Source organism: Taudactylus pleione, unplaced genomic scaffold, assembly GCF_031769625.1.
Source record: "Taudactylus pleione unplaced genomic scaffold, aTauple2 ptg000086l, whole genome shotgun sequence".
In the NCBI taxonomy this organism is placed as follows: domain Eukaryota; kingdom Metazoa; phylum Chordata; class Amphibia; order Anura; family Myobatrachidae; genus Taudactylus; species Taudactylus pleione.
In genome coordinates this window covers 25,807,886-25,879,974 of record NW_028284488.1, presented here as the reverse complement: position 1 = coordinate 25,879,974, position 72,089 = coordinate 25,807,886, and positions in this window count along the sequence as shown.

Genomic DNA, 72,089 nt, shown 5'->3' with positions numbered 1-72,089 from the left:
GCACGATTGTCATTCTGATATGGAAAATTGTGCTGATATCATTCTAATGTGTATCCAGCCTAAAAACCCTTTTCCACTGCAAGCAATAACCTGGGTTATTGCACGTGAGCATGCCGCAACCTGGCTAATTGTGCAGTGTTAAAGGGCAGGGTTGAAAAGAGCTGGGTCGAATGACCCGGCATTTCAGCCCTGGTCACGAAAAGGGTTGAACACATGTTCAACCCTGCTCATGAAGCAGTGTGAATGGGTAACATGGGTCGATGCAACCCGGGTCCCAGTCTCTGCATAGGAAGAGCTAGCGCTTGGAGATGAGATCATCTCCAAGCACCAGCTCCACACATGAAGCCCATGGCTTCATCGACCCAGCATCTGCCTGGGATGGTGCATGAACATAATCCCGGATGTGACCCAGTGATCTAATGGAAAAGAGGTAGAAGTCTTTCACTCAGGATGCCCAGATTCAGTTGAATGAAGGGAATGGGGGCATGCAGGTATTTTCTCCTGTTTGCCGGGAAGTCTGACAATGTTAAGATGTTGTTTCCACTTTTGAATATTTTTCCCTTTTCATAGGGAAATGTAAACATTGAAATGCCTTTAAATTAGATAAAATTATCTTTTCAGTTTTGAATTTTTGTTTTCTGTACTTTGTTTTAGTAAGCTTTCATGTTATGTGCTTACTACAACATTTTAAGTACAAATTTTGACTGGGAATTCACAGAAAATTTGACCGGAAAAAATCAGGTAGAGACCATGAAATCTGAAAATTTTAAAGTGGAAACATTGGGTCTAGCCTTCCTACAGTTACTTTTTGGTCGGTAACTGGTTCCTCCCCCAGCCATGAGGTAATTGTTTTGTTGTCTTCTAGATCCATACCTCCTATCCTATCACTACTATTCTCACTGGCTGCTTGAATGAGTGCAGCAACACGTGAAACATTTTCCAGCCTCCGTCCATTCTGTGTCTGATTTGTGGTAATTATTGACACAGAGAAGGATAAAACTTATCAATCAGCACATAATTATCTGCCTGCATGTTGGGATTATAGCTGTGATGATCTTAGGGATGTAGTGCTTAACAAATAACATGATAATGCCTTTGAACTAGGGGTGTGCACTGGCCACTTTTCTTGTTTTGTGTTTTGGTTTTGGACCTGGATCTTTCATTGTGTTTTGGGTTTTGGATCTGGATTGGTTTTGCCAAATCTACCCTTCCGTGTTTTGGGTTCTGGGTTTTGTGTTTTGGAAACAGTTAAAATCACAGAATTTTTTTTTTTCATTCCTATGCTATTACTAACCTCAATAACATGAATTTCCAGTCTATTCTGAACATCTCACACCTCACAATATTGTTTTTAGGCAAAAAGGTTGCACCGAGGTAGCTGGATAACTATGCTAAGCGACACAAGTGGGCGGCACAAACACGTGGCCCATCTAGGAGTGGCACTGCAGTGGCAGACAGGATGGCAGTTTGAAAAACTAGGCCCCAAAGGGTACATACTTGGTGCTGCTACTTTGCTGATGCACATGCGGCTAACACAAACACAGAAAAATAAAAATTTTTTAAATGTTTTAATTTATTTGGACACTTTGGGGGTTACAACACCTTTCAACAGACCAGCCGGCCCTTGACTTATAACACAGGCGTACGCTTGGTGCTGCTACTTTGTTGATGCAAGTGCGGCTACCGTGCACACAAACACAGAAAAAAATATATATTTTTTTGCACTTGGGGGGAGCACCCCTGATGTACAGAGCACCACCTGGACAACACTACAGCACTTCTTTAGGACTACAGTGACACAGGAGCCACTGAAGCCCCCCCTCTTCTGTCTGCACACAGCTCCTGTGGACAACACAGCCTTTATGGGACAACAGCACTACACAACACAGCCCAGGCAGCCCCTATGGACTTTGGATACAGCCCCTATGGACAACAGCAGCACCAGCACAGCAACCCCCACCCTCCCTCTTCACTGTCCACAGCCGGAGTGAAAAATGGCTCCGACGTTGGGACCTTTTATAGAATCCAAAACCCACGAGAATCCGACAGTGACATTTTGCCTCGATTTCAGTTCCGAGCCAGGCGGGAAAACTGGAACCTGACTTGGTTCCTGGCTCGGATCGGGGGGGGCGGATTTTTAAAATTCGAACCCGCTCATGCCTACTTTGAACTGATCTCCCTGGCTGCAGTACAGGGGGAGTCTTTGGGACACTGAGTTTAGATTTTCATGAGGTCATAAGCCTAAAGGCAAAAATATTTAGCATTCAATAAAACCTGTAAACTATTCTTCCATTAGATTAGTCACTAGAATTATACACATTTCTAAAATAATAGAATTATAATAATTCAAAAGTTAGTTTAACAAAATTAATACACTTTTTACTTGGTAAAAATGAAGTATTAGTGAAATGCATAAGATCAGAAGAATTTGTAGTTGTGAAACTGCAATGTCCAACATAACATACTAGTTGAAAACATCAGTTACTGTATGTGATTATTAGAGATGAGCGGGTTTGGATTTCTGTAAACCGAACCCTCCAGGGCCCCCCCGATCCAAGTCATATCCGAGTCAGGCTCGACTTTTCCCGCCTGACTCGAATCTGAAATCGAGGCAAAATGTCATCATCCCGCCTTCTGGATCTCGCGGGTTTTGGATTCTATAAAAGGTCCCCGCGTCTGCGCCATTTCTCATTCCAGCTGTGGACAGTGAAGAGGGAGGGTGGGAGCTAGGGCTAGCTGGGCTGTGTTGTGCTGCTGTTGTCCATAGGGGCTGTGACCACTCAGTCCATAGGGGCTGACTGGGCTGTGTTGTGCTGCTGTTGTCCATAGGGGCTGGCTGGGCTGTGTTGTGCTGCTGTCCTAGGAGCTGGATGGGCTGTGTTGTGCAGTCAGTTGCAGTCATAGGGGCTGTGTCCACTGCAAAGTCTATAGGGGCTGGCTGGACTGTGTTGTGCAGTGTCCCATAGAGGGGTGTTATAGTGTTGTCCAGGGGGTGATCTGTGCATCAGGGGTGCTCCCCCAAAGTGCACTCCAAAAAAAATAAATCATTTTTTATTCTGTGTTTGTGAATTGTGTGAACAGTAGCTGCATGTGCATCAACAAAGTAGCGTCAAGCGTGCGCCTGTGTCAGAAGTACAGAGCCGGCTGGCTTGGCTGTTAAAGGGTGCTGTAACCCCCAAAGTGCTCTCCAAACAAAATAAAAAATTGTTTTCTGTGTTTGTGAATTGTGTGCACTGTGGCTGCATGTGCCTCAACAAAGGAGCAGTGCCAAGCATGCGCCTGTGTCCCATAAGTCTGTTAAAGGGTGGTGTAACCCCCAAAGTGCACTCCACAAAAAATAAACAATTCTTTTTTTTCTGTGTTTGTGTGCGAAATGTATGCGCAGTAGCAGCACGTGCATCAACACAGCAGCAGCTTGTCATAAGTCAAGGGTTGGTTTGACTGAAGGACGTGCCAACAATTTCTGAAAAGTCTACTGTCACTGCATATGATACTGTCACCATTGACAGAATGGTGGAGGATTACATCGGTGACAGCATCCAAGTAGGCATGTCAGACAGTCCGTACCTGTACTGGCAGGAAAAAGAGGCAATTTGGAGGCCCCTATACAAACTGGCTATATTTTACCTGAGTTGCCCCCCCTCCAGTGAGTTCTCCGAAAGAGTGTTTAATGCAGCCGGGAACTTTGTCAGTGAAAGGCGTAGGAGGTTGCTTCCACAAAATGTTGAGAAGATGATGTTCATAACAATGAATTATCAACTCTTCCAGGGAGACCAGCCTCCAGAACGTACAGAGGGACCTGTGGTGGTGGATTCCAGTGGGGACGAATTAATACTCTGTGAGGATGAGGATGTACACAACACTGAAGAGGGTGAGGAATCAGTGGATGAGGACGACATCTTGCCTCCGTAGAGCCAGTTTGTGCAGATTAATTGCCAGCTTGTTTTGTGGGGGCCCAAACGAACCAATCATTTCAGCCACAGTCGTGTGGCAGACCCTGGCGCTGAAATGATTGGTTTGTTAAAGTGTGCATGTCCTGTTTATATAACATAAGGGTGGGTGGGAGGGCCCAAGGACAATTCCATCTTGCACCTCTTTTTTTTCTTTGCATTATGTACTGTTTGGGGCCTAGTTTTTCAAACTGCCATCCTGTCTGCCACTGCAGTGTCACTCCTAGATGGGCCACGTGTTTGTGCCGCCCACTCGTGTCGCTTAGCATAGTCATCCAGCTACCTCGGTGCAACCTTTTGGACATAAAAACACTATTGTGAGGTGTGAGGTGTTCAGAATAGACTGGAAATTAGTGTAAATTGTTACACTAAAGTTATTGAGGTTAGTAATAGCATAGGAGCAGAAAAACCCACAAATTCTGTGATTTTAGCTGTTTTTATGCTTTTTTCAAAAAAATACAGATCAAAAACACAAAACCCAGAACCCAAAACACGGAAGGGTGGTTTTTGGCAAAACCAATCCAGATCCGAAACACGAAGAAAGATCCAGATCCAAAACCAAAACACAAAACACGAAAAGTGGCCCGGTGCACACCCCTAGTGATTATATTATTTAGTTTAGTAAAATAAATGTGTCAGTTGTAAAGTAACTGTAGTTGCAGATGTCAAGTTTTAAAAATAATTAAATGGGGAAAACAAGTGGAGACTTCAAGAGGTTAGAATTTTGAGCAAACACGCTAGGTACAATAATGCTGGGTATACACTAACAGATATATATCGCCCATTTCATTGATCGCGCAATATATCTGTAGTGCATCAGCGGTTGTGCAAAGCTATTCACAGACATATTGCAACTGTCCTGCAGCACAGCCGATGCCGATATATCTTGCAGATATATTGTCAAGTCTGATACAGAACAAATAATGAGAAACTGTGCTAATCCATTCTTCGGGTACTAACAAGTTGCTTGAGAGGTGGGTGCACTATATGGCTCCAATAAAGATTGCATACAATATTACACAAAAAAATCTCAGCATATGCTTTGTCAGATATCATGAGAACTTCACAATATTTAAAAACAAAGTAATTTATTAATGAGTACAATATAAATGTTCTACTGATAAAATTCTAAAAATATATTAAGTGTCTTGGCCTAATACCAGTATACAAAATATAAATCACATACAATACAACATGTCACACATATAGAGATCTGAGAGCTCATTAACATTTGGTAATGGCCTCTATATATGGAGGCCCTTCGGGCCCAATTCAGACCCACACGCTAGGATGTGTTCGCACGTAGCTGCCAATGTTTCACAATGTGCGCATGCATATGCATCGCAGTGCGCCTGCGTGAACGAGTCCATGCAATCGGGAAGCGTTCGCTTGCTGTGTATAGCCAGCTCAGTAGAATGAGTAACAGCACAAGCCGTTTATGGGAGGTGACAGGGAATGGTCGTTGAAAACGGATGTGTGGTGGTGCGAACGCAGGCGTGTCTGAGCATCTTAACGCCATTTCAGAGGTGTGCATCATTAAGATGCTGCATCATAGTACATGTCACATGGTTATTTTATACACTGAAGCACTCGCAGTGCTTGCGGTAGGGTATAGTCAACCACAAGTGCTGCGTTCGCTTCCGATGGAACTCAATGTTACCGATTGTTGCATACACTTCCTGGAGATGACATGGGACAGTGGGCATCTTATGACAGGCTGGTGGATGTCTAAATACAGTAGAAAAAGGAGGGGGATTTAACCCCCTATTGTACCTCAGCACACTGAATAATACCTGCAACAATATATGAAGACTATATGGTCATAGAAATTCAGAGATATTGGTTGCATGCATTTGCAAATACATGGGAGGCTGCTGGGCCACGTCACGGCTTCTCTGTTACCAGCAGTCCCTAACACTAAGGGGTTCACGTCCGGGGCGCAGTGCACCCCAAAAAACGTCCAGCCCAGGACCCCCCCAGGGCATCACACGAAAATGGAAAAAGAGTGACAGTGCAGTGTAAAGTATAGCTGTGTGTGAGTAATCATTAAGTGTGGAATGAGAGGTTAAAATATATGTGAAAAACTACATGAATAATAAACAAACATAAAAGGTGATGTGAAAAGCAACTATGTGTATTAAGTGGTGATGCCCTGAGGAGGCCCAGCCAGACCAGTCCCGGGGGCCCTACGCCCAAACGCTCACCCCAAATGTAAAATATACCAATTATAAGGCCTCATGATAAAGGCACATATATAATTTTATCAAATGTAAGGCCTCATGATAAAGGCACATACATAAATGCATCCAAATTGAGAGCCAGCTTACCTGGGAGTCACCCCTGGGAACTCCAACTAGCACTACTAGAACCAGCATGCCCTACTAATGCTGGCTCCTTCATGCAACTCATAACAAACAAACAAAAATGGCAGCTGCTCAATCAATCTAGCAGTACTAATCAGGTGCATGAAAGGGAGGGGTCATACTAAGTAGAAAAAAGAGGGGGATTTAACCCCCTATTGTACCTCAGCACACTGAATAATACCTGCAACAATATATGAAGACTATATGGTCATAGAAATTCAGAGATATTGGTTGCATGCATTTGCAAATACATGGGAGGCTGCTGGGCCACGTCACGGCTTCTCTGTTACCAGCAGTCCCTAACACTAAGGGGTTCATGTCCGGGGCGCAGTGCACCCCAAAAAACGTCCAGCCCAGGACCCCCCCAGGGCATCACACGAAAATGGAAAAAGAGTGACAGTGCAGTGTAAAGTATAGCTGTGTGTGAGTAATCATTAAGTGTGGAATGAGAGGTTAAAATATATGTGAAAAAATACATGAATAATAAACAAACATAAAAGGTGATGTGAAAAGCAACTATGTGTATTAAGTGGTGATGCCCTGAGGAGGCCCAGCCAGACCAGTCCCGGGGGCCCTACGCCCAAACGCTCACCCCAAATGTAAAATATACCAATTATAAGGCCTCATGATAAAGGCACATATATAATTTTATCAAATGTAAGGCCTCATGATAAAGGCACATACATAAATGCATCCAAATTGAGAGCCAGCTTACCTGGGAGTCACCCCTGGGAACTCCAACTAGCACTACTAGAACCAGCATGCCCTACTAATGCTGGCTCCTTCATGCAACTCATAACAAACAAACAAAAATGGCAGCTGCTCAATCAATCTAGCAGTACTAATCAGGTGCATGAAAGGGAGGGGTCATACTAAGTAGAAAAAGGAGGGGGATTTAACCCCCTATTGTACCTCAGCACACTGAATAATACCTGCAACAATATATGAAGACTATATGGTCATAGAAATTCAGAGATATTGGTTGCATGCATTTGCAAATACATGGGAGGCTGCTGGGCCACGTCACGGCTTCTCTGTTACCAGCAGTCCCTAACACTAAGGGGTTCACGTCCGGGGCGCAGTGCACCCCAAAAAACGGCTTGCTATATGTGTTCACAATACATAGGGGGAGGGGCCAAAGTATGCAAATCCTACGATCACACAGCGATCGCACGCTAAGACGTAGTAGGTGTGCTTTCGCATTGCTGTGTGATCGTAGGATTTGCATACTTTGGCCCCTCCCCCTATGTATTGTGAACACATATAGCAAGCGGGTCTGAGTTGAGCCCTTAATTCAATGTTCCAAGGGGGTAGCAAAATTTCAGGTCTCCATAAAAAAGTGGTTGTAATTAAAACCAGGGGATACGCCTGAGCATTTTACTCTCCCTGTATATGATGAATGCATTGTGCTTTTTACATGGAATTGGTGTCCTCTCATTATTTGACGTGTCTCCAGCAAATCAGTTATCATAAAAAAATATTTGTCCATTGTTACAATTAACCAGGCTAGTGATATATGGAATATTGGTCACTATTTAAGACATCCATAAAGAAACTAGCCAGTTCTACACATAGGCTGCGGTGTAACTTAATGGGTCATGCAGGCACATACTGTGGTGTGGTCATTTCCGTGGAGCATATGAATGAAAATATTATATTACTCCATTTATGTTATTGCAGCTGTGGTGATTGGTAAAAAATCAGTACCAGGGTCTCTCCAGGGGTACTATTTGGTCTCCAGTTGGTGGTCCAATGCTGGCTGAGGGTCTGCTGACAGGCTTCCATCATGTTCATTAGAAGAGCTTCATGGCATTGATTGGGATCGATGGTCTCAGCGCTCTATGTGTTTCACCCAAACAGGTTAAATGATCAATTCTGTCCACTTTCTGCAACTGAAAGTCAAATTTGAACATCCACTGGTAGTTGAACATGTCTATGCCACTGCACCAACCCCAGCTATCAGTCACGTTTCTATTAATGTTATGTGGTGGGGGTTGCAAGCCCAAAAATGGATGCAACCTGTAAATACATGCAGAATGAGTAAACATTGCACCATGTATATGCACCTTCATGGAGGATGTGAGCAGCCACTTCACTCTGTGTGTGGCCTGATCTCTCCATCCAAGGAATCACCATATCTTGGTGGCAACTACCTTGCAAATGCATGGAAAGATCCATGTCATGGAAGTGTCATGGATGCATGGCCAGAATTTTTGTACTAGTTTCAGGTGTCCATACAAGAAAGGATGCCTGTTTCTGATGTATTTTTTTGCACCAAGCATGGGGCTGGTGTAAGTGTCAATACTGGTGATGACACATGTGGATGGAAAATCAATGTGTGGTATGAACATACACATGCAGCTGTTAAGATAATGGCATTAGCAAAAGGTAGTAAATCAAGCTGCCTCTGCCATCTGCACTTTCAGATGTTTGACTCAGAATCAGGAACTTTCTGTCTGGGTGGGTTTAATGTTATGTAAGGACAACTGTGGTTATTAGGAGGGTAGAGTTGGAGTTGGAAAACACTACTGTGCATACTACATACTTAAGTTCCTACAGGAGGGCTTCAAATTCCTACCCAAGATAGCAGCTGTCACTCTATTAGAGCACAATAGTGGAGCTCCTGTGATTACTGCCATTCCACACCACCAGGGAGCTGATACCACTGCTAGAGAGCCTGGTACTGCTTGCATCCTGCATTGCTATGCAGATACAGGCCCTGGCTGGTGATCTGTATACTCCACTCAAGCTCCACTCCATGCAACAAGTGCAATGTATGCATAACTATGAGGATGGCTGTACAATCAGATTTCTACTAAATAAACCAAAACACTGCTTGAATACTGGGCTGGTATGTTCACATACTCTGCCATACCACCCCTACCTGTACACACATATTGCAACAGGTTATGGGAACTCAAGCTACAGTAACACAGGCTCCTAGCTACTAGAACACCCAGCAGCACACAGATGCCATCAGAGACACCTGCAAACAGAGTGTTTCCAGCACAGTGTGTCAACAGGTAATCTAACTTGAGCATTTACTGTAAACTGCATTAAAATGTATGTGAGAAACATGCACACAGGAGCTAAATCAATACTTGGGATTATCAAGATGAAATGTGTAGAAAATTACACCACATGAAAGTTTGCTATGGAAATGCAATTAAAGTGTAAAATGTTGTTGAGAGTGACAGCATACCCTATTGACATTCCAAACCCAGATAATGTAGAGAGCGCCATAGGTATGATTGCTTTAAGTTTTTAGCAATACATGAACTTTATCATACATGGGAAAGTATCAGCAAAATACATGTGGACAGCACTGCAAGCAGTATATCAAAATGGAGGTCTCATGAAAATATTTAATTTAAGACATGTCTTATACTGTCCAACACAAATTTATGTGAATGCATTAGTATGAGTGACTACATTGACAAATTATGTATATTTCTCAGCAACTATTATCTACAGGAGTGCAAGAAGATGATGAAGATATCGCTACAGTGATGCTGCAAAACTCCTGAGTTTGACTTTCTAGTTGTGGCATTCGAAGCAAACACAGCCAAGTTAACTAAGGTCAAGACAAAGCTATTGCAGTTCCAAGAATGCATGCCGTGTGAGTCGAATGGTGAAAGTACTGCATTACACCCAAAGAGTGAGAAACTTGGAAAATTCAAGTTCAATTGATACAGTACATACAGTATATCACAAGTTAGATCAATGCATTTGAGTGTAAGTAGAAACATTTGAATATTATGCAGAATAAAAAATGCAATGGCAAAGATGAGTAGCCCTGAGTGTCGCAGATAGCTGCAGATAAGATTGTATATCGATTCAGATGCAGCAAGGCATTTCAGCTGCCATTTGATCAAATGGATTGGGAATGAAGTGCTCACAGTAGTGTTTCCCAAACTCTGCCATTTCAGTCCAAGTTTTAAGGCTATCCATGCTTGAGTCCAGATGGTTAAATTAAATTGACTGAGGTACAGTACTAATTAAGTCACCTGTGTTCAAGCATGGATATCCTTAAAATGTGATCTGTAATGGTGGAGTTTGGGAACCTCTGACTTATAGCTACATAAGCTGGAACAACTGAAGCCCACTTAAAAATTGAAACTAAAACTAACATAACCGATATCCAAGATGTGCTTTATGTACCAGAAATGAGAACAAATTTAATACCCGTCAGTGGACTAGAGAAAACAGGTTACAGATTTCACTTCACTAGAAAACAGTGCATTGTGCAGAACAGAAAAGGGACCATAATAGCATGCAGTGTTGGCAATTGTACATACTTAATGCAAAATATTACGCAGGCCTAGACAATCAATTTCGGGTGGAAGCCATGTCCACAATAGTTTATTTCAAGAACTGATTTCATACAGTTGCCCTAAATGACATAACATCTATTGAAGAATAGTCAAAGAGAAAACCATCACATAACTTTTGTAAGTATGGCCTATGTGCATATACCAAAGGAGAAAGCTGTATTCAAAGTCAGTCAAGTTCATCATGCTTGGCTATTTACATGAGATCAAATCTTACAGATTGAGGAATCCAAATACTAGAAAGAGTGTTTAGTCATGAGAAGTTATATTTAAAGAAACAATACAAATTGAAGAAAAGAAAAGCTGAAAGCTGATATGCAGAGCAAGTATGTCACTGAACATGCCATCAGCTGGAGATGTATCTGTGTTAGAGACTAGCATGAAAGTTCAACCACAGAAAGGATCTTCTGCAAGATCAAATATCAGCAAAGCACCTAAAGGTATCCAGAAGACAAAACTAAAGTCTGATTAGTGTGAATGGAAACTTTGCAAGATTTAATAAGTGTGGAAAGCATCAGGAATCATAATAGCAGTCCCAAGTTCATAAGTAGAGAGGCTGTTATTATGGTCCATGCTGTCAGTAAAGAAACTTTTGCTAATGTCTATTCCAAGAACACTAAGCTAAAGTCACATGATATGTCGATGCCTTTCATGTGTTTACCCCAATATATTTTACAGGTCTACAAATAAAGCTGAAATGAAATACTTGTGTAACATGGAGAAAATTTGTAGCAAGGGGGGTGCTGAAAGAAGAGTGCACTTCTGCACAGACTCCAGTCTTCCTGTCCCCTCAGGAAAGCTTCATGTCCTATTCCAAGATGGCCACTGAGGTCACTACTGGGCATGTCTTGTTTTCACTGTGTAGAATGACAAAGGCCTCCTACTTAGCTCCAAAAGAGAATCTGGATAATACCTGCCTATAAAACTGTTCCAGCATCCCTGCACCACTACCTTTTTGAAGCATACACTCACCGGCTAGTTAGCTGTATGGAACCTTGCTTCATTCAAACATTGCTCGAACACCAGTGTGCATGTAACAGTGAGTAAGGCTGTACCTGTTATCTATCAATAAACCAACATCACTTGTTAAGCTACTGGTCTGTTCATAGTTTGAGTCATGAGCTGGTTTGTGCCTACATAACTCTGCAGTATCAACACCTTCATATACATAATTTCCAAAACATTAATGATGGGCATTGGATGTGCTCCACATTCCAGTCTAAAGTACATCATGGTACACACTCTACCAGACCGTAAATGTATCAAGAATCTATGTAATAATTAGAAAATTGCTATTCACCAATATGTTGATGGAGCTTGACAAGCACATCAAATAACAATGACCAAAAATGCATTGTACAGAGGTGCAAAGCAGATAGAGACTTATCCAAATAGACATTGTTGCAATTGCAGCTAACAAGTACTAATACGAGGTACTAAACCAATTATATATAATGATTTCTTAATTAGAATATATATATATATATATATATTATGTATACTGTATATATTTCTAATTAAGAAAATTCAGTATGAAACAGCTTTAAAGGTAGATTTACTTCAGTGCAGTTTTGCAAAACCCGATTTTTGCGCAGTTTTAAGAGTGGTTTCTAAACTGTGATATCTATTAAACATAAAACCCTATACTAAACCACATTATTTAAAAAATCTGTTATGAAACTGTCACCCTGCTATTTACATATGGGAATAATACAAGTCGTGCAATGTATCAAGCTGCAGTTTATAAATATCCACATGAAATTGCCTAGGAAAAAGATATGGCTCTGATAGGCGAGGTTGCTCATACTGCACGCTGTGTTAGCGAAGAATTAACTGTTTTAAAATTAAATACAGGCCACTACTTTGCATACTGAGAATGCTTCGGCAGGCTGAGTTTAATAAGTTGATAGGACAGAGGGCTCACTGCATAGGGTATAAGTTACACATATTTAATACTTAATTGTTTTTTACTCATTATGTAACTTAATATCTTGCTTAATTTTTTGTATTGCATCCCTTTGCTCGTCTTTAGTACATGTTTGTTTGCGCTGTTTTGTGAAAGCTATGAAATAGTCCTTCAGTTATCGTGACTAGAGCATTTCTCATATCACAAAACCACACACCTGGTTGCAATCTTATACCCCTTTTACACCGTAGCTAAAACCCGGGTTATTGCAGGGTTAACCCAGGTAGCTCCTTGGTGTAAAAGGGGAGAGGGTTGTATCGTAGGGTTGAGTGACCCGGCAATCCAACCCAGGTAACTAGCAGGGTTTAACACTGGAGTAACTTGTGAAACCCTGCAGTGTGAACGGTGCACTCCGGGTCATGATGACCTGCAGTGCGCCGCATGCCAGCCGATTGGTCTGGCCTCCAGTGGTGCTAGGAGATGATGTCATCTCCAAGCGTCCACTTCAATGCCCGAAAAGCCATGTCTATGTAGACCCGACTGCGGTGAGAGCGGCGCCGACTCGGGAATATCATGGGTCGTGCCGGCTGTATTCCGGGTCTGATCCGGATTGGAACCCTGGTCCAACTCTGGGTCAGACCAGGAATTTAGGTGTACAAGTGGAATATATGCCTTTATCAAGACGACCTTCTTGCACACTTGTATACAACATCAAATTTCTCTGTCTCCCAGTAGATTGAATTGGCTCATTCAGGAGCTCATGTAGAATTGGGCACATTGTTATGTAAAATTGCTGGTGTTATATGATGCAATTACATGTGTATGCATCTCAATATGTGTTGAGCTTTATAAAAGTAGCACACTGTATGTACCAGGTTTATCTCAGAAGAAAACAGTAGCATATGTGTTTGGATAAAGCCAAGAGTAACATAAATCTATGTATGACAATGTCAATAGTAATTACTAAAGTCACATTACCCAATTTGTGCACAATAAAATACTGTATTAAAGTGTCTGTACAATGTTATTTATAAATGCAAAAGTTAAATTTACCATGTAAAATACAAATAAATACAGACAAAAATACAAAATAAATGATTGAAGGTGGAGGACTAGTGCTATATTGTAGGGGATTCTGGGATATAGCTGCAAGACCCTGTAGGGTAACCCAATCCCTACTTGATTCAATACACAAGCGAAGAGAAGGGAAGCGCAGATCCCCCCTCCCCCTTCTTCCCACAAATACAAAATAGAAGTACAAATTAATTTAATACAAATTAAAATATTCTTAAATGGTGCAGTACAAACGCAAATATCAATGAAGTAATGTTAATAGATGGCCACAACTTCATATAATATAGCAGTCACACTACTGATTTATATAGTATCAATGGTAAGGGTCCAGATGCAATAAGTCAATCAGAAGTGTCTGCCGATTGTCATCACCCATGTATATTTTGCACTAGGGGTCGAGCACATACAAGAAAAATGCTTACTGACAGGTGCATATGTGCCTATGTCCAGGTCTAATTTGGTCGCCTTTGCGATTACTATAATTATTTCTATAAACTGCTGATCCTTGCCCCACACTTCCCAGAGTCTTTAAACATCTCTGAGAGTTTAATGATTTGTAAGCATAAAATGTGACCAAACCTGCATTATGATGCAAGCGTAATACTCTTTTTTTCGGATGCAAAAACACATGCATAGTTATAACTGTCATTGCTATTTGCAGGCATTGTTTTTTTATGTATTTAAAGGTGCTAAAACCAGTGAGCCTGGCAGGATGGCACCCACCTGGCCAGTAAAAATGGGCACACTACAACTCAGAATACACTGCGCAGAGGCAAACTACATCCACTTTTATTATGCGGTATTACCTAAAAGGCATGCAGTTTAGGGGTTGACTTTTCAGTCTACCAACTCCATGGCAGTAACTCTAGTGATTTAGCTATGAACACTGAATGCAATTTGCTGTGATTTGCAAACTGCATACAAAACTGTTGCTCATTAAATCTCCCCCTTAGAGTTTTATATGTCATATGACATGACAGAGTCATTTGTGTCGATCAGTGGTAACAATACCTGAATAAATCAATTCTGATTCTATGTTGTAATGTAATATAACAAAATGTAAAAAAATGTCACAGGGGCAAACATTTTTTACAGCCACTTCAACTTATTCAGTTAACCAACTATAATTGGGTAGATAAAAAAATGCAACAAAGATCATAATTGTGTCTATCTTAAAATAAAATGTTTCCATTCCCAAAACCACAACCTGATTGAGTAAGCGTGTTAGGCAGTTTGCCACCACTGATAAAAATGTAACATAATAGCAGGATGATGCTGTCTTCTATTACAATAACATTATATTTCCACTTTCCATCTAATATGATAATAAACAGCATGTTAGTAAATTTAACACAAATAATGTTACCGTATATCATAATAAAATAATAAACAAGATTATTTGTTCTCCTACTATACAATTTTTTTTTAAAATAACTTGGATGTGGAATCATTTCATCTCAATGTTTTATTGTTCTTTAGAAATATATGAGGTACCTCCATCTTGATTTGTTGTTGCCCACAAGAGCCCTACAGTATGTCAGAGTAGACCAGGCTGACTCCATGACCTTTTAAATTCCCGTCATGGACTAAACCGAAGATCCAAAGGACAGCCATGATTTATTATACCAGTCTCAAGTATTTTTATCTGGTGTCACTGCATGTAAAGTGATGCATTGCTTACCTGCTAATCCTTGTGACATAAAAATTCCCATTTGTCCATCTATGATCAAATATTCTTAGACACTTTCCTTAGACTTGCTGAAATGTAGGTGATATATGGGAGCTATATGATGAATTGGAGTGCAACATAATGTTTTTTCCTTGCTCACTGTTTATGCCTTTCCCACGCATCTACTATGAGCAAAATTTGTAGGAAATGCACTAGGTAATGTGAGTCAAGGTTAAATCATACTGTAAAAAAGAGCCCAAGGCTCTATAGACTTTTCTTAAGAGTTCAATGAAAGTCATTTTTGATTAGCTTCTATTTGAGTTAATATATCAGTAGAGGATAACAAATCCCCATAAGAATTAAGTAAGGAATCTGTAACAATCAATTCAGGAAACAGAGTGAGAATGTCTTTTAGATCACAAAACTGTGTTTGCACAATGTTAACTATGCTCTTTAACTATACTCTTTGTAACATAAACATATATACAAGATATTTACAATATATATATATATATATATACATATACAATATATAGGTATATACGAAACGTTATGTAATGCCGTCTGTCGGGATACCTCCTGTCAGAATACCGACAGTGGCATCCTGATGGTTGGAATCCCGACAGAAGTCGGGTAAGTATACTTACCATCCCCCTTCGTCCCCTAACCCTCCCTTCTTGTAGCTTAACCTGCATCGCGGCCGCTGGTCTCATAAGTACATCCCTATATATATATATATATATATATATATATATATATATATATACAGTCAGGTGCATTAAAAAGTGGGAGGCACATATAGAAACCGTTGTAATTCCTACACCGTTCAGCTGATTTGGATGTAATTACCCTCAAATGAAATCTGAAAGTCTGCAGTTAAAGCACATCTTGTTTGTTTCATTTCAAAGCCATTGTGGTGGAGAATAGAGGCCAAAATATGAAAATTCTGTCAATGTCCCAATATTTATGCACCTGACTGTATATACACAGTATAAATATATATATTTTTTTAAAAGGTTGTAGCAATGGTTGAATATACTTAAAAACAAACTTAATATATGGTTACCTAATACAGGGGTCCCCTAGGGTCTTAAAGTAAAAGCATAGTGTCATCATATATGAGAGAGAGTTTTCAAAGTTGGTGGTAAATATGAAAAGGGCAGCCAAACAAAATGCAAAATTGTATCATATTGGTGACGGTTTGGGTACGGGATCCCGGTGGTCCGGATGCCGATAGAATGCCGACAGCGGCATCCTGACAGTCAGAATCCCAACAGAATTTTGTAAGTAATTTGGTAACCCTTATCCTAATCCTTCCCCTAATCCACATTTCCTGCAGCCTAACCCTAACTCTTCCCTCCCGGACTCAAGCCTACCCATCCCCTCCTGCAGCCTAACCTTTCCACTTGTGCCTAACCCTAACCCCAAACCTAACCCTAGCCCTAACTGTAATATTCACCATTGGGATGTCAGCGCTCGGGATTCTGGAGCCAGGATTCAGACTCCTATCAGGATTTCAGCCCTGGGATTCTCACCGCCAGGATGCTGACTACATCGCTTGGTGACTAGTCTTCATTCTATGGCTACAAATATATATCTGCACTTGTATACTCTGTATCTACAGTTGTAGCATGACAAATAGCAACAAATAGTAATAAAAACAATTTTTACAATAAGCTCAGCAAAATACTGTATATATAATATAATCAATAGTAATTTTATACAGATACAGCCACTTTCTGACTCAACACTCATCAGGACTGGACTACTTGCTGTCAAATTTCTGCTGAAAACTTCTTACACACTCCTCATCTCATAAGTGTAAAATAGGAATATAATAACCAGGTGGTTAGAGGGAGTATAATCAACTCACCACTGAGCAGCTGTGTATAGGAAGGCAGCCCACAGAAAATCAAAAAAGAAAATCACAGCGCTGATAGGGTGAAATAAAAAGGCACAATAAATCCTTAATAAAATTATATAAATTCAAATATACAGTAATAATATGATGGGCTCTGCATACCAAGCGGCTGTTTTGAAATGTTCCAGTCAGGGACATATTAAGAGAGGAGGGGGCCCATATGCATTCCCCATCCGGGGCCCCCTCCTCTCTCCCCGGCGCCAGCAGCAGACTGACTTGGCTGACCGGCGACTACAGCATCAGTCTGTGCCCAGAGTCTACTTTGCAGGACATCACTGGAAAAATGCCAACTATGCCATTTTCTTGGCGATTTCCTCACTACGCATGTGCAAAACGCGGAAAAATGGCTGCTGTGGCCATTTTCCAGTTTATTGTGCAGGGCTGAGATACCCAACATGGGATCTCGGAGAGGCAATTATTAGATAATTTGGGGGCAAGGTGTGCGGTGCGGGGCCCCCCTGGACCCAGGGGCCCATGTGCACCACACACCCTGCCCCCATTATAGATACGCCCCTGGTCCCAGTACAACCAGATTAAATATTGATCAGCTCCTGTAAGTCAATATACTGCTGCCGTTTATTACTGCAGTAGACCTTGCCACCAAATAGACTACTGAGGTTGTGAGCTTTATAGCTGTATCTTTACCAGCCTCTGCTGCTGTCCTGTGTGGCATCTCACTGGTTTCCGCAGATGTCCTTTCTCCAAATAGCCAGAAACTGATCGCTAGCATGCTGTAGTAAATTAGTGCTGGGAAGCAATGACACTTGCTAATGGATAACTTTTTAGCAGAGTTTTAGCAGTCTAGACACTGGCCTCCATAGCTGCCACAGTCCCACTTAGACTGTCTCTTCTGGCAGCCTGACTGGTCAGCCTCCTCAGCCCCACTGGGCTTTTTACACAAAGCAGCCAGTAGGTGAGGTCACACTTCCTTTTTCTTCTCTGTGTGGGCGAATCCCTCCAGTCCAACAAAAGGCATTAATCCACCACACTCACCAAACCTGGGTATGTGACCATATTGTCTAAATATAAAAACACAGAAGCTCTGTGATCACCATAAAAAAGCATGGGGTTTTAGTTCATATTTCATAAAAACATTTGAGCTTGCATTCCCCATCAAAGGACCCAACTTTTCTGCAAGTACCTACTCTATCACTCGGAAACAAAACGTGGTTGCTGCTACAGGTTGAGTCTCCGATATCCAAATGCTTGGGACCAGGGGTATTTTGGATATCGGAATATTCTGTATTTTGGAATATTTGCATAAAATAATTAAATATCTTGGGAATGGGACCCAAATCTAAACACAGAATGCATTCATGTTTTATATACACCTTATACACACAGCCTGAAGGCCATTTTATACAATATTTTTTATAATTTTGTCCATCAAATAAAGTTTCTGAGCATACATGAAATTCATTTATGTTTCATATATACCTTATACACACAGCCTGAAGGTTATTTTATACTATATTTTTAATAATTTGTGCTTTAAACAAAGTTTGTGTACATAGAACCATCAGAAAGCAAAGGTTTCACATTCTCAGTTATGCTAAAAATATTCCGTATTTTGGATTATTCCGTATTTCTGAATATTTGCATATGGGAGACTCAACCTGTACTGTATATAAGAATGAAACTTTAAATATGCCTCCTGGTTTAAAGCTCACCTGCACACTGACTTTTAAGGCGATGCAGTCACCAAGCATATACTGTAAGCCATAAAACTCCTAGGAAACCAACTGACACAAGTTTAGATTAAATGAGCTAACAGTGGAGTATATGAGAAGACATGATCATAAAAAGATTCATTTAAAAAAATTATCAAATAAACAGAAGGCATTAATCGACCACACTCAAAAAAAATTTGGGGTGCATGTGGTATATAACCATATTGTTGAAATATAAAAATAAACACATACCTATTAGTAATAACATTAAAACCACCTGCCCAATATTGTGTAGGTCCTCCTCGTGCCACCAAAACACATGACCCATTGAGGTAGGGACTTCACAAGACCTCTGAAGGTGTTATCTGGCACCAAGACATTAGCAGCAGATCATTTAAGTCCTCTAACTTGCTATGTGGGGCCTCCATGGCTCATATTTGATTTTGAGGCCACCGTATTCCTTTGCTCCATAGTCCAGTTCTGATGCTCACATATTCCCCTCCCTCACCAGTGTAGTAACACATTACCCCCGCTCACCCCTGTAGTAACACATTCCCCTCCCTCACCTTTGTAGTAACACATTACCCTGCTCACCCCTATAGTAACACATTTCACATTCCCCTCCCTCACCTGTGAAGTAACACATTGCTGTCCCTCACTTGTGTAGTAGCACATTCCCCTCCCTGACCTGTGAAGTAACACACTCCCTTCACATACTTGTGTAGTAATACATTCCCCTCCCTCACCTGTGAAGTAACACATTCCCTTCCCTCACTATTCAAATAGAGGAGACACACCAACTGCCAGTAATGTTTAGCAGCACTTGGGTTGACAGTTGGTGTTTGAATTGAACTGTGCTGCAGCCACGATGAGTCAATCAGTCAGGACATTGCACAGGGGAGGAAACATTCTAGCCCTTTTTACCCCCATAGGAGTCAAATTTGGAAAAATCCCTTCTTAGTGGGTACCTACATCATGGAAGGCATATAGTATATAGTATGCAATTGGATTTAATGGGACAAACATTATATATAAACACTCATTTAGAAATACACTTCTATCTGGTTGCTGATTGGTCTAGCCAGGTATTTTCATAGAATTGTGTTATATTGGCTCTCCCCAGAAAACTGCAAATTGTGGCATTATACTGCAAGGAGGTGGGGCTCCAGTGACAAAAAAAATATTGGTCCATTATGGGGAGTTCTGGTAGAGCCGTAACTAGATTTTTTGGTGCCCTGTGCCAGAAATACCATATGCGCCCCCCTCATTTTTCAAAGGGACACAATGCACCCAAAAATGGGGAATGGCCCCATGGGGAAGGGCCAGGGGAGAGGTAGGGGAGGCCAGGAGATGCTGGGGATGAAATAAGAGGAATCTACAAGTGAGCATGATAAACAGAAATTTGACAGGCCCAAACAGCGCCCCCTGACCTGTGGTGCCCTGTGCGATATCACCAGCCGCACTAGCCTAGCTACGGCGCTGGGTTATGGGTACTCAGAACCCCCCACTACGTACATCACTGCTGTCTGGATAACTTGCCCATTCTGTTCTAGGCTTCCAGTGTTTGTTTACACACATGGAAAAGTTCTCATATACATTATGAAAGGTAGGCTACACATCTGCCTTCAAATGCTGTATCATCAGAGAACAGTTATGTCTTTTCCCTAGAAGATCTTACACTCTAATGTATCTGTCACACATAGGACCTCATTCAGAGTCGGTCGAAGCGGCCGCACGGTCGTACAGGAAAAAGGGCCGGATATTCAAATGATTCCCATCGCAAAGTTGCGTCCCTAAGTTCGGATCAGTAGCTGGCCGACCAAGGGGAGGAAGCGGTCGGAATTCAAAAAAATACGCCCCCTTCTCGTACGCATTGCACGTCATCTCCGGGCATATAAGGATTAATCGAGACCATCGGTAACCATCGGAACTGGTCGTAGAGCTTAAGGTTGACCATACCCTCTCTTAAGCTCTACGATCATTTCAGTGTAAAAACCTCCCATGTCACATGTGCCATGACGTTACTTTGTTAACTGTGCACTCCCATAAACCGTATGCATTCCCATAAAACGCCGTTCGCATAATTAGGCACGCCTGCGATCGGATCTCCACTCCCCCGTTTTCAAGCACCTTCCCCTGTTACCACCCACAAATGCCTCATTCTGTCACTCAAACTACCGACCTGGCTGTGTTCAATGAGAGAGAAATTTCTGATCGTAGCAGCTAGTTTGCGCACGCGCATTGCAAACTTTACACATGCGCAGTATAGCGAACATCGGTGGCGTACGACCGTGCGGCCGCAACGACCGACTCTGAATGAGGTCCACAGTGCTGTTGCAGAGTGGGAATAAATCTGTCATGCATTATGTAAAAGAAACATGCACAGAAATATAGCATTTTTTCACAAGTGCAGAGCTGTATACATCTCGAGAAGTGGTCACCTCTGCATATGCACCTGGCTTACCACAAAACCTCAATATCAGCATGTACGGTACATGAAAATGTCCAATACTCTGTGCAAAAGATAGACCTCCTAGGTGTATATATGCTTAAGTGCTGGTCTGGATGGGCAGCATTTGCCTGAACACATCTTCACTGAATATTTTCTATATGAAAAAACACTTCTCAACGCAGGTCTGCATCTTAATTTGCAAAATGCAAAAACAAAATACATATAATTATTATTTATTTTTTTTAAATCACTTACCTGCACCCAGGGGACCGGTGATGGGTGATCCAGTGAGCTCCTCTGTGACTTCGGTAAGCTTATTGCAGGGATCCTGATCTGTGACCCCCGTTCCGGGTAACTTTTATGAATAATACTCTGAGAAGTATGGGAGAGAGATTCACAGGGACAGAGCTTTCTCACAAACTTTATCACTGTATACGATATTTGGTACATCCTTGCGCTGAATGCAAATATCGCATTGCGATTTTGGGTGAATTTATCAATTCCATACACATTTGAAATGCAGATTGTGATAAACAAGCCCCTCTGTTTCTAGTTGTTACTTTTGTTTACAACATTTTTTACAGTGACTGTATTCAATTATACATTTTTTTTTCATTATGACCCACTGTATGACTCAGATGTACTGAGTCATGTACGGACGGGGTAGGCATCTTAGTCATTCAAATGTATAAACTCTTTTACTTGCAGCAAGAACAACTTAGGACTTGTAAATGAAAAATGCTAGGTTACTCCTACATATATTGATTTTTAACCCTTATAAAGGGTACATGTGTTACAAATTATCCCCTAAACCACATCAGATTTTACTGTATGTCTGTGTTTAAGTGAATTTTTAAAGGGCCTGCCATCAAAAGCATTCATAAGCTCATTATCTGGTGTGGTGGCCATTATGACAGAGACTACAGCATTACTACTTCTACTTAATGTCAGAAAAGTTTAATGTTATGATAATCACATGAAAGTCAGACAAAATTATACATTGTAGTTCTGCTCAAACTTGCAACACAACTGAAGTGTTTTATATTAAGAAAATGACTACTTATCTAGTATGAGTTTTGTTTTACAAAAAAAGTGAATCTTTTAAAGCGAAAATACTCTCCTGCATGCAAGGCAGTGGCGGAAGTTGCAAGACGCCCGGAGGCAAGTTATCATTTAGTGCCCCAAAATATTTAAAGCCCTAAATGGGGTGAATATATTGTGGGTGATGGAGGAGGTGCCCCTTCAGTGCTGGCACCCGGTGGCAGGTGCCTCCATTGTCTCCCATACTTCTGTCCCTGCTGCAAGGGCTGGCACCTTACAGATTTACACTGTGCAATCTAACAAACGACCAAACCATATATCGTGCATGGATTGTTGGTTGAATTGTTAACTATATAATGTTAATATATCGCCTGGTTGTTTGGAAGAGCACAGACATGCACAATCTGCGGTGCATCGTTAACGAGACTGACAGATTGAGCTGCATGTAGAGAAGCTCTGCAGATGCGACAGACGATGCACCGGAAGCGCACATAGTGCGTATGCACTTGACGATTTGAATGATTTGTCTTTCCGATGCGTCGGAATCGGCCATATAGTTAAAAAAAATTGTCTAGTGTGTAGGGGCCTTAAAACACTTTTGTGCTGGCAGCTTATCAGAAACACTAAGAGGTATATTTACTGAAGTATGGGTTTTTAGAAGTGATGTTTTTGCCATAACAATCAATCAGATTCTACTTGTCATTTATCTAGCATCTTATAGAGGAGAATAGCTAGAATCTGATTGGTTGTTATAGGAAACAAATCTACTTCTAAAAACCTGCACTTTAGTAAATATACCCCTAACTGTATGATATAAATATGAGAACAATACTTTTTTATATATAAAGTTTTGGAGTTTTCCTGGAGATTTAAACGGAAAATATATTTTGCTGTCCATTATCTTGTAATACTTAAAAGCTCTGAGGTATATTTTTGAAGAAAAACTGAATGTTGCACTGCATCTTAGGGTCTGACTCAGCAGTGCATGCAGGCAGGGGCGTAGAGAGCCACATCGGGCCCCGGTAAAGAGGGGGTGTGGCCTAATTTCAGGAGGCGTGGCCACGCCCCCTTGGGAAAAAAAAGATTTCTGCAGCGCGCCGGGGAGGGGGCGCTGTGAGCCCCTCAGCCCGGCACAGAGCCAGTGGGGGTCGCGATCAGTGTGATCGCTCCCCCCTTCAGGCATAGGAGATTGCTGTGGCTGCTACTTAGCAGCCGCAAGCAATCTCCCGCTGCAGTCCAGCACACGCTGTGTGCTGGGCTGCTGCAGAGGGAGGGAGGAAGTGAGGGGGGGGCGCCAGACCCGGGCCCCCGCCGGGCCCCTCTTGAAGCCCGGGCCCGGGTAAACTGTACCCGCTCCCCCCCCCTCTCGGCGCCCCTGCATGCAGGTGCACTACTGTTTGCAGATTCCTGGAAGTGACAAGGCCAGGGGCTGCATCGACCGCAGCCATGTCCTGGCCTCGCAGGCCGGTCAGCCTGAATAAGCGGAGGCTTCTTCAGCTGGCTGGGGACCCGGCGTCATCCACCATCGTGACTATTGACAACCAATGGTCGTGATGGTGATCCCAGCCTGCGACCTCCTTTGCAGTGCTGGGAACGAAAATGCAGCAGGGGCCGTCATACACCTCCTGCTGCATTTGAATTTTAGCAAGGAAGAAATTGCAAAGCTGCCTGCTTGCAGCTTTGCAATTGCGATCCTTGCTGAATCACCCCTTTAGTGCATTAGTGCTTTTGAGGCTACTTTGCTATATCCCATTTCAACAATACTTTTGCTATAATAATTTTGGTTACTTTTTGTATCTTTCCCAAATGTCATTCAATTAACTGCTCATTTGACCTATTTAACAATTAATTATATTAAAAAGCCTCGGGGCTGTATTTACTGTGTCATATTTCTTGATTCTGTGTTTTCATATACTTTAGATTTAAACAACATAACTGTATACTTTATGTAAAACGAATGCAGCAATGTATGGCATTTTAGAACAAATATACTTTATGTGATGCTCACATGCTCTGAATTCCGTTATCAAATTATCAGGATATATTTACTGCAGAGCTTAGCTGAGCTCTATACCCAAAGCCTGATTCAGAGATTGACGCTAATGCAATTGCAGCTGCGATCTCTCACAAATCATAATTGTGAAAATATGCTAATGACTCGCTTGCTGCCAATGCTTAAAGACACCCACTGAAAGCATCTCACATCCGCCGCTCACGCACAAAATCGGAAACATCAAATGTAGATCAGCCTTAAACTCTAACATGCCGCAGACATAGCATGACTCCAGACACACAGAGGGCTCTCCCGCTGCCAGCAAAGGCTGATTTATGCACGCCCTGAAAAGAATGTTTAAACAGTCCGACACGCCTGCGTTATACTAACACCCCCATTGCCTCCCCCAAATACTGACTTCCTGTCACTCACTTTGCAAGTTAACCCTACAGTATATGTGACTACAGGTTATACGCATGCGCAATGACAAGCAATTGCTCAGTGTGAGTAAATATCAGCATTGCATCCCTCTCTGAATCTGGCCCTCAGATGGCCTGATTCTGAGTCATACAGATCTCTTTGAACGGGCACGAATAGTGAGTTTTAGCATATAGTACATGCGCACAAGCCATTTTACACATTTTGCATACAGTATTTCCATCTGATTCTGTGTGGACCGGATCTGTCTTTGCATGAAATTAGCATTTTGGGGTGGGAAATGGGCAGCAACATTGTGATTGTATGGAATTGTTCTGTAGGAATGGGTATGAAATACCGCCGGCCGCATGGCCGGCGGTTCGATTCCCGTCAGCGGCAGCCCGACAGGAGCAGAGTTCGAAGCAGCGGAAGCCCGACAGCGCTGGAAATCCTGATCGTGGATAGGTAAGTTTAGACTAACCTAACCTAACCCCCCTAACCCTCTTTAGGGGTGCCTAACCCTAACTTCCCCCCCAAGAGCCTAACCCTAATCCCCCCTCTAAGTGCCTAACCCTAACCACCCCCTTCCCCGCTGCCTAAAGCTAAGTCCCTTGGGAGGGTGCCTAACCCTAAGTCCCCCCCGGGGGTGCCTAACCCTAACTCTCCCTCCCCCTACCCTAACCCTAACCCTCCTGGGAGGGTGCCTAACCCTAAGTCCCCCCCGGGAGCCCTAAACCTAACCATCCCCCCCGCGGCTGTCCGCTCGCGGCGCCCGTAATCATTACGATCGTGATGCCTGGCACCGGTCTCCCGGCGTCGGGGAAATGCGGGCGTCAACATCTAGACGCCCGGCATTTCACCCTTGCCGGGATAAGACAGTCGGGAAGCCGGCTGCCAGTATTTAGGCAGTCGGCTTCCCGATTGCTTCCCGTTCTGTATTGTGGGAGTGGCATGACAGTATTGTGGGAGTGCCGTGTGTTCGAGAAGGAAAGTCTGTTGCAGATGGATCTTTTGCACCTAGCACAAGGCATGTGCAAGTGGCAATACTAATGATGATGGTTGTGGCTGTGGATGGAAAAAGTGGGTGGAGCAGCTTCCTGCACAGGTCTTTGCATTAGCATCTGGCTCCACTTTCATTAGCATAAGGTAGCAATTTAGGCTTCAATAACTTCACACAAGCACAGCTAATTTGCAATCAGAATCATCCCCATGAGGGCTGATGATCACATAATTCCTTTTGAGTGCAGTGCAGTGGGATATGCAACATAATGTTCAGAGGGGAACTGTAGGAAAATGCTTGTTTTTGGTGCTCCAGAATGCCGGTCACCGGTCTCAACAGTAAGCTAATGATATGCACTAGGTAATTAAGGCTCTTCGCACTGAGTGTCTGATGCAGAGATGTATGCAAATCCAATATTTTTGCAGTTGAGCGATTAAGTCGCACTGCGTATGCATCAAGGTACATTACCATAGTCGCTTGCAGCAAATTTTTACTTGCGGTGTGATTGACAGTCAGTGAATGTTTGTGGGAGGTAATGGGGAGTTGGAGCAGGATGTAGTCGGCATCCCGAAGGTCAGGATGCCTTCGGTCTGAATCCTGGCTCTAGAACCTCTTCCACTGACATCCCTATGGTATTAGGGTAGGTGTAGGGTAATTGGTTAGGGTTAGGCACTAGGGGGAGGGTTAGGTTTAGGCTGCAAGGGGAGGGTTAAGGTTAGGCTGTGGGAGGGTAAGGGTTAGGGTTAGGTTGTGGGAAAGGTGGGTTAGGGTTAGGGGGAGAGTTAGGGATATAATACCTACCAAATTCTGTCTGGATTCCGACTATCAGGATGCCGCTGTCAATATTCTGACCATCAGCATCTTTACCACCGGGATTCCGTACCCAACCTGTTGCAGCAAAGAATGCAAATGTGCCGCAACCATTTTTGGGACATGTCACGGTTTGCTTCTGCAATCCCGTATTTAGTGAATATGGCTTCTCAGTTCCCATGGCCATTCTGAGTAGCCATGATAAGCGACCGATATTGTGTCTTTGCAAAGTCGCAAGTGGGCTTCTCAATTGAAATCCCAATGGCTGTGGTGTTTGGATATTTTTGCATGACAGCAGCATACACAGACACAGCGGCAGCAGCATTAGCGTACAACGCTGAGGTCCTGATTCAAAGATGGTTGGTAATGGAGCTGCAGCTGCTCTTGCAAATGCGGTTGCAGAAATATGCATATTACAAAATCAGCCTTCCCTTTTGTGCTGGATAGTGCAATGGTGTGTACAAGTTGTGAGATGCCCACTTTCAGGCTCTGTGGTTTGTGCATTTATGATGGATATTGTAAACACACCAACAATGATACAACATCTGTCGCAACTTTGACATTTGCTGGAGCCTAGAGTCTGCTCTAGCTATACTTCTCTCTGCCCCTCCTTCTCTCTCACTCCATTTCTCTATCTTGTCTCCCTCCCTTTTACAATTCTTATGACTCATTTCCTTGCTCTCTACTCTACCCATTACTGCTCCCACCTCCCTCTCTCTGCACATACTGTGCATCCCATTCAGTCCCACTCTCTCCCCCAATGACTCTCCTTACACAGTCTGTGGCCATTAATCTTGAAAACATCATTTTATTTCCCACATGTCACTCCCTGACCTTCTACTGTATCCTGTGGAAAGCCATGTCTGTTTATGACCACTTCATCTCGATTTCTCTTAAACTTCTAGCTAGAGTTATCAATCAAGGCAAATTGCATTGACGGGTGATGGTTTTCCCTATTGGCAGGAAATAATCAATGTTGGACACCACACATGTGCAGACCCACCACTACTGATGTACAATAGCAGACCTCCCCTAAACGATTATTAAAACATTAACCATGGTTGATGGCCATACCGTCTTCAAGTCACTACTGAAACCCTGCTTTCCCTGTCCTACACCACTTCAATTGTTGCTCTCCTATTTGGGGTACTCTCATGTCCCTCATCCTGGCACTTGACAAGAAGGTGATGTAGGTGTCCTTAGCAGCATCGTCCATGTCATACTCACTGTGCTGCAACTCTTTCTTCTTCTTTGAGATACCTTGAATCTGCTTCTTTCACCTGATTTGTTTTTGTTTTGCAGTCATCTGCAATTCCTCTGGCTCCACTTTCCACTTCCTAGATAACTTTGATTCCTGACTTTCACTTTCTCTCCCCTAAACTTCCTCCCCTTATCCTGGGTGACTTTAATATCCCACCTGACAATCCTGCAGATGCTGCTGCTTCCAAACTATTCTCCCTTTCTTTCTCTCTTGACATTTTACAATGGATCCCCTCCTAATCCCATTCCAATGTTCACATCATAGATCTAGTCTTTGTGCCATCTCTGACTTTATTCTTTCTGACCATCATCTACTCTAATTAGCCTTTCCCTCCCACTCCCTCTACCAAGATTAAATTTACTAATCATAATTTTGGTGCCTTTCTTCCTCCACATTTGACTCTATCTCCTTTTTATCCCCATCCTCTCCTGCCACATCAAAGATGTCCCTCTTAACAACACTACCCAAATGATTTCCCTTGGCTCTAATGCTAATTTGGTCCATTTCTTACTTTCTCTTTTATCTCCTCCCAATTGCCCTATCCTATTTTCTCCCACTCCTCACTTCTCCTTATTCTCTGCCCTTGATTTCACTGCCCACTTCACATCCAAAATTGACATAATCCAAAATCACATGTTTTCCCTCCAGTCTCCTCCTATCCCTTAGTATCCCTCCACTATTTCCCTTCCCATCTTGTCCTCCTCACCCACCATTGGAGATGAATAATTGCCTTCCTCTCATCATTTCCCCTCTCTACTTTCTCCTGTACTCTATACACTCCCATCTTATTTGCTCCCAATCCTCTTTGCTGCCAATCTCTTCAACTTGTCCTGCTTCCACTACTGTATATGAGTGTGTGCATATAGATGCATGCTACTCTATACAACCAGCATTACCCCCATATGCTCCTGGCTGCACCTGACGATATTGCTTCCTGTATCTTTTGCATTTTTGCATTAAACCTGTGTTATTTTTGCATCTGCCTTTTACTGGTTAAGTTTTCTGCCACATGGACTACCCTCCATTGCACACCACTGACACCTATTACAATCTAAATTCTAAGCCAATAGCTGAGGGAGTTCCTGGCTCTTGCTTCATTGGTGCTTGAAAGGAACAGGGATCCTTCTTTGTGTACTACTTACCAAAGGTTTTTAGCCCAGACACCAGCAGGATTAATGATGCCAATAAAAAAGGTTGCAGCAAAATGGAATAAAGGATATGAGTGAGTACAGACAAGTCCTTTATTCATACAAGGCAAAATGTACAGTGCAGGGGATAATATGAGCTTCATTAAAATAACACGCTCAGAATACTATGCCACATGGAAGTTTGCCATGGAGATTTAATTAAATTGGGAAAAGTTGTGAAAAGTTACCAGTGATCAGGGTAATAATACTAACCCAGATGATGTAGATAGAGCCATAGGGACCATAGGCTTAGCTGTGGAACAACATGTATATTCCATTATCTTTGGGAAAACATTTGCACATGATATGTGGGTGGCTTTACAAAGGTATAATAAGAGAAATGAACCTGAAACATACTTTATGTGGCACACAGCTGACTGCATGCAAGAATATGAATTAGTATATTGGCATCCAAGTAGACAGAGAGGTGAGTGCAATGGTGATGCTGCAAAACCTTATGTCATATTATGATTTATTAGTAGTGGCTTTAGAGTCTTGTGCTACAAAGCTATAAACAGATTGCATGGGCCAAGCTACTATAGTTTCAAGAGTGCATAAATGTAGAGACTAATGCTGAGAATTATATTCTGTCAAAGGGCAAATGCTTCAAGTGTCATAAAATGGAAAATAAGGCCTTAGAGTGCAGAATGAGTTAACCAAGTGGTATTTTATCATGGAAGCATGAGAGAAGAAATTAATCAAAATGTAGCAAACAGTCACTGCAACAATTGTTGGTACATGGATTCAGGAGCCACAAGGCACTTTAACTGTAATGAAAGTTGATTCAAGTAATTAAAGCCATGTGATCCTGTGAAAGTCAGGAGAATAAGAGATAAAGTCCTAAATGTAATGAAGGTCGGGAAAATGACTGTGTGCATAAGAATTAAAGGCAAAACAGTTTTAACAGACATAGAAGATGTATTATTTGTGCCAGATCTAGGAACCAATCAGATTATCATTGATGTATTATTTGTAGCAGATCTAGGAACCAATCCAATTATCATTAGTGTATTGAAGAAGGGATACAAAGTCCAATTCACAGAGGGTTAGGGTGTTGTGTACAACAAAGAAGGGACTGTAATTGCATCGACAATCCAGTATTAACAACTGTAAGTCCTAGACACTGAAGAGTGGTGTGTGATGGCAGCTTCTGATTCCAACCACTCAATGGAAGTATGGCATAGGAGACTGAGTTACTTAGAGTACGACAATGTAAAGAAGCTTATAGACAGCAGGGTGACAGAGATGTCAGTGAACAATCAAGCGAGACCAGAGTGTGAAATCTGTATGAAAGATAAGCAAATATTGCATCTTTTCAGAGTCAGGTCGAGAGTAAAAGTACCACTTGAACTAGTGCACACAGACTTGTGTGGACCAATGGAGGTGGAGTCAATGAGCAGAAAATTATATTTTATTATGCTTATATATGATGCTACAAGAATGTTGTATATATACATCTAGAAAACCAAGAGTGAAGTTAGAAGTGAAATTGTGGGGAATGATAGTCTAATAGAACTCAGACATGCCTAAAGATAAAAGTTCTAAGGTTGGATAATGGCGGAGAATATGAAAATAGAGATCTAGCTGTCTACCGCAGGAGGAATGGCATACAGCACCAATTGACAATTGCCTATACACCAGAACAGAATAGCATGAGTGAAAGAGCAAATAGAAAAATTGTTGAAAGAGCACATACTATATTAAGTGATGCAGGTCTAGAAAAGAGTGTCACACATTAGGGTTTAAATCACTGTTAAATAGTCTGCCAGTGTCAGATCACTGTCATTCATGTCCCTCCTGCCTGCATAAGTCATCACCAAGGATTATGCTTGCAACCACCATGTGTGGTTGGTGTTCTCTCCTGTTCATTCCCAGCATTTCTTGAACATGGGTGTAGTCATCTTGAATGTCATTAAATGACTGACTGCTCCAACCAGGTGTCAACAACTATTATCACATGCTTCATACAGCCTATCAGCTCTGAGCGCACCCTACTTAAACCTGAACCTGGGGTCAGACCTTTGCCAGTACAACATCTTTCCAGAGATTAGTACTGTGGCTCCGGGTGTCTTTGCATCTCTGCATTTTTCCGGTCGTTCCACTGATTCTTGCAGCCCATATTTGTATTAGCTCAAGCCTTCAGCATTGCTTCAAGATTCTGTACTTATTTCTGTTAAATGTTTCAAACATTGCTATTCAGCTCTCTGTGTTTGTACAAGCTACAGATCTCCATGCAGTGCTATAATTATCTGCATATTTTTCAGTCACCTGCATTGCTAGTGCAGACTGCTTCAGATTCAACTCCTGTTACCTGTGGTTACCAAATGAATTCAACTTCTGCTACTGTGTTTGCCAAGTGTATCCATCTCCTGTTGCCTGTGGTTACAAAGTATATTCAACTTCTGTTGCTTGTGGTTACAAAATGTATTTAACTTCTGTTACCTGTGGCTTCCAAGTGCATCCTGCTTCAGTTATTTGCATTGCAAAGTGCACTCAGCTATTGACTCTGATCTGCATTGGCTAGGGCACTCAGCTATTGACTCTGTTCTGTATTCACAATAGCACTCAACTGCTGATAAAGTTTCCAGAATCCAGTATTCAAGAGTGTGCTGCATCTGACTCAGCCTCAACCTACCTGTATTTATCAGTACTTCTTTCACCTATTCCAGTTGGTATCATACTACACACAGCTGCACCTGTGTCTACCTCCTGCTTTCAGTGATATGCAGTACTCCAAGTGACAACGCCTCTTTTCAGTCTGCCATAAGCATTGCAAGCACTATTATATTATCTGCGACCTGCCTTAGCTGTATTGTAGTCCCGTGACCAGTCCCATCTACACACCATTCAGTACATGTACATACTCATGCTGTAGTCTGGGTCCATGAGCAGATGCATTATAAAGGCTTAAAGCTTAATTCATTCTCCTACTACTAAAGATAACCACAAGGGTCCTGATTCAAATCTGCAAAACCCCAGTTTTGTAGCAAAGAGATTCTGGGCAGAAACAGTCCAAACTGCAGTCTATCTCAAATATCAAGCACCTACAGTGGCAATCAAGGTAAAACACCATTGGAGGTGTGGTCTGGGAAAAGCCCAAGTATCACTCAAGCTGAGTTTTGCTGAGGTCATACAGCATCATTAAGTTGGAATAATTGAGGTGGAACATCTGTATGACCTTTCTTTCAGACACTGTATTGATATTTAACCACCCACCGAAGAACCTCGGTCTGTATAGGCTCATGAAGCTGCTATTGGCACTATGATTCTGCCTCCGGAGTCCACATCCACCACCACATCCATCCATTGTGGTGGTGTTGTGGGGTTAATGTGTAAAGAATAGATAATAATAGTCTTCTTTACCGACGGACTACAAGTGCAACAACAAGTACCAGCATGAACAGGTATTAAGGTGGTCTTCTCAAAATTACAAGCCGAAAACATGCGTGCCACACAGACATACACTGTACAGTGTACAGTGCAAATGCGAACTGCCAGGTCACTCAGGGACACATTCATAGGATTGATTTGGGAGGGGCTTATTTGAACCTTAGTGACTCTTTTTCACAGCGCCAGCTACTGTACATTCTTGTATTGCACTTATGATATTTCAAGTTACACTGTTACTATGTATATTCTTTGTACAGCCCTATAGAAACATTGTGAAAGATAAAAAGAGATAATAAAATCTATCAACAAATTCATGGTACCACAGCTAACAAGACAGTCTTAATAGCAAACAGTAAGAGTAGCTATAATAAGTCATACATGTTTTCAATTGTATCCTGCCTTCCAAACTATTATGGCACACACACACACATACAGTATATAAAAATTACCTCAATTTGGTGCTTTGATTATTTACTATAAAATCACTTAACAAAAATGAAGTAACATTTAAATTATTAACAATTGAAAAGATGGTGAATATATTAGCCAGTGATATTCCTTACAAGAAATGCTTATGTGACAGCTAGGGTTCACATGACCATTCTCTTCCAGGAATAAATCTATAATTTCCTTGGGAAGCAGCATGAGATTATGGTCTTCAGTCTTTTCAAAATACTGACCCTCCTGCTGAGAAAATGATGAATGTGATTTTTTGCATTATTTTTTTTTTTTTCCATAGAATTCATAGAATTCTTCACATCATTTACGTTGTTTAAAACATTTTTTAATTAAAATTCTAAGCCAATTTTGCACAGTTTTCCCTTTTAATGGTTATAAATATTATTATTTTAAATATTGCACTGTATTTCTCTACTGTTTTTAAAGTGGATGTGGCCTTAGACATCAGTTTTACACCATTATTTGAATAATAATCATGATATTCCCATTCTTTTTTTTATCTGTGGTTAAGGCATTAGCAGTAGACTTAGGTTTTGCCTTTAAACTAACATCCACTTTAAATTGAATGACTATATTGCCAGAATTGTACAAGCTCCCACAAATGGGGGGCTATTACATTTGACCTAAAGTGTGATTATTAGGCAAACAACAGTGCACAACATTGTCATAGCAGCATAATGTTAAACTGTCCAATGCATACAGTACTTGCCAACTCTCCCTGATTGTCAGGTAGACTCCCTGAATAGTAGCAATCTCACTGACTCCCTGAAGAGTCTAGGGGGTAAATGTACTAAGAACCTAGACAGATCGAGTTTTTTTTTCCCAACTTGATAAGCATCGCCGAAACTCAGGTGATTTGATGCTTCTTAAACTCACAAATTTACTAGGAGTGAGTTTAGCTGAGTGAGTTTTCTGATGATGGAGCAGATCGAGATTTCTCCCCCAAGTAGTAAGTTTTGAAGGAGATTACTCACCTGAGATTGCAGTGTCTTCTCTCTGCCTAATTCTCCCAAGCAAGCAAACTGCACATATCAGTGAGATATGTGTTTTACCTGTAGCCAGGTCCTGGTTCCTAAAAATATGGGGACAAAAATGAATAGGGTCCTCCTGTAATTTAGGAACCAGCACCTGGCAACAGGGCCAGTCCTGGTTTTAAATATAGGGGTAAAAAGATTGCTTAGGGGTCCCCCTATATTTAAAACCTGCACTGGACCCAAACCAATTGGGGTGTAATGCCACAGCCAGGGGACCCTATCACTGGGTCTCCCCAGCCAAAGCATTGACACTCCAAGCTTGTTAGCCCAAACCGGGGATCTCAGTGGAGGTGGGGACCCCCCTAAGAAGGGTTACCCCCACTCCCGGGACACCCCCAGGCTAAGGCTGAAGCCCAGGGCTCTTCCCCTCATCCCTGGGCTGTGGGTATGGGGGTAATAATGGGGCTATTTTATAGTGGAACTACAGGTGCCAGCATGTCTGCACTTTGACATTTGTGGAACTACAAGTGCCAGCAGTTGGCTGGCACCCATACCCCACTGTAAAATAAATCATTAAATAACCACAACACTCACACACCGTGTATAGTAAAACTTTATTACATACCTAGCTACTTCACTCAAATAAACTGACCTGCTGCCAGCTGTTCTGTCCACTTCTCTCATAGATTCCAATTGGGGTACCTGGAAAAAAGATCTGATACTCACCTCCATCTTTATGCCGCTCTGCGTAGCATCCCCAAACTTGTCAAAATAAAAAAATGACTGACCCAATCCATGCCAGACAAGTGTAAGTAAATGTTGTCACATTTACTTTCGCTACACCAAATGACAGATGATCGCTGTCATCTGTATTTCCTATGGACCGCTAGCCAATCAGTAGCAGCCGCTCATTGGCTGGGACCCACGTGTAACCACGTGGGTGCCAGCCAATAAGCGGCCACTATATGTAAAGTTTTACTATACACGGTGTGTGTGTTGCAGTTATTTAACTATTTATTTTACAGTGGGGTTACGGGTGCTGGCCAACTGCTGGCACTTGTAGTTCCACAAGTGCCAAAGGGCAGGGATGCTGGCACATGTAGTTCCACTGTAAAATACAATAGTTACAAACTATTTTCCCACACTATTACCCCCATACCCACAGCCCAAGGGTTTGGGTAAGAGCCCCAGACTTCAGACTAAGCCTGGGGTGTTTGGGAGAGGGGGGACTCCTTCTTGGGGGGGTCCCCACCTTCCCTGAGATCCCCAGCTTGGGCTGACTGGCTTGGGGTGTGAATGCTTTGGCTGGTGAGACCCGGTGAGAGGGTCCCCTGGCTATGGCATTACAACCCAGCCGGTTTGGGTCCAGTGCTGGTTTTAAATATAGGGGGAGTTTGCTAAGTCTCCAGAATTTTCCTGTAGCAAAGAAGATTTCTCTCCCAAGTTTGACATTTGTGAGTGGAAAAAAATGCCCAAACTCTCCAGAGAATGCTAACTCGACCAAACTCGAATCTTAGTAAATTTACCTCAAGCAATCTTCCTGATTGCACCCCCATTATGTAGCCAAATAGATCTCACATTTACAAAGGAGAGAAGTAAGTAGTTTTAACTGGTGCACTGGGACCCACGTTGGTAATTTAAAATGTAATGTTATTAATAGGTATACATTAAAATATCTCACAGTATTAAATTTGTTAGGATGGTGAAATATAAAAAGATAAAATTGTAAAAAAGAGATGAAAATTAGTGTGTATAATAAAATAAAATGTAAAACAAAACCGTTGTCAATTTGTCATTCTTTCAATATGATCAGTGTTTAGTAACACGGGTTTGTTTATCATTATAGTTTATTCTGTTATTTATCTTGCAATTACTTATTTCCTTAAGCTAAATGTCTTCATCAACTCCTTAAAAGGAAGTAGCAAATTGTATCAAACAATGCAGTGACTGGTAATGAGTACAGTCAGTATTCCAAACTGATACAGTGTCTTCTCTTCCTATGCTTAGATGTCTTATCCTTATGTATTGCCATGCAATGCTTATTGTATATATTTCATAGCTATGCAGTATATACAAATATATGTTGTAGTTCTGAGTCTCTTAGCTCCCCACCTGGAAGTTCCTTAGTATGAGGTTTAATCTCACACAGCAGGTATATTGTGTTAGTATGTAGTTGGTCAACACACCTAGTATTAATGGGTCTCCACTACATGTGATATATATTAGTATCTATTATATCGTGTGTGTGACTCACATGCCTTAGAAAAGGTTTTGTAGGTCAAATTGTTAACCTTTTCAGCTCTGGGTATTCATATATAAAATAATGCAGCTAAGCCTTTAGGCAATTGCAATCATTGCCAGCACTGCATATAGCACATGTATCATTTTAAACTTGGACATCAGTAGCTGGAGCATAAACCTCATTTATTTAGCATAGCTTTCAATAGTCGTAAGCAATAGCAGTTAGTCTCAGCGCTATGTATAGCACATATATCACTTTAATTTAGACATCAATGGCTGGGGTTTATGTCCATTTAGCAACATATTAACATTGAATTTATTTACATGACATTAGCAATCGGTTACAGATAGCTTATGGCCATTTCACCAGTCAGGCTTTCTCAAGTCATTGACAACGGTTTGGTTTTGCATTTTATTTTATTATACACATTCATTTTCATCTGTTTTGCACAATTCTATCTTTTTGTATTTCACTACCTTAACAAATGTAATACTGTGAGATATTTTAATGTATACCTATTTAAAATATTACATTTTAAATTACCAACGTGGGTCCCAGTGCACCCATTAAAAACAGTTACTTCTCTCCTTTGTAAATGTGTTTTCTATAATGTTTAAGTAGTGGGCAGCACCTCAGTAAGCTTTATATTTAATCTGTAGATACAGATGAATTGATTAACAGCTAATTGGAGAGAGACAAATGAAATTGTAAACTATAAACTATATAATAGATGGCTGGTGTGGGATTGGTAATCAAATTGTAGCCAAATAGATCTTACTGACTGCTTTGGGGCTCGTTTACATTTGGATGCAAGTACATTTTATGGCACGTCTCTCAGATGTAGCAGTTCATGTCCATTTTAACTCCCCACTTAAAGGTGTTTCCTTCACAATCTCCCTGAAATGCTTTTTCAAAAGTAGGCAAGTATGAAACAATGCTATCCAATTGATTGCAGTTTAGCACATTGTATTTTGCTAATCAATGTAAAAAAATCTGCTCCTTCTATACTGTATATATTCACCACAAGTTTATTTGAGAAATTACCCATATCATAATTTTTTTAAAAGCCACAGGATTGGCAGACACTCCATCTCATACTTGAATTTTAGATGAGTTGCATCCTCCTTATTTGATATAGCGAGGGTGGATACTTCCAGACCTTTTTCTTTCATTATTATACTATGTAGACAAAAGTGATTGGAACTGACAGCAAATAGATCAACAAGATTTTATTGACATCAGTACTTTGTAGGTCCGCCATGTGCAGTGATTACTGCAGACACGCTTTTTGGCAAACTGTCCACAAGTTCCTGGACAACAGCAGGCAGTAAATTTTACCATTCCGCCTTAAGAACAGTGACCAACTGTGACACTGAAGAAGAACTGCTACCATGTAGGGAGCACAGAGTTATCAAGCACATTTCTATACTTCTCAGAGTTAATGTGACCATGCATTACAACTAGTGGACCCATGCCAAACCAGCTGAAACAACTCCACAACATAACGTCACAACCTCAATTCTTTACTGTAGGTACTGTACACTCTGGCATCAGACATTCTCCTGGCAATCGCCAAACCCAAACATGTCCATCTAATCTGCAAACTGTAAATTGTGATCCATCAATCCATAACACTCTCCGCCATTGTTCCACTTTCCAGGATCACATCATTTTGCTTGCGGGGGGTGTCCAATGACTTTTGTCTACATAATGGGTTGCCTTTCAATTGTTACACAGATGAAAGATCACATAATTTACAAATTCTATGAGGACAATAAATAACCAATTGGACTACATTGTTATAATCAGTGGCTCTGGCTCTGGCTATTGTCCCTAATAGCCACAGCCAATGAGAAGAAGTATGAGCCCTGGTGCATCAACTTAAATCCATCCCCAGGTCTAGAAACATCTTCAGTTTTTTTTCTATTAAGAAACATGTCGTAATGAATAAATTCAGTGTCAGGATCAGTGGCTACTGGCTATATTATTTATTTCACCTACTGTACTTTTTTTTGCATCATACATAATAGATGCATCTATGCATACTGTCATACTCTCTATTGTCACCTAGGGCCTGAATCAGAGATGGATGCTAGTTCATTTGCGGCCTCAGCGGTAGAACAAATATTTGCTAATACCGGAGCCTAAAAAATTTGTTCAGACGCCCACCGGCTACATCTCTAGTCAGTTGAGGCAGCGATTTCAGACACAGAAGAGAATTTTGTTATATTTTGTGCACATATCTGCGCATGCGTCTAGGTTCTGTGCGCACTGAGTTACAGTTGCGATTGAGGAGCACAAGAGATTCATGGTCTGAGCAATGTTTTGAAAATATACTGGTTGTTCCTTGGTAGTGACATAAAGGAGGCTAAGTGGACGCACTAATATGGTTTGTCTTATGGGCATGTTATGGCAGTTTTGCAGGCACATCACTGATAGTTGTTGCGTACCACTATGCACCAAGTGGTATTACAGCATCTGAAAATGCTAAAAGTGGTTGTCTCAGTCTGTGCACTTTCAGACGCACACTTGTATACCAGGAGAATAGCTGATAATATCCTATGGGGTAAATTTACTAAAGTGTGAGTTTTTAGTAATGGAGATGTTGCCCATAGCAACCAATCAGATTCTAGCTATTATCTTCTAGAAGGTGCTTTTTAAATGTTATGTAGAATCTGAGTGGTTGCTATGGGCTCTCACTTTAGTAGATTTACCCCTACGGGTCTCAAAATTCCTGAGAAACGGTCTTAGGCACTTCATGAGTTACATGCAGAGAAAGCAGATATAGCATTCATTCAGGAAATGCATTTTAAATAAGGAGTTGCACCACCTCTCAGGTATAGGATTCCCTTGCTGTTATTTTTCAAATAACTTAATACGCCTAAAGCTGCCCCACTTCCTCAAATACTATTGTGCGGTCATGCTTACAAGAATTTTGAAATGCTCTAGTGTGAGAGAATATAAACAACAGGTTTAAATTAAGGATGTTTCAAACGCAGTTATAAGCCTCGGCCTGATACGTCTCACAAACCTCGCTTTGATACTGAACATCGACTTTCAAAATGCTGACAGGTACAAAATTTTGACAATCAAAATGTTGACAGTTGAATATGATGTTAAGGGAACGGAAGGGAAGGAAATGGAGTTTTAAAAAGGATCAGGTAACCTAATTAATTAAGGAAATGGAGAAGTTATAGCAAAAAGAAAAGTAAAAAAAATTCAGTTTGACAGACTATTTATTTTGTATTTATTATTTATTACCAGTTATTTATATAGCACACACATATTCCGCAGCGCTTTTACAGAGAGAATATTTGGCCATTAACATCAGTCTCTGCCGCAGTGGAGCTTACAATCTACATTCCCTATCACATGCTCACACACATACACATAAGGGTTAATTATTGTTAGGAGACTATGAAATTATCTGCCAGTTGATGTTGCAATGGGTAATTCTTTTATTGAAGGTACAAGTGCTTTGGAAGGCTATCTTACAATAAACATTTTCTTAAGGTATAACTACTAGATTGCTTTAGTGTGGTCATTACTCAAGGGGAATAATCTGAGTGCCATTTATAGGGTCAGGAATCCCCCCTCCCATTGTTAGGACAACCTGGGATTTGTCTTGCTCTCCTCTATATCTAGACAGTTGTAAATTATGTTAGATTGCACTAAATGGACTTATGTATTTTTTTCAACTAATCAATAACACTGCACAACAATGAAAATGCTTCCGATGTGAAAATAGTTACTTCTAATTGATTTCAGCATGCCAAGAATGAATATGACATTTAAAACTCTGTTAGCTCTGAGTTACGAGATATAGCCCATTTATGACGATGTAGGGGTATTCCTAGTGAAGTGGGCAGAATGGATAGAATCTTACCAGCAATCTGCATTCCATGGAGAGGGGGCAGGGCCTAATGACCCAATTAAATTAATCAGTTATTTGTCCCCTCCCCTATTCAAATATATGCGATTCACGGGATTACCCACACAAGATAACTGTGGTGCACTGAGTGACAAGCATAATGAGCGATTCCACCAAGACATTTCAGCAATGGAACAAAGATATCAGGGTTAGGGGAATCATTACTGTTGGACAGTGACAAGAGATGCCCCAGAAGAGGAGTACAAGCTACAAGCAAAGAGAAAGCACCCCCATGAATAGGCCACTATATTAGATAGTACTATCGTAAGCTGTATGTTTGTTTCGTATGCTGTATGTTTGTTTCGTTTTGTGTTCTTATTTGTTATTGATTGAATTTAAAACAACTGTTATTTATTTTCTATCAAGAAAATATCAGATTATTTTAAAATAGCTTTTCACTATGACTATATTACTAATGTACATACAGTATAGTACAAGTAGAGTAGCTCAAAAAATAGAGATGGTAAAAACATTCTGAAATCATTTTAATTTTTGTTGACCTCAAATTAGTAATGTATGACTATTTTTAGAAAGGAAACAAATTAAAAGTATTAATTTGTTGTACAGTGTAATCAGTCTGTCTTTTTATTATGTCAAAAGTTTAAATATGAAATCTGAATGTAAAAGTACAATGAAACAAAAATGATACAAATTAATAATGAATACACTTTGTTACTGTACTGTACATCATAGACACCTAACAGTTGGTGGTATTGACAGTATTCTGATCTTTATTACCTTTGTGTACATACCGATGATAGTTGTAAAGCTAAAATGTGAATTCTTCAACATTCTCTGTTCTATTTATGTATATTTTAACTTGTTTCATCCTATTGATTTCTTAGACCTAAATTGAAAACTACTATGGTCTTGCTGCAGATTGATTTACAAGTCAGGACTTGTATAGATTTAGTAGGTTGGTCCTATTACTATGAATATTTTATTGTGCTTAAATTATATTTTTAATATGTCCATTGAGATTATACTGTTTGGGCCAATCTCAATCCTCATATCTTATTTCACAATTTTTTTTTTTTTTTAAATATATTAACTTTTTAAATTCAGATTAGCAGCTGTTCATATTGATTATTCATACAAGTAAATTAGGTAAGAGTTAGTAAGCATTAGTTTATTTTTGAATTTGGAAAGAAGTATATTCACACTTCAGAGAGCAGCTCAATAATATATTTAAAAATTATATAAGTATATGAGGGCTAATGTTTGTGTAGAATGTGGTACTTAAAAAAACACTATAAGTGGCACCTAAAAGAAAAAGCATGTTATTTATGATCTTGAAAATAAATGTTTAAAGCTCTTTTGAGAAAAAGTAAGTGGGGTCCGGTGATCAGATAGCCCATTATGTAAATAGTGGTGGTTTGTATCCCTACATGTCCCTACCATATCAGAGCAGGTCTCCGATACAAGTAAACAGGTTCCTGCTTTGTTCTTTGTGCAGTATGTGCTGCCCGCGCCCAGACTGTGACTGGCCATAGCAGGCCAAGAATGATGACGTCACCAGTCCACAAAGTATCAGACTTTCAATCTGTTAGCTCCCACTAGTGCACCTCCAATACGTTTCGTGCAGTACTTGCCCTTTTTCTTGCACTTGAAAAAGTGCAAGTACTGCAAGAAACGCGTTGGAGGTGCACTAGTGGGAGCCCGCACTGAACAGATTGAAAGTCCGATACCTCTCAGACTTGTGATGTCATCATCCTTGGCCCACTATGGCAAGTCACCGTCCGGATGCGGGCAGCAAATGCTGCACAAAGACCAAAGTGGGAAGCTGTCTACTCATATCGGAGACCTGCTCTAATAAGGTAGGGACAGATAGGGATACAAACCACCGCTATTTACATAATGGACTATCTGATCACCGGATCCCACTAACTTATTCTCAAAAGAGCTTTAAACATTCATTTTCAAGATTGTAAATACCTGTAACATGTTTTTTCTTTTATGTGCCGTTTATAGTGTTTTATTAAAGTACCACATCCTACACAAACATTAGCGCTCATATACCGATATAATTTTGAAGTTTATTTTTGAAGAATACATTTTTGATAAAATGAGAGTTGTAAGAATAAGCTAAAATAGAAATAAGCCAGAAACGTCAAAAAGATTTAAACATTTATTTAATTTTCATATTACACTCTGCTTGTCAGCAAAGGAAGCTGATGTCACTGAAATCATTGATTTGTTAATTAAATTACAGGAAATTGCACCTCACTCCTAATTGGCCATGTCATAATCACGCACATTCAATATGATGTGTAGTTTTGTTTATTAACCAGATGTTGACAGTCTTTTGCAAGCAAGAAGTGACCTCCCAGTCCAATCATAACAAACAATCATTAAAAGATTAGATTCTCACTGAATAAAGTTACATCCTGGTTTGAAAACAGGTGCTGTCGACCAGTTGCCAATATGAACATTATTCACCAAACCACAGAATTGAGCATTTATTGTTTAATTGGATTTTATAGAAGTTCTGTAATGTTCTCAACTAAGCCCCAAAATTCCTATTAATATATTTTCTCTTTCATTTCAGTATATTAAAATCTCATGGTTTGTCCCACTTTGGAAGAAGTAACAGAATTAAAAAGAATTGAGCCAAAATAATACTTATTTACATTCGTCATTTATATTTATTTATATGTTGCTACTCTGTTCTTTTTCAGATAACACAATATCACTTATATATGTTTATTACAGCACAGATGTTTCCTATCCCATTCTTATGGAATGACATATATTAGCTTGAGTTACATGAATGTGCAATAATGTCGAAATATAACATCATTTTTTGATGTTCTTTTTGAGAAGTATGCAGATCTAAAGTAATATAGGGTAATGTTATGTTTTGTACTAGACAAAATTGTAAAAGAGTGCTTCATAATTGTAGAAATAGTATGTACAAATCAATCAAGTACTGTACATTGGAGCACAATTTTCCAAAATATTGAGTCTTTCTGCAAGTACAGTATGTATTGCATATTATAAATGAAGTTACTTCAGATTGTACATGTATAGCATAATGTATATACAGTAGCACAACACAATATATGATAATGCAACAAAAGTTAATATAATATTTATAGTTTGTGCTGTTGGTTACAAAATACAAATATGATTTACTTGTTATCACTTTACATTCACAGACACAAAAACACACGCATACATATAAATCACCAAAACACTTAATCAACCCTCTGAAAAAAATGTATAAAAATGCCAGGCACTATAGTGAGAGGTAGCTGCACACATGCACCAAGGTACTATATACACTAGTACTTTGCTTTCCAAACTCGGTCCACAAGGCATCCTAACAGTCAAGGTGACTTAATTAGTGCGCCAGTCATATTGATACAACCAATTGTTCTCAAACACAGTTTTACTTAAAACCTGGTGTGTATTGAGGCCTCGAGGATTGAGTTTGGGATCCACTGAAGTGGTACATGCAGTATTGTCATTCACTATTAACATTGCCTTACCCCTGCTTTTTACCTAATACTGTATGTACCATATAGAACTTTACATACATTATTTTGCCTCTTTAAAAAAAGTGTATATGAGCAAATTAATAGTGATTTAGTCTGACTGATACTAAATATGCCAAATTTTTTCAGTTATTATGTTTCAACTCTGTGTGTCATGCAACTCTAAATTAAATATGTTTTTGTGGAATATCTTTGCTTTCTGATCACTTTTTTATGTGTGACTTTGAGAATACAATTGCAGAATTTTATACTGTCAGTTTTTAAACCGTCTTAAGCAATGTGTCCAAATCAGTGTGTCAGGACATATTTCTTTGTCTTAGTTGTAATGTCAGTGACAACTGTAGCAATAACTTTAACAACATAAAAAAAACACATTAAAAGCTCTTGGGACACTGAGACCCTTTCATCAGACAAGTTAATTTAATTTGTAGACTTTTCTGACCCAGGGACCACAGTGTCCTGAAAGCTTGCAATTATGTAATTTTCTCTTTAACCATCAAATAAGTCTCTTTTATACAATTAGTGTTTTTATCATACAAAGTTACCCAGCTAGGCTATATATGTCAGAAGAATTTAGATGTAAAAAGAAGTTTGATATACAATTAGAAGACAAGTAAAATACAATTATTTGAACATAAAAATGAACAGCTAACATTTGCTGTCTCATAATTCTTCATTATTTCAGTTTCATTACTCACATTGTCAACACTGGAGTGTTCCAAAAAATAAATTATGAGGTAAGTGTATCAATGGATGTGTTATAACATGAACATGGATAGGAACCCCTGATAAAACATATTACTGGTCATGATCATTTATGACATGGGAGCAGCAATGTTCTGCCTGGATGTAGTTGGCATCCCGACAGTCTGAATCCCGGTGCTCACAATACCGATAGCAGGATTAGGCTACGGAGAAGGGAACGGGGGTAGGGTTAGGCTGTGGGAAGTTAGGGGAAGGTTAGAGTTAGGTTGTGGGAGGGGAAGGTTAGAGTTAAGCTGTGGGAGGGGGGGGTTAGGCTTAGGACAAGGATAAGAGCTAGGGTTAGCATGAAAATACTTACTAAAAGTCACCAGCATTTACTCTGTCAGGATCCCACTGCCAGATTTCGGACCATTGGGATTTTGATTGTTGGGATGCCGTACCCATCCAGTTATGTCTCTAGAAATAATTCCATCTGTGATTGCAAACAGCAAGTGGCTTCTTAGAGAAAAAAACAAATGGTTTTCCAGGTTGCTAAGGCTACTAATTTATTTCCATTCAAAGTCTCTTTATACAGTATGTCAAAACAATTTATCACCTTTCACTATATCTATATAAATCAAAGTACTAACATTTTATCTACACTTACAGAAAATGTAAATTTATTTTGCACAAGACTAAAACTAAGAGCATTTCATTATTTAAGTACATACATTTAATGGAAGGTTTTATGCCAGTCACACATTTGATATTAATTTTGAATACTCGGTACACAAATTACTACCTCAGCATAGCCTAAATAATGTATGTGGACTTTATTATGATCTGTTTCTTTTTATTCTGAAATTATTTTAACGTAACATTTGAAAATCTTCTAATCAAATAGGTTAGGAATTGTCTTATATAGACACAAATTAAGTAATTGTAAATTGTTTGCCTTTTAATTTGATTACTGTTTTTGATATAGCAAATGTTGTTATTTAAATATCTTAATAAAGGGCATCCTAACTATTTGAGTATATTAATAAATCCCAGTGGACATATTTATTTACTCATTTTAAATTAAATAAGTGCCTGCCTGAATCTTATCCTAATGGGCTGCTGTATGAAGGAGATAAATTCCACTAGACCAAGCATTTTGTTTACTACTACAAGGATACAATTACCACATTATAAACTGTTCCCCACTATCAATCAGAACAGTTTAACCAGGTTCAAATAATGTTCAGCTACACAAAGGTGTTATCTTCCTCAACAGGTTCCAGAACACAACTGCTTGAGGGAGAAAACTTAAAGAAGTTCCATACATACCTGCCATTGAAGTTTATAATGAGTAATTGGCAAATATTTAACATGCATTTAATTGTTACAATATTAACATACATAATACAGGTAAGAATATACAGAACATAAGTATATAGGTAAGAAAATGCCTAAAAAATGTATACAGTGTAAGAATATTAACAAACTGTAATAATACTGTACAGTGGCTATAAAATGTTTTCTCCCATGGAGTTTTATCACATTTTATAATGTGGAATCAGTTACGTTTATCATATGTAACAACTGTGAATCTGCCTATAACAGGCCTTCCTCCAAACCTGAGTGATAAAAACTGTAGTAAGGGATGCTAACAAGAGGCCAATGGCAACTCTAAAGATGTTATACAGTAGTCTTTAATGACAGAGATGGGAGTAACTGTGCATGGGACAATAATAGCACACATGCTTCATAAATTTGGGTTGTATGGGAAGGTGGCCAGAAAAATGTCCTGGTTGAAACACACTTACATCAAAGAGTGGCTACAGTTTTTCCAAAGTAATGTGGGAGATATGACCATGTGGTGGAAGATTCTATGGTATGATGAGTCCAAACTTAAATTCTTCATCCACAATGCTGAGCACTATGCTTGCTGCAAGTCTGACACTGCACATCACAGTGAAAACTCCATCCCTAGATTGAAGCTGTTGGTGGCATTATCATGTTATGTATGTGCTTCTCTGTGGCAGGGATCTGAAAGAGGGGAAACTTGTTTGAGCAAATTACGGAGAAATCCTGAAAAAAATCTGCTGCAGTCTTAAGTGAGTAACCCTTTATTCTATCAGTGACAAAAAACTGTGATCATATGGTGGAGCAGGGTCATCTGATCACAGGAGGTTAAGCTGCTGCTGAAGAACTTTCAACACTCTATCACTCTCCCATGCAGCAGATTACCTAAAAAGTTAATATATTTGAAGCTTTCACTTTATATTTGTGGTTTTTATCTGAAGTTTTAACCTTTTTATTTTGCATGGTGACTTTCTATATCATACTAAGAAGCTCATTTAGACCAGTTCGCTAGATGTGTTCGCTTGCACCCTGCGCATGCAAATCCAGGGCACGCCCAGAAAGGCAGGCGATCGCACAGCAAGGCATTAGCATGCCCACTATGTCTTGGCATGCGATCACTTAGTGTATGCAGACGCTCATCAGCCATTCATAAGACGCCCACTTGTGTACGTCATCTCCTGGAAGTGCATGAAAACATTGGTACATCGAGCACCATCGAATGCGATCGCAACACTTGAGGTTGACTATACCCTGCCGCAAGCACTGAGATCACTTCAGTGTGATTATCATCCAAGTGATGTGTACTATGATGCTGCCTTTTAATTATGCATGCCTCTGAAATGGCGCTGAAGCACTCAGGCATACCTGCCTTCGCACCTCCACTCCCCTGTTTCTAGTGGCCTGCCTCTGTTAACACCCACAAATGGCCTCTCCTGTCACTCACTATGCTGGGCTGTCTATGCACAGTGAACGATTGCTTCCCAAGCGTTCGCAATGGTTCTTGCAAGCGCACTGCGTTACCTACGTATGAGCAGATTGGAATTATCGGCCAGCTATGAGTGAAGGCATCCTAGCGAGAGGGTCTGAATCAGCTCCTAAATTCCAATTCTTTTTGATCTTTCTATGTGTTCCTAAATAAGTCACATGCAGACAGCCATGGTATTTTTAAGTAATCCATAATAATTGCAGGTAACTGTTTGGTCTACAGTATCTGTGACACAATCTAGATGTGATTATACTTTGTATTTTGGGATAGGCAAATCTTAGTGGCAGCAAAACGGTGTATTTAATATTGTATAATATTATTTTATGACCAGGTAGGTGATTTTTTAACAAAATGTATAGCTACAATGAAACATATATATTTAAAAAAATAAGGTGTATTTTTTCTTATACCAGAGAAATGACTATATTACAATGAAATGATTGAAGTCTTGCTGGAAGCATGTTCCCTGTGTTCCTACCCAGTGAAATTTAAATATTTGTTTACCAAAATTTTACAGAGAGCATAATATTCACTACTAGTATAACAGACCTCATCCCCTCCATCATCCCCTCCCCCTCTAAGGCTGATACCAACCCCTCTCTGCTTTTCCCCATCAAACTGTAGCTCAAGGCTCCCACCCGCCAACCTGTAGCGGAATCAAGTCCCCCTTCCTTTGTGGCTCCAACCATAATTCCACTCCCTTCCTCCCATATTTAACCACCGGCTTGTCCTCCTCTTCCCGGTCTCTCTTATCTCCCTCACTTACAGTGGGAGCCGTTTAACCACGTGCCAGGCTACCATTGTACATGCATTGTGGACATGAAGCAGACTTTAACAATTCTTATTATATAGATTTTATTTAAATATGCAAGTATATATTTTTGTCATTATTATTTATTTATAGCTCTAGTAGAAATGAAACTAGAATAGAGTAAAGAGCTGACATTCAGGCCATGTCAATAGTTAAGCAATAATTATACTACATTTTGGTCAGTCAGTATAAACTACTTTGGCACAAAGTGTTTAGACTATGGTGATGCCTACAATGTAGAGAGTGCTGCCCTATCAGGAGAGCGATTTGACAAGTGCTGTAACGTTTGTGTCTTTCACTATACTGTGGCCTTATCCTAAAATATGACATCTTTGTTTTTCATCATCAACTAAAAGTAATGGAGTAATGCAATGTATACTATAGTTGAGGAATGCCAGACAGCATAAACTGCTTCTATTAGGAATCATTATCGGGAAAAGGTGTCAAATGTGACAGAGAGGCTTAGTCAAAAGGTCAGACTGCATTAGCCCAATGATGGTGCAGTGAAGACAAGAAGAGAGATACAGCTCACAACTGACAGTTTTTCAGAGACAAAAATAACTAAATGAAAATGTACCCTTTATTAATGATAGATTTTAATTAAAAGCTTCCAAAACTGCTCAGGTATTTTTGTTGTTTGTTGTGTAATACAGAAACTCAAAACTCACATTTTAATAAGCAAATAGATAATTTTTTTATAAATAAAATTGTACTAAATTGTTATCTGCTTCACTGTGATGTTGGGGGTTAATTCAAAAACTTGGAAGTAAAATACAGGCAGTTAGCCAGTAGAGAATGCTACTTTAAACTAGAGATGTGCACAGACCCCGTGTTTTGGCAAAACTACTTACAAATGTTATGGTTTAGTTTTTGGCAAAACCATCCTCAACTGTTTTGGTTTAAAATCAGTTTTGGTTTTGGATGTCTTTAAAATTTTATAAAAACAGCTAAAATCATATAATTTGGACTTGTTTACATGTAATATAAAACATGAGATTTGTTTTTTTAAATCTGAGTTTCAAACTTACAGCATACCCAAGCCGGAACTCGGTTCTACTTGGAAGCCCAAAAGTGATCCGAGTCGGGACTCGATTCGACTCGGTACCCCACAGTTTGGGCGTGTTTGGTTTTCAGGAAAACTGAACTGCACATATCTACTTTAAACTCACTCCTGTTTCCATCACTACATAATATAATACAATAACTTTGTCTCCCAATGAAAAATTTTATGATTTACAATTATCAGTTATTTTGCTTGCAAATAATTTAAAATACAGACTTTTTACAATATACAAATTATATATATATATATATATATAATATATATATATATATATATGTACATACACAGTATATATATATATATATTTATATATATATATAATGTCCACACATGAGTATGTATATATATAATCTATCAATGTTTTGAGCAGTAAGTCATTTGATTTCTTAATTAAAACGTGTTTCAATTGTTTTGTTGTTTCTGACATTCAATCGCTACATGAGTAAAATATTGAAGTATTGGGAAGGCACATGCAGGGTGCAGCTGTGTTTACTGTAAAACAAATTGGCCCCATGTACCAAAGATTCACAGAAAAGTATCACATGCTGCCAACTTGTACTCATAAAATGGAATGTTCAGAATGAACACATCAGACTTCTCAATTTCTGAGCAATTTTTTTATTTGATACTGCACAGAACTGATACTTAAATACTTGTTCTACAAAATATTTAATTATTCTCTCATTCGGTGCATTTATGGTAATGTTATGCTTTTAATGAATGTGTCTATTTTTAAATGTTGTATAGTATTTGCAGTACTTTTATTGCTAATTGTGGGCCTGAGTCAGACACAAGTAAAAAAAAACGGGATGTAGTTATGTGGCCGCAGGTCTCAATACTGACATCCGTATCCCGACAAGGGACTTAAGATAGGTGTCAAAATACCAACGCCTATCTTAATCCTGATGCCAGAATGCTGAAGGATGCTAGCCTGAATGATGTAGTTCTGGGGCGCCCTTAGTGTTAGTTGCGGAGGAGTGGAGGATTAGATTTAGAGAGTGTAGCGGGGTTAGGGTTTTGGGGGGGAAGTTAGGATTAGGAACCACCTGGGCCAGTTAGTTTTAGGGTTCGGTAAGGAGTGGGGGTTAGGGTTAGGCACCCCTGGGAGCAGGTTAGGGTTAGGTACTAGGGGGAGGGGGTTAGGGTTATGCACCACTAAGGGAGGTTTAGGGTTAGGAGAGAGAGAGGGGTACGCAGTGGCAAATGCAGGATTTCCAGAGGGGGGTTTCCAAATGCTTAATTTTAGAGCAAGTGTGGCCTGTCAATGAACAGGGCAGAACTAGTACTTAACCAGCTTTAATAAGCGTCATAAAAAGTATATTGTGTGTAGTAATTTCAGCATATACAAGACCAGTGATCACAGTAAACCATTAGATGTGTTAGTAGGCCATCCTGCTTGAGCTGAATGTATTTATTTTAGATGTGGGCAACATTCCAGACTATTGGAGCAAGTCCGGGAGCCTGGAGGAGCAGCAGAAGAACCTAGCACTGCCCTGGACATATATTTACATATTGGGCTCTATAGCAGTGCATCTCTAACAGTGCATGTTTTCCAGATCTTCTAGTTGGTGTACAGGTTATTTATTACTGGCTGAAACATGTTAAAAGATCCACAGGTGGTGCTAATTATTTCATTTGTGATACTGAGAAGAACAGACAGACGGAAACCCCCCCTGCGTTTGCCTATGGTAGGGATAGGGTACTTACTGTACCTGCCCTGTCAGGATCTTCTCCCTTCAGGCTGCCGGTGTCGGGATATGAATTCAGGGACTTTGGACCTCATTCAGAGTCAGTCGTTGCGGCTGCACGGTAGTAAGGGAAAAGGGGCCGGATATGCAAATGATGCACTCGCAAGTTGCGTCCTTAAGATCGGATCGTTAGCTGGCCGACCAAGGGGAGGATGCGGCCGTAAGACAAAAAATACGCCCCCTTCTCGTACGCATTACACGTCATCTCCGGCCATATAAGGATTGATCGAGACCCTCGGTAACCATCGTAACTGGTCGTAGAGCTTAAGGTTGACCATACCCTCTCTTAAGCACTACGATCAGGTCAGTGTACAAACCACCCATGCCACGTGTGCCATGACACTACTTTGTTAATTATGCACTCCCATAAAATGCCGTTCGCATAATTAGGCACACCTGCGTTCGGATCTCCACTCCCCCGTTTTCAAGCACCTTCCCCTGTTACCACCCACAAACGCCTCATTCTGTCACTCAAACTACCGACCTGGCTGTGTTCAAGGAGAGAGAAATTTCTGATCGTAGCAGCTAGTTTGCGCATGCGCATTGCGAACTTTACACATGCGCAGTTTAGCAAACATCGGTGGCGTACGACCGTAACAACCGACTCTGAATGAGGTCCCTTATACCCATCCTAGAAAAAACAGATGGATCTCTCATATATTAGCAATCTGTGCGTGCAACGTAGAAAGAGATCGCCAACTGCACATGTGCTGCACCATGCCAAAGCACATGGATGGAGACTGCAAGTGTGGATGGATTTATCCATCCATTGATAGTCCACTCTTTCCCTGAAATAAGCATTTCTGGACAGTAACTTTACAATGACCATGCAGTAGCACGGAAGTGATCCATATATTGGGAGTGCCATGGCAGTGCATGTAATCTAACTTCTATGCTTGCTTGTAGCTTGTGGATGGATATAGGTTGTCTATTTCAGATTAATGTTTTGCAAGTCCTGATACTAATGAGGATGGTGGTATGCAGAAAGAAATACGGATGCTCTGCACATATGAGCCTAGACCCACATTAGCATAAGGTGGTAAGCAGGTTGTCATAGCCATAAGGACAAGCAGTCATGGATGCTTATGGCTATAAATCAGTACCAATGTGCTGATATCACTCAAATATGAATAATATAAAACACAACACATAAAAGAGCTTTAAAACACTTTTAAAGGGAGATTAATGTAAATTTGGGGTGAGTGTACTGAAAATTATCTCATTTAAAGATAGCTCGTCAATAAATATAGAGCTTTGGATTATACATTATATTTCCGGAATACCACATGGAATTTGAAAATAACATTCTACAACTATGGGGTTTATTTGTCAACATTAAAGCCTAAGGGGATGATGCAATTAGTGGCATGTGGTTTGCAAACTGCTATACATAGCATATAGTTTTCATAGCCAAACTGACAAAATTAGTAAAAGTTAATCTGTATGCTGAACTCAAACTGCATCTGATGTGGGGTGGTATGCAAAGTATCAAACCTCATGTGGTTTACAGACAATGGCTACATTTTCAACTCAAAACTCAAGCTATATAGTCAAGAAGTCCATCCAGAATAAAAAGTGCAAAGTACAGTAGGTGACTTACAGTCAAAAATTATACTTTTATCAGCGTATCTGGCTCTTCAGGGATGTGGAACTACCATGCACAGCATATCCTGTCAGAAGTAAAGCTAGAATTTGTAATTCAAAAATATTATCCAGTATAAAGCAAGTCAGATAATATACTTAAAGCTGAACTTCAATCACATTTATACCACCATATTTATACCACCTTATGTGCTCGTCCCCACATCCTGTTCACATCACACATTTATACCACCACATTTATACCACCTTATGTGCTTGTCCCCACATCCTGTTCACATCACACATTTATACCACCACATTTATTACCACCTTATGTGCTTGTCCCCACATCCTGTTCACATCACACATTTATACCACCACATTTATACCACCTTATGTGCTTGTCCCCACATCCTGTTCACATCACACATTTATACCACCATATTTATACCACCTTATGTGCTTGTCCCCACATCCTGTTCACATCACACATTTATACCACCACATTTATACCACCTTATCTGCTTGTCCTCACATCCTGTTCACATCACACATTTATGTCAGTTGCATTTTCTCATGGTCCCCCACCATTGCATTTCTTCAGTGAGACCCTCATGCCATAGTTTGATACTGCCCCCAGTTCGATACTGTTCTTTTTGCCTCAAAATGCTGCCCATGCCTCATGCCTCATGCAATTCAGTATTGGATTGGCACCATAGCAAGCACTTGCTCCATGCTACACCTCTGGTCATTACATAAACCAGGATAGCCTGCTCCTACACTCATGATGCACATGTTTGGATAACAGACCATCTGCACATTCCAAGAGATAATGTTTGTGATTTATAGATATGTAAGCTCTCAAGTGAGATGGTGTCAATCCAACATCTGTGCAAGCTATGGCTAACTAGACATTAGGGTATCCTGAGAGATAGTAAAAGCTAAGATTAGCTCAAGCAGATGTGTATGTGATGTCCTTTTTAGTGCACTTGAAAATGTCACCTAAGCAACGCCTAACACTTCTGAGCATACAGACTGAAATGAGCCTGTGGCAAAGCAGTGTACAGCATGTAATAGGATGTGCTGGAAGAAAATGCATTGGTGGATGTAGTTAGATATTCCAAATCATCCTTCTCCTGCTCGTAAAGAGTCAGAGGTTCTTTCATTTGAGTGTAAATATTTGATATACCTCCTGGTGTGTACAGGATATCAGGACCAATCTCTGAGAGACAGTCTATTTGGATCCTCCCATGCACATGCTAATGTTATTACTTGCTCCTGAGTCTTTCCTCATCTTACAAATTCTAGAGAGCATGGAAGCCAATATCGACATCCTTCTCACCAATCATTGCCAAATTAAAAACCCACAGTAGCAGAAAGGGTTTTTTTACATTTCTATAGGTTGCATAAACCTATGACATTCACCAATTTCACCTATCAAAGCCACATCTAAAAATTTCTGTCTGTTTGACATGTAATTTTGCATGCTAATCTGCGATCAAATATGCAGTGAAACTGATGGATTAAGTGCTAAAATCCATGCAGGCTTGTCTTTTTTAAATTGAAAACATGCAAAAGGAGTTGGCCCAAATTGTTAACCAGCTCTAATCCTTTAAGCCTACGGTAGTATTGGAAAAAATTTGACACACACACACACACACAAAGAGAATGTGCCATCTGGTGACACTAAAGCAGATGGCACATTCAGAGTAAGGTTCATCTACATTAATGCCAACTAGCCCTAGGCAGGTCAGCACTGGGCTGTTACCGTTAGGAAAGAGAGTTGTGCAAAAAATTTATCCCCCAAAGGTCAACCAGCGCTGTGCCGTTAACACTAGAACTATTCCCCATACCACTAGGGCAGTGGGTGTGGGATTAATAAACATGAAAACATGAAAACAGATTTAATATTCTTCTTTACTGGCACTATACAGGACCCAGCTAGCCCTGTAATGCCCAATTTAAATGACTGCTAGGGCATGCTGTTGCTTAGAGAACCACACGTGCCAGCATGCCATGTTTAAAAAAATTACACAAATAATATAAAAACATTAAATATAGACAAATTACTGTATAAAAAACACACCAACACATCCATAATTCACCACCTTATTACTCATTCAGATGCATGCCTCTTACATGGCCCAATGGAATGAATGGGAGATCTTTGATTGGTTAGAGCATGGTAGATCCCATGCTTTTGTCTTTGGGTTTGTGAAGTGTTCAAAACACATCACTTAGTACATCTGGGGTTTCTATACCTTTAATAGGGGAAAATCAAAATGGCAAATTCTGTTTTAAAGTGTGGGATTGGGTTTTGTAAAACAATAAGATGCAAATGAGGAGCTGGGTAAGTCACTACCACTGCATTAAATGTGTATCTATCTATCTATCTATCTATCTATCTATCTATCTTCTTTCTATCTATCTTTCATGTGCATGTTTGTCTATCTATTTATCTATCTACCTTCATTCTTTCAAATACATTTCTAAACAATGGAAAATTTTAATTCAATTAAATGTTTCTGAGAAGATAACAAAAAACAGTCAACCAGTACACTACAACAATACAAATTTATGAGAGCTTTATATTAATGTATTTTCAATGCACTATTTATGTTGAGACATAAAACCAAGCAAAGGTAGAACAGAATAACAATGCTACTGATCATTTTACTTGATCATGGGAATAGCATAACTCTGGTTACATCTATAGATATCTTAACTATATGGGAAAGCCAAGGATCAAATGAAGTCTGAGGTTTTAGAGCAGACAGGAAAGGATGCAGACAAGTGAGTAGGACAAGTGGTTCCTATTTATTGTAAAAAAATATGTTTATATATTCTTTAAAGACTTCAAAGTCTTATCAGAAAAAACATAATTCTCAGTGACTATGGGCCTGATTCAGAGCCGTTCGCTATTTGCGGTCGTTCGTTCAAAAACAAGGGGTGGCTATTCAAATGATCCGTTCGCAAATTGCAGTCTGTTCACACCTCTAAGTCTGAACGAGCGAGCAAAACATACGCTCGTTTATTTGATAAAAACGCCCCCTGGCCGCACGCACCATACGTCATGTCCGCTATTTATTAGATTAATCGAGTACATCGTACAGCGTATGAACTGCTCGCTATTCTTGTGGTTGGTGTTTTCAACCGCTATTTTGCGAGCAGTTCTGAGTTAAAAAAAACCAAGTGACGTGGTCAATGACGCTGCTGTATTAATTATGCACTCCCTTAAAACGCCCGTTTTGACCTTTAAGCACGCCTGCGAACGGATCTCCACTCCCCGTTTTCAAGCACCTTCCCCTGTTACCACCCACATACGCCTCATTCTGTCACTCAAAATAGCAGGCACTCGCTATATTGCGTACAAATGATTTTCGGCCGCACTGACTGGTTCGCGCATGCATACTAAAAACCGTACGCATGCGCAGATGTGCGAACATCGCTCGGAACGAGCGTACTGCCGCTAGCGAGTGTCTCTGAATGAGGGCCTATAAGTGCAAAAAAAGTGCAAATTTAAGACAATTTTAAGGCAACCAGGCAAGTTCTTTTAAATATGCTGATTTTGATTTCTAACCTGTAACATTCTATACATAGCCTGTACTGAATTCTGTGGAAATGCATAATAGAGAAATATATTGAGTTCTCACAGCAAACAATAAAATATGTCCTTGGTAATGTATTTACATATTTAAAAGTCTTTGACAATATAAATTACAATGCTCATTTTTTAACTAAATATGTAAAATGTATAAATTGCATTTAGAAAATGTCCTGTTGAAGAGGATAACATTTTATGTAGAATACACCATTTCGAATTTATAAAGCATATCAATGACAGCTCAGCACATCTGCTGCAGATGTTGTGCTTGTTAAATGTTCACCAAACATGCATGAAATGACATCCACACTGTTTTAACTGGCTTTTGTTTTGTCAATCCAGTTGTGTAAGTTTTACTTAAATTTAATTTATGAAAACAAAACAAAAAAACTCAGATGATCAGTACACTACAGTATACTATACACATCCATCACTAAACCAAATATTATTTTTATGCTGGAGACTATGGGGTTGATACAGACCCGGTCGCAAGGCTGCGTTCACACACAGCCTATCGATGTTTGCATTCTGCACATGCGTATGCATCGCAGTGTGCGTGCGCGAACTGGCCGCTGTAAGAATTGACCGCAGCAAGCAAGGAGAGGCTTCATACAGTGATTGACAGGAAGTGACCATTTGAGGGTGGTGACGGGGGGTGGTCAGAGAAACGCAGGCATGCCTGGGCGTCTAGACGCCATTTCAGGGGCGTGCATAAGTAGGCCCCAGCGACGGCATACGCATCCTTATGTCTAGTTACACACACACATTAGCAATGTCTGCGGTAGGGTCATGTCAATCACAACTTGTGCATGTGGGTCTGATGGTTTCCGATGTTACCGATGTTTTCGCTGTCTTGCGAGAACGTGAGTGAAGGGAAGTAGGCGGCATTATGTAGTGTTGGGTGTCTACTTATTGTGCTGTGGTTAATTGCGTATGCAGTCATTAGCATATTTTGCCTCGACAGGCTGCGTGCGAATGCAACCTTGCGACCGGGGTCTGAATCAGGCCCTATTTACGATGTTAAAAGTAAATCTATGAAAATGATTTTTGTTATTTCTCAGGCAGCACTGTTGCCTGACAGCACTATGTTCAAGTCCTAATCAGGACACATATTCTGCAGTACTTTAAAGATAATTTTTCCCTTATACATTAGTCCTTGACCCAGTGGAGCTTACACTTTTCCATGCCATATGTAGAGGCACACACTAGGGTTAAGGAGCCATTTAAACTACCAGTATATTTTGGAATACGCAAACTCCACAAAGTTAGTGCCTTGGTGGAAATTATTTAACCCATGACCTCAGTTCTGCAGTGGCAGTGATGCTAACCAGGACCACAGAAGAGCTCAGTTATTTCAAAGCATGTACTTTATTGAAAGAGTATTCTCTAATCAATCTAGGTGCAACCTAAAGAATCCCCATGATATTGTTGCAATACGATACAACATCCCATATATATAGGTTGACCAACAATTTGGACTCTTAGGGGCATATTCAATTAGGTGCGAAAAGCCATTTTCGGTGAAAAAGTTTCGCCGTTGACGTCATTTCGCCAGGTGAAAACTTATCACCGTATTCAATTGTGGAGACTTTTCGCCCATGCGGAAAGTCAATGCATTGGACTCAGTGGAAAAGATTTGCCTATGAAAGCAGGCGAAAAAAAGTGCAGAACTGGGGTTTAGTGGTGTAAACTTGCAGCAACCACACAGCACCCTTGGGACAGTCCCCCAAAGATAAATTGTGTAAAAAAAAAATAAAAATACTTAAGAACACCCCAAAAAAGTACTTTCAATTTGGGGGCGAAAAAGACCTAAGTTGGGGGACAAACATATAAACTAGCGACATAGACTCCAGGGGGGTCCCCAAGTATGGGGCAGGTGTTTTTAAGATTGGAGGTGTTTGCAGCAGGTGGATTTTTGATGCTTTTTAAAACTTCAATTTAGCAACTTTAAAATATGCTTGCACCCATTTTCATGTACCCCAAATTTGCTGGGACTACTTATTTTGATGAAATTATATTGCTTAATGCCATTCTTCACCACTTAATCGAAGACGCTAATAGCAAGCAATTTAGAAAACTTAAGTACACAGGTTAGCTTTATTAGCGGTACTAGTACATCCCTAGAGTGATCCCCTATGTTAGTGCAGCTTTTCAGGGGTACACTGTTTTCCCCATTTTTGACAGTCCTTTTCGCTAGCTCCGAACTCCCTGGGTGCTGTTTTCACCAATTTCTAATTGAATACAGGGATAAGCGGGGTGGCTCGCGATACTTTGGAAAACCAGCAATGAAAGCAAAAACCTACACAGGCAAAAAGTTTTTGACTTTTCGCATCTAATTGAATATGCCCCTTAGGCTGCTCGCAATAAAAAAATTGCTGAAGCTTTACTACCTCCATTTGCCCTGCCTCACAAAATGGCACTTACATCAAGTGGAAACAGAAAATTTTGTCACAGACTTTGACGGGCTCCGGGAGATCTGAATCTATTGCTCCCCCTTCCTCGCCCACAAGTCCTGCTTGTGTGTGGCTGTGGAAGGGTTCATTATTGGGGACATCATGTCAATATCAAGGGAAGAGCTGCACATGCACCAAGACTCACCTCCCTGCATCTCTAATGGAGCTATTTGTGTGTGGTTTGTGCCCCCACTATGAGGCTACTAATAAAATCAGCAAGTCCAGAGCTACAGTAAGTACAGCAAACAGCTGCACTTACTCGCGGGGCTGGGATAATTGGATCTACTCCATTGTGTTGTGTTTATTTGTGTTGCTGTTACACCAGCAATAGTGTTAATACTCAGGTGATGCTCTCTTTATATTTGTAGAAAGTGAGTACAGGGTGGTAAACATGACAAAATTAAGAGATAAACATTGAAGAAGCAAAAGCGATGGTATGTGATTGAGAGTTCTGTTTGATCACAAGGACACTAACCAGCTGGTGACTTATTAATTGTTTACTATTTTACTATTGCTGTCATTCACTATCCATGTCACAAGCAAACTTGCTGCTCTTGGACATTAGACTTTTGATACATTTCAGGCTCATGCTAGATTACATCACCATCCTGTCATTAACAATATCCATAATATTAATATAACAGAGTTGGTGACATTGTTAATAAATAAAAGGCTTCAGCATTCACATGAAACAAGTATCTAATATATAATCAATGTCTCATTCTGGGTGTTCCTTCTAGGACTGTAATGCATCACATTCTTTACACATGGACTGTGATGAAAAATTGATATCTGCTTCCCATGGTAGTGCTTCTAATAATACAAACCACACTCTAGCATTAGACTAAACTATGGTTTAAGGAAGTTTGCATAATTAACATGTACAATTTACATAATAGTGCCCAGTTGTTATATCCACCACTGCACTTAATATGATACTGTATCATGCATATCTTATTAGAAATAAAAAAAATACTGTATGTTCTGATATATTTTTATCTTACACGGAGTAGTAGATGGTTTAGAATCTAAACTGTAAATGAACTTTACAGAATAAAAATACAGTCAAACTATCATTTAAATAACTTTTAAACTATGATAAATTAATGATCAGTACTAAAAAAAAAGTATGATGGCAATGTTTAACTTTATGATGTCATACACCTGTTTTTATCTGTTTGAATTTATATGGCTCTTCTCAGTGGTATTTTGTGAATTTTATTGCCTGGGTGAAAAAGTAATGCTTGGTCTTCCCTTTATATATACTGGCCCTGCAGCCTGGCGCTGGTTCCTAAATTATGGTGGAACCCTACTCGTTTTGTTCCCCGTAATTTTCAGAACCAGGACTGGCTGACAACTCCGGGGCTGGTTATGCTTTGGTCTACGTCATTTTTTAAAAATAATTAACCCTATTTTAACTATTTACAGGCAGAAACATACACAAATCACAATAATTTGGGTATGTTTCTGCAAACTCGCAGCTCAGGAGGTTTATAGTTTGAAAAGTGAGTTCAGCAGAGAGTTTGCGCCAATCTCAACCAAGCTTCTCATCCATTCTTGGTAAATTTGAGAGATGTATATTTTAGGTGAAAAGTACTTCTGAGTTGGCCCAATGGTGAGTTGTTTTGAGTTTGCAATCTCACCTGAGTTTTACGAGTGAGAAGAGAGAAACCTTTCTCTAACTCACCCAAGTTTGCCTTTAGTAAATTTGCAAGATGAAAATCAATCCTAAACTCATCTCGACCAATCTTGAATCTTAGTAAATTTACCCCTAGGTGTATGAGGATGCATCTATGCCCTGAGTATTCTATGAGATCTGTTAGATTGGATAATCAGGGCACAGCAGGTAAGATTGAATTTGATAATGGCCTGCCCCATAGGCACTCTAAGTAGAAATTTAGCCAGTCGATGGTGCCATGAGTATGACAGAAGATGCAATAACAGATGATTTAGCCATGCCATCACCCACCCAATGGAAGATGACAGAGAAGGTAGAAGGGAACAAAGGTGTTGGTGGGCTGTTCTACTGTACTGAATTGATTTCCATTTTGATGGGTCACATTCGATTACAACTTTCAACTAGTGATTAATATAAGTCATTAGTATTCATTAATATACATCATTATCATTTAATATAAATAAGCTCTCACTGATATTCTAAAAACTGGATATTTCCTTTGGGAGTTTACACACACTTATGCCACGGTACAATGATTCTTTACAGTTTATAGTTAGTTATCAGCAATAACTATTTTTTCTGCTGAGTTGGCAACCACTTTCTTGCAGACAACTTTGGTGGTCACATCTATGAAACTTTCCAAAGAAGGTTATTGATTAAAACTAAAAACAAATTGAACTTTGAATTAATGTTTTTAGTGTTATTTTAATGTACCTTACATCTCTAGAATTAAAAATTGATTGAATAGTATTAAATCCCGACTTTGGGCAGTATTCAATTAGATCCGCACCCACGATAAAGTTTCGCATGCCGGACTTTTCGCCTACATCGTGTATTTTAGCCACAGAAAATTATCATGCTCGTACCCGCTATTCGCCCTATTCAATTCCAAAAGATGCAAAAACGGCGACACGCGAAGTCAGAACAGGCGAAAAGTGGTGTCAGAATTGGGGAAATCAGCCTGACCCCCCCCAAAAAAAGATGCAAAAACATTGGGGATCAATGTAGTAGTGCCCGATTAGCCCTAATAAAACTGTTTGGGGTACTTAAGTTTGCACAATTGCCTCTAATTAGTGTCTTTGCGCAAGTGGTGAAGAATGGCATAAAGCAGTATTTTTAGGAGAAAATAAGTAGTCCTGTCAAAATTGGGGTACCTGAATATGGGTGCAAGCATCTTTAAATGTCTCTAAAGTGAAGTTTTTAAAAAAGTTAAATTCTGCCCTCATAAATGCACCTGCAATCCCCAAAACACTTGATCCCTTCTTAGAGCACCCCCGAACCTTATTTTGCTAGTTTGCGAACTTGTCCCCCACTTTGTGCTTTTTCACTTCAAATTCAAAGTATTTTTTTGGGGTGTTCCTCACTTTTTTTTAGGGATTTTTTTGACACAGTTGTCCTTTGGGGGGCTGTCCCAAGGGTTCTGAGTGGTTTTCCCACCTTTGCACCCCAAAATAAACATGTTGCACTTCTTTTCTCCTGCTATTCAGAGGCAAATAATTTTCGCCTTTACATTGTATTGACTTTCCGCATATACAAACAGCAGATGGAATTGAATACAGAGATAAGTTTCCGACTGAAAAGTCACAATCGGCGATACTTTTTTGAGGATCTTGGCTTTCCACTTCTAATAAATACGGGCCTTCATATGTAAATTATTTCTATTTTGGAAGACCTGGCAAAATGATTTTCTTTAGTTTCCTTAAATGTAAATGCTGTACAAAAAAAGTCACTGTCTTCCCACAAATACTATATATGCTGGTGTTGGTGCTGGTGCTGTGTACCGCTTACCAAATTTAATAGGGTCAGTTTGACCTTCATTTTGAGATTTTTTTTCCTATGCTATGATAGCGTTAGATTTCACTTTACTTTATAATCATCATTGGGGTGGGCAATATGCGGTAATAAGGAACATACATTTTCAGGGCTGCTTTATATTTGTTCATAAATAGATCTCTTTGGGAAGGATGTACTAACACTAATAAGCTGTCAAACCTCACAAAACTGCTATTATTAGAGCTGTCGTTTGCAGTTTTAAATGCAAATGTACAAGCAAACAGTGTTAACAAATGTCAATATGCATGCGGTACATCGGATAGACCTATTGGGTACATCCAAACAAAAATGGCAGCTGCTCAATCAATCTAGCAGTACTAATCAGGTGCATGAAAGGGAGGGGTCATACTATGTAGAAAAAGGGGGGGATTTAACCCCCTATTGTACCTCAGCACACTGAATAATACCTGCAACAATATATGAAGACTATATGGTCATAGAAATTCAGAGATATTAGTTGCATGCATTTGCAAATACATGGGAGGCTGCTAGGCCACGTCATGGCTTCTCTGTTACTAGCAATCCCTAACACTAAGGGGTTCACCTCCGGGGCACAGTGCACCCCAAAAAACATCCAGCCCAGGACCCCCCCAGGGCATCACACGAAAATGGAAAAAGAGTGACAGTGCAGTGTAAAGTATAGATGTGTGCGAGTAATCATTAAGTGTGGAATGAGAGGTTAAAATATATGTGAAAAAATACATGAATAATAAACAAAACTAAAAGGTGATGTGAAAAGCAACTATGTGTATTAAGTGGTGATGCCGTGAGGAGGCCCAGCCAGACCAGTCCCCGGGGCCCTACGCACAAATGCTCACCCCAAATGTAAAATATACCAATTATAAGGCCTCATGATAAAGGCACATATATAATTTTGTCAAATGTAAGGCCTCATGATAAAGGCACATACATAAATGCATCCAAATTGAGAGCCAGCTTACCTGGGAGTCACCCCTGGGAACTCCAACTAGCACTACTAGAACCAGCATGCCCTAGTAATGCTGGCTCCTTCATGCAACTCATAACAAACAAACAAAAATGGCAGCTGCTCAATCAATCTAGCAGTACTAATCAGGTGCATGAAAGGGAGGGGTCATACTAAGTAGAAAAAGGGGGGGATTTAACCCCCTATTGTACCTCAGCACACTGAATAATACCTGCAACAATATATGAAGACTATATGGTCATAGAAATTCAGAGATATTAGTTGCATGCATTTGCAAATACATGGGAGGCTGCTAGGCCACGTCATGGCTTCTCTGTTACTAGCAGTCCCTAACACTAAGGGGTTTACGTCCGGGGCGCAGTGCACCCCAAAAAACGTCCAGCCCAGGACCCCCCCAGGGCATCACACGAAAATGGAAAAAGAGTGACAGTGCAGTGTAAAGTATAGATGTGTGCGAGTAATCATTAAGTGTGGAATGAGAGGTTAAAATATATGTGAAAAAATACATGAATAATAAACAAAACTAAAAGGTGATGTGAAAAGCAACTATGTGTATTAAGTGGTGATGCCCTGAGGAGGCCCAGCCAGACCAGTCCCGGTGGCCTTACACCCAACGCTCACCCCAAATGTAAAATATACCAATTATAAGGCCTCATGATAAAGGCACATATATAATTTTGTCAAATGTAAGGCCTCATGATAAAGGCACATACATAAATGCATCCAAATTGAGAGCCAGCTTACCTGGGAGTCACCCCTGGGAACTACAACTAGCACTACTAGAACCAGCATCCCCTACTAATGCTGGCTCCTTCATGCAACTCATAACAAACAAACAAAAATGGCAGCTGCTCAATCAGTCTAGCAGTACTAATCAGGTGCATGAAAGGGAGGGGTCATATTAAGTAGAAAAAGGGGGGGGATTTAACCCCCTATTGTACCTCAGCACACTGAATGATGCCCTGGGGGGGTCCTGGGCTGGACGTTTTTTGGGGTGCACTGCGCCCCGGACGTGAACCCCTTAATGTTTTTGCAAATGCATGCAACTAATATCTCTGAATTTCTATGACCATATAGTCTTCATATATTGTTGCAGGTATTATTCAGTGTGCTTGAGGTACAATAGGGGGTTAAATCCCCCCCTTTATTTACTTAGTATGACCCCTCCCTTTCATGCACCTGATTAGTACTGCTAGATTGATTGAGCAGCTGCCATTTTTGTTTGTTTGCTATGATTTGCATGAAGGAGCCAGCATTAGTAGGGCATGCTGGTTCTAGTAGTGCTAGTTGGAGTTCCCAGGGGTGACTCCTAGGTAAGCTGGCTCTCAATTTGGATGCATTTATGTATGTGCCTTTATCATGAGGCCTTACATTTGACAAAATTATATATGTGCCTTTATCATGAGGCCTTATAATTGGTATATTTTACATTTTGGGTGAGCGTTTGGGCGTAGGGCCCCCGGGACTGGTCTGGCTGGGCCTCCTCAGGGCATCACCACTTAATACACATAGTTGCTTTTCACATCACCTTTTAGTTTTGTTTATTATTCATGTATTTTTTCACATATATTTTAACCTCTCATTCCACACTTAATAATTACTCACACACATCTATACTTTACACTGCACTGTCACTCTTTTTCCATTTTCGTGTGATGCCCTGGGGGGGTCCTGGGCTGGATGTTTTTTGGGGTGCACTGTGCCCCGGACGTGAACCCCTTAGTGTTAGGGACTGCTAGTAACAGAGAAGCCGTGACGTAGCCTAGTAGCCTCCCATGTATTTGCAAATGCATGCAACTAATATCTCTGAATTTCTATGACCATATAGTCTTCATATATTGTTGCAGGTATTATTCAGTGTGCTGAGGTACAATAGGGGGTTAAATCCCCCCCTTTTTCTATTGGGTACATCGTCTAGTGTGTACCCATGATAAGTGAGCGCTCTTGCTGGTTGCTAGCGACATTGCCCATTGGCTTTGTTGCAGGGCTGACAAGGGATGTCGCTAATGATGCTATGTTGAAGACTGCAACATAACACATCAGACTTGGCATCAGCAAGTGTGTATGCACTTGCTGCATGCAGGGTTCAGTCGCCAGCAATGTTGTGCTGTGTACACATTGTGTACTGTGTACCCAGCTTTACTTTTGTCAAAACAACCAAAAGTATCAATTCATGGTGGTGATTGTGTCAGCAAAAGACAGGACTCCTGTAGCAGTTTCTTTCAACAAGTTAGTTTCAACATAAATCAAGTGTTGAACATCTACTTTAATTAAGAGGCATCTTTAACCTAAATTACATTATACAGTAACGTTTAGTTCATATAACAAATAAATCATCTTTGCATGGCTCACTATAAGAATGTACCATAATTGAATGTACCATATACCTGTAATTCACTGTATTTTCTTGGTATATTGTGGTGCAGTTCAGAACAACATAAATAAGATTTACATCAAGGGGAAGTTACAAACTGATGCAGTCAGTTTTACTGAAAGTGACAGAAAATAAATTTGAGTTATCTAGGTTTTGTTTTAACACACTATTATAGTACAGAGAGAAAGTGACCGACTGTTCCTGGAGAACTTATAGTAGAAAACTTATATCCTCATTTGCAATATGTTTACAGTTCATTCAATTAAACTGATATTAGCAGTAGTTTCTGCATCAAATAGTATAGTGAAAATAAAATAATAAAAATGATTTCACGTGATTGAAGAAGCAATATTTTAGCCTACATTGTAGTGAATTTCAAATCTTGAATTGGGATATTTGAGTAAGCTATCTTTCTAACTTTGTTACAATCTTTGAATAGTATTTGTTCACTAATCACCACTCAAAATGCTAAGTTATTCAAATTGGTCCAAAGTTTTTAATGTATCCAAGAGCAATGTGAAGGCCATTAATGGGCAAGTACAGCAGAAATCTTGTTCTTATTACTAAGTTCAGCTATTTCTGTTCATCATCCTGACAGGTTTTCTTCTGAGTTCCGGCCATTCCCACAAGTGTGGGCTAGTGCTGTTGTTTGATCCCATTGACTCATTGTCCTTGTGTCTTGTATTGCAATACTAAATGCATAACATCTACAAAGGGTATTGTGAACCACTGGAGCAAATGAAAAAAAGAAGGAAAAATAAGTCAGCAGATTAAAAAAACCTACACCAATTAAGAAAATAAGCTTAGTCCTCTTAATCTTTTCATTTTCATTATTCAGTTCATTACCAATTTTCTTCCTTCACTTAGTCTCAAGTCCATCTTCTAATGAATAAAAATGTTAATGTCATGGATATTGCACATTGAAAGCAGAAAAGGCAGATCTCTTGCACTTTGGAGAAAGTGTCCTCTGTCCTGTATCCTGATACTTCCCACTTCTAGTTAGGAATAAATTTGCTTTTTTGATATACAGTATCAAGTTGTTTCTCAGGTGTCACTTGAATTACACTGAGTTATTATTTAGCACTATTCGGTGGTTCCTCTTGCTAGAACAGTAGGGTTGTAGATATCTTGCCATCCATTTCTGTGATTTAGTTTGACCATGTACATTTTTTTTCCATCTTGCTCCTTACATTAACCTAAAGCATCAATTTCCATTGCTCTATAAACATTTTCCAAAAAATAAACATAATGAGAACACATTTTGTGACAGACACCCTGCTGTTTTGATAAATAGCAGGACTGGCAGACCAAAAGGAAGGAGGTAAATATCATGGTGATTGTTGACTATGTCCTTATGACTATAGTGAATATGCAAAGGCTTAAACTCTTTCACACATTAGCAGACTCAAGAAAAAGACAAGGCTTACAGTATAACAACAGAGGTTAGATTAGTCTAAAAGATAATGTGTTTTGAATTGTTATAAGCTCTAAAGGAACAATTTATTTTTATGTTTACTTTATACATTTGAATGCTCATTAACTAATATTGCAAGTGTATTAAATATAGTGATAAATATGAGAAAACATATCCACACTCTACACTGTAATAGTTTTGTGGGGAGTTTATTATATTTCTATGTCCAGGCCTCATGAGTACATAAAAAATAGTTCATAATAAAAGGCATGCACACAAAAAATGCTGGAATATATTGATTTATAGTAAAGTACATGTATGTAAAAGAAAAAAGTAAATTAGATGAGCTTAATAATGCTGGTGGTTGTATTTTGTTATTACAGGTACATCTTCATATGTTTACACTATTTGCATAACCTTAGTTTCATTCACAACTAACATGTTTTTAATATCATTAACTACTATATATCTAATCTTTAAATATTTGTTTTAATTGTAAAGGTGCTGTAGTCTACATTTTCATCTTACTTGAAAAAAAAATATAGTTACTAGTAATAGCAACATCTTAAATTTAATTATGTGAATTAGGTTAGAATTAACTTGCATATACAAGAGTGCTTTATTTTTCAAAATAATATTTTTTTAAAGTTTTTTGACTAACAACATAAATAAAAACTAGAGGGATAATAAAAAAACAAGGGTGGTGTTTTATGAAATGTGTCATTCGTAACAAGAAAAAAAAATTAATATTGTACTCACATTAGTAATAAATTGCACTCAAGCAAAGCTGTGGAGAGTTACAAAAATTATAGTTTTTGCATTTACTTTTTTTAATGAATTGACTGATTCATGAGAAATGTTGAATTTTTTTAATACAATTTTTTTGTTTTTAAAAGGTTATCACAGTTCAGTATTTTGCCTATACTTTCCAAGTCATTTGAAGTGCTTTAATTATATCAAGGCAAACCAGAGTGAAGATGTATTTGCTTGGTTGCGAGAGTGCAAAATGTAATTTGGTCTTCTAGGGAACAGTAAGTATCTAACACCTTAAGAAAAATGTTCTACGAGACCCTATTTTGCACACACTGACACAATACTTCTGATAATGCTATAGGCACTGTATTACTTCAGCATTATGGACACAATATGATGATACATTCTTAGGCATTCATTTCCAAAAACCCCTTACATATGAATAAAACTTTTCCACTGGAGATCACAAATTGCTAACTATCTGTCAAAGGCCAATACCTTCTGTACTCAAGGGGCCATTTCCAGTTTTCAGAGGTTACCGCAATCTGGAGTATCTAGAAAATGTTCGCTGTAAAACTACAGGCAAGCCTCACAGGCTTTATTGTTTGCCAAATTTAATTTTGTGGTCACCTACCAATAAGCTTCCCAGAAATTCAAAGTAGATGCTTTATCCAGGCAATTTAAGATTTCAGAGAACCATCCCTCAAAACCAGAACTAACTTTAGCCTCAGGCCAAGTCATAGCAACCCTTAATTATAATCTGATCCAGCGTGATTATGACTATTCAACAGGCAAATTGTATAGAATTTTAATTTGCATGTCTATTCTAAAGATTGAAGAAATCATCTCTGACGGAGATTCCCTTTTTACCTAAAGGTATTGGAATGTGTTTTGTAATAAACTTCAAGTTAAAATCCCCCAGAACCTGAGGGAGTTAACCAAATTCTTTAACAATGCATAAATATCAGTTACAACTTTATGCAAGATGATCACCTACTGCCAACTATTGAGTTTACCAATAAAAATGCCTATTCTTCACATCCTTTTCGTTTTACCCCTCATGTCTGTTCTTCCACCATATTTGTTTATTTGCTTAATGCTGTCTACAATCTCCCTATAAACCCTTCAAACTAGAGATGTGCTCAGATGCCAGTGTTTTGGCAAAACAATCTGAAATGATATTGTTTTGGCAAAACCACCCTAAAGTGTTTTGGTTTGGTTTTGGAGTTGTTTAACTAAATAACAAAAACAGCTAAAATCATGTAACATTCATTTCCAGTCACTTCCAGTCAATTTTGACCAATCTTGGCACCAGAAATTATGAGGGAGGGACTTACATGCAATAAAAAACATCTATTTTTTAGATCAGAGATCCAGCTTGTGGGAAGACCTGAACAGGTACATGTTTCTACTCTGAAACCCGTAAGTGCTCAGGTTCGGGACTTGGTTCGACTCAAAATCCCAAAGTTCACATGTGTTCAGTTTTCAGCAAAACCAAACTGCTCATCTATACTTCAAACCACAAGAGCCATACTCTATGACTCTCTTGAGAATACAGAAGATGCTTATAAGTAGTATGCTAATAAAAAATATGCAATCCCAGTTTTGCAATTAATCAGATTATATAATGAAAATCTCTATTTTGGATGACAATCATAGAAATGATCTGAACAACTGGGTCCATCCCAATTCCCCTAGGTTTTTTTGTTTAAATATGCCTAGGTCACCTAACATACTTTGTCGAAAGGATCCTTAACACCATTTTACCTAGAGGCAAGATGCTATACCAAACTAAGTGGAAGGGTTACAATTGTGTGGATTGCTCATGGGAACTGGCTTTTAAAATTCATCAAATTATTAATTCATAATTTATTTTCTTTACTGACAAACATGGAAGTTGCAACGTAAACAGAATAGTGTTAGAACCCTTACCCATTCTGACTGTAAGATGAATCTCCCTTCAGTGACATTCACAATTAAATCCTGGAAAGTCTTCTCATTCTGGCATTGGTCCACAGGTGGCTTTGTATACAGACAGCATTCTGCATGAAATATTTACACCCAGGAGTTAAACCTAGAGACACTATACAGGATTAGCATATACACTGTCAATTTTCAGGAATAATTTATATTTTCCTCCTCATTCAGTGTTCTTGGTTCCTGAGCCGTTTTTCTCTGCAATGTGACCACAGCCTTTTGTTTCCAGACCTTGCCTCTGGTTTTCCCTTCGATTCCAATTCTGCTCCTGGATATCTCTGACCACTCCTGCCTACTTGTCTATAATCTATGTCTCAAATCTGATGCTATCCTAGATCTCCAACCCTTGGAATATCTTTGTTCATAATATACATCCAAAAGCCTTGACAGAGGGCCACTTTACCTTCAGTCAAGCAGTAACTAAAATTGGCAATCACTTTTAATTGTCTAATTAACAGTAAATAGAAATTATTTTAGTTTTAAGAATGAGGTAATACTTTTATAGGAGGTTGATTTGTGAACATGGAGCTGATTTCCTCCTTGCATATTTTACTGGGATAAATAAGATAAATAGCTTGCATTTATAAGGTGTATTTGTTCTTACTGCACAGATTTACCAGGATCTGTCATTACTAATCTGTGCTGATAATAACATTTTTATAAAGTTAGAAATTATTTTATGAGTAAAAGGTACAAATTGAACACAATCACATTACAATCATGCATGCCTTTAAAACATACTTTTTGATACAACAATAAAACATTTTTGAATCATTTTGCTTAAAATAAAACCATTACAACATCATTAATATTTCAGCTGACCAAACCACAATAGATTTGTTCATCTCTGGTTATCCTATGGGTGAAATAAGTGTATTATTATTGCACTAGTTCTATATATACTGTAGTTACATAGTTGTTCATCCTTGTCCTATTATTATCCCTGCTATGTATTGCATGTGAGTGTATAGCCAGGACAAACTACAGTTAGGGAGAATTTGGGACACCAAACGTTGCACTTACATCAAATGTGATCTTGCATGGTTTTCAATTAATTGTCCAATAACAAATTTGACAAATAATGATTTTTGAAATGGTAAAATGTTTTTATTCCCTGGTTCTATGTTAAATACAAACAAAGTAAATTCACATTAGAGTAAGACTGATGTTGTTTTGAATGAGTAAGCTGAAACGTAGCTAAGGTCCCATTCCCACCCACACTATAGTTCTTACATTATCAACATTTCTTTGCTCATTTAGAGACAAACAATATACTTTTTGGAATGGATGCAATAAGAGCTCACTGCAATTCCATGCTTAATGGCTTCTGCAGCAGCCCCACAGTGTGAAACTCATTCACACCCTGCAGGGGGAGGACACACTTTAGCCATCTGAGTTGACATTGCGCAGCATTTACAGTCTGTTCACATTACCCTATTCTACCTTAGAACAAAAAACTACTCTAGAGACATTAGGTTCTGCTTATTTCCTGACAGGCACGATGAGCTCATGCTGCAAGTAATAGAGCTGAAAGTTTATGTTAGAATTAAACTCTATGACACTAATACAACATTTTCTAGCCTTCAAAAATTTTTTAACATAACAAATATTAAGCAATTGTATTTGAACAGTTTATTACATTTTGGGCAAACTTGCACAGAAATAGGAATAAAAAAATATTCTATTGTATCTTTTCACAATAGTGTTTGTCTCAAGGCTTTAATTATATACAGCTTTTTGAAAATGTTTTAATAAACATCTTTATTTGATTTGCTTGTAAATTGCACAGGAAATACAGACATTGACAAAAATTACTAACATTATTGTTATGGGTGCATAATAAATATATATATATATATATATATATATATATACTATATCTATGTATGTATGTATATATATGCTGTATATACTATATATATATATATATATATATATATATATATCAAAAAACAAAAGGTGAGAAAAAGCGCCATATAGTGTAGTAAGTAATGATATGCATCACACTCTGTATAGAAATATGTGTACCGTATTAACCCAATTTGTTATGCCTTGGGTTTAGGTGTCTTTTTCTTATGATTCGTCAGGAATCCTCTATTCATATCATAATGCAAGATGTCAGCTCCCAGTTATGGATAACAAAGAAGGGAGAATGACACTCTCATAGTGCAGTATTTCAAAATACAGAGACAATAACACACATATCGAGATGGAAAATTACATGAATAAAATTTTCAATGGGCTTATCTGCTCAAAATAGCTGGTTATGAAGCCAGAGGTCGCTGTACCCCAATGCGTTTCGTCTCTTACACAATTTGGCAGGACTTCTTCAGGAGGATGCATCAGGAGCTCTGATCTAGCTCTTATATACCCTTAAGAATTTGATTAGATTGATTATGTCCATAATGGCACTTCCGGTGGGCGCCGCCACTAGGCGCATCCGTGAGATCTGCAATGGTCCCGCGAGTTCAGTGGTAGTACAGTGATCTACTTGAACTCAGGTTGTAGCACTGAGTCGCGGATGCGCAGATTATTTAATTCCGTGGACACACTCACATGAAAACCTGTGTGCCCTTCTAGTAGGATGAATCCTTTGATGTTATTACATCCACATTATACCAAATATTGAGACTTGCATTTAGCGGCCGCCATTTTTATGGAGTCCCCTATACTATAATGGGAACTCCATTTTGCCATGGACTTAGCAGGCTTACTCATAAGCAGCTATTGTAAAAATTCACAACATAAGAACAAGTGCATATGGTAATACAATTTATTTAAAAATGTTTCTAGTTTCAT